Here is a 72,089-nt window from a genome sequence, read left to right as displayed (position 1 = left end):
TAATTGCACATTGGGCTTGTGGCTCCCGTAATACCCTATTCTATTCCACAACATGCTCAAGAGAAGATGGTGCTGTCACCACCAAATCCAACTTTTGCTTGCTTTAAATAACCCAGTTCTGTGCAGTGAACTAGTACCACCCACCTTCGAGTACATTATTTTGTTTTTCCTTCTCTCTTCTCTGAGTTGGCAACAGCTTCCTGCCCAAAATGACCTAGCACTGGAAAAAATTATAGCAAATAATAAGATGCCTAAGTACAGGTACAGTACATACTGTACTCTGACTTATGGCACTCATCTAAGGATAGAATCCAGCTGGAGAGAGAGATTGAGGGTGGTTGGGGGAGGTAGAAAGAGAGAGTTCGTGTTAGCTATAGCAAGTATGTGCTTTGCTTTTTTTTCTTTTCTTTCCTTTTGTATTTGCAAATTGATTTTTCATTTGAAAAAAATTGGCTAGTGCATTAATGATGTGGAAGATTTTCACAAGACACAGAGTACAGATTGGCATCAGTAGCAGGGTAATTACCAGATATGACACACCCACTGTGAATACCTGATAGATTTAATAGTGGCTCTGTCATCTGGCACCTCAGAAACTAGAAACCTGAAAGAAGTATTTAAAGAAATGGTTGTGTGTATTTCTTCCCAATCAATAAAAATAAAATGACTTGGAGTCAAACAGGGATAAATAATTAAGATAGAACTAGAGAAAGCAATGTGAAAGGTAAAATGGAAGCTAGGGCTGGATTTACCTGTGCTCCCTTTGTGCACAGAGACCACTCTATTAGACATTGAAGAGTAGAAGTCACTGTATGTAACCCTCTACAGGGTTTTTAGATATGTAAAATTATCCTTTTGATTCAAAAAAGACACCACTGATGGTGAAATTCACCTGTGATCACAGGTGTTGCTGGAAAAGTATTGTTATAGTGTACTTGCCCAAGCATTTAGTACAGTGCTCTGCACACAGTAAGTGCTCAATAGACACAGTTGAATGAATAAACGAAAGGCCAATGCAAAACCCACAGTTCAGGCCACATGGTGTACACATTTTTATGTCATTTGGCTTAATATTTTCAGCTTCTGATGCTGTTTTCTCTTTGTCTCTTATTCCCCACAAAGTTTTAGGTTGACGAGAACCTCTCCTTTTATGATGAAGTCAGTGCTCAGCAGTGGACTCCGAGTTTTCAAATGAGATACAGCCTTGTCTGGGGGCTCCGTTATACCCTGTCCTTCCTTTGCCCTCCTTGTTTTTGATTTCCTAATTTTGTCTGGCGATTCAGCCACTGTTAGGGAATCCTGCTGCTGCTTATTGTCTATGTGTGTCTCACCCAGCAGAGCTGCTTTTAAGGTGAGCATATCTTCACTGCGAGGTGACTGACTAGGTTACAGAACTTCATTGTTCATGGACTGCCTAAAGGTGGTTACAGAGAAAACATTAAACAACAAATAGGCCCTTAAAACACAAGTAGTATAACTTATATTTGGAAATGCACAAAATATACAAAAAACACATGAATAAATATTTTCCAAGGATACTTCAATCAATCAAGCAAGCAAGTAATAATAATATTAAATACAAATACTGGGCAAAGGACTGCTAAGCTCTTGGAAGAAGCATACAATTAAACATTCATATTTATTGAGTGTTTACTAAGTGCAGAGCACAGTACTAAGCACCTGGAAGAGTACAATACTTCAACGTGCTAAGGGGTGACTGAAGAGATTAAAGTGATGAAGGCAAGTGTGCTTTAACTTCAGTCTTCTTGGAGGAAATGGGCTTTTAATCTAATTCTGTTGTATTGTACTCTCCCAAGCATTTAGTACAGTGCTCTGTACATAGTAAGTGCTCAGTAAATATCACTGATTGATTAATAGAGTTTTGAAGGGGGGAAAAGATATAGTCAGGTAAAGAGGTAGGTAAGGGGAAGTGATCTGCATAATGTCATAAAAGCAGGAGAGTTGATGTGAGGACAGTGAAGAGCATGGGTAGGAGCCCAGGGGTCTGTAAACCCAGGCTTTAAGCATGTTGGTGGCCCCAAGACAAACCCAAACGGGCCTCTGCCCTTCAAACCAAGGGCCATGGTTAGCATTAAAGCTCTTGATGAGCATTGGACCCCATGGTCAGCAGTATTAGTTGGTTTGAGGAATCAAGAATCAGTAGAATCTATTGAGAGCCCATTTGGGCAGAGTTCTAAACTAAGTGCTTGGGAGAGTTCAGTAGAGGTAAAAGAGAAGAGAAACAGCATGGCTGAGTGGAAAGAACACGGAACTGGGAGTCAGAAGGACATGGGTTCTAACTGGCTCCGCCACATGTCTGCTGTGTGACCTTGGGTAAGTCGCTTCATTTCTCTTTGCCTCATTTACCTCATCTGTAAAATGGGGATTAAGAGTGTGAACCCCACACTGGGCAGGGACTTGTCCAACCTGATTAGCTTGAATCTACCCCAGTGCTTAGAACAGTACTTGGCACATAGTTAGTGCTTAAAAAGTATTATTCTTATTATTGATATTATTAAAGATATGCTCCCTGCCACTGGGAAGTGTTTAATAATGACCATAGACATTGAAGTAGGACTCTGACCCCAGCAGGTCTCTGACCTGAGGGCCTTGGCTTGACCTGTCCCATTGACTAGTTTAGGAATGGACAAGAAATAGGTGATGGTAACTCAGACTGGAATTTGGCCTCAGTAAGATGGTCCATGTCTCTCCCTCCCTGTCCTCAACCAAGGCTTCGATGGTACAAGACTTGCATATGTGTAGCAATGACCTCATGTACCTAACACTCTTCTTTCTCTGTGTGACTTCTGTCCATTCGGCCAGTTTATACATGGTGAGTGAGCCCCATAGGTCAGAGATCACACAATAAATACTCAATAAATGCTATTGAATGAATGAATGACTCATGTCCGAAGTAATAGCTGTGTGTCTTTCCCCGGTTAGGATTTTGCTCAAAGTTAGCTTTAAAACACGTAATATCTAATAAAATAATCAATCGATTGATAATATTGAGAAGTTATTTTTAGCAGAGCACTGTACTAAGTGCCAGAGAGAATACAATTGAATTAATACATATGATCCTTGCCCTCAGAGAGCTTATCATCTAGTGGGGAAATAGGTATTAAAATTAGTATCAGAGTTTAAACATCTGCAAATAAGTTCTATGGAAGGTTGCAGGTGTGGGGGGTGGCTGGAAGATGAAGTACCCAAAGTGGTTAGCTGATGTGGAAATGATGGAGTGGCAGTAGAGGAATAAATAGAGGTGGGAGATGGGAAATTTAACTGGGGAAGGCCTACTAGAAGCAGGGTAGTTTCAGAAGGGCTTTGAGGATTGGAAGAGCAGTGGTCTGCCAGGTGTGAAGGGCCAGAGAATTCCCGGAAGAAAGGAGAGTGTGAGAAAACAGGTCAGGTTGAAAGAGGTGGGAACAAAATATGGTGAGTAAAATGGTTTAAGAGGAGAGAAGCATGTGAACTGGGATTTAGTGAGATAGGAGAGGGGATAGGCAGTGCGGAGAGAACCAACTGCCTTAAAGCCAATGGTAATACGTTTTTCCTCTGTGCAGAGAAAAAGATCAAGCATTAGAGGTTTTGTAGAAGTAGGTGAGCACAAGCAATGCAATGTTTTATAAAAATGATCCAGATAGCAGAGTGAAGTATGGATTGGAGAGGGTGGAGACTAGAGATAGGGGGTTCTGTGAAGAGACCGTTGTTACAGTCAAAGTGGGGGATATGATGAATGTTTGGACCAATGTGGTGGCAGTTTGGATGGAGAGGAAGGGGCAGATTCTGGAGATGCTGTGAAGAAAGAACCAGCAGGATCTGGTAACAGAGTGACTAAAAATGGAGAATGCCCAAGGTGGTGGGCTTAAGATACAGGGAGCATGTGATTCTTTTATCAGGCATCCGAAAGTTAGTCGAAGGAGAAAATGTGGAAGAGAAGATGAGTTAATTTGGGGACAGGATGAGCTTAAGGTACCAGCAATCAACCAATTGCATTTATTGAGTGGTTACTTTGTGCAGACCACTATACTGAGCACTTGGGAGAGCACAATACTACAAAGTGGGAAGACATGTTCCCTGCCCACAGTAATAAGATTGGCCAAAATCCTTACATTTTCTTTTCTGTAAGGAAGATCAGCTGCAAAGGTGATGAGGAATTTGGGAAAACATGCAAGGCCATTCATAGCCTTTATATACATATCAGTGTGGCTCAGTGGAAAGAACACGGCCTTGAGAGTCAGAGGTCATGGGTTCTAATCCCAGCTCTGCCACTTGTCAGCTGTGCGACTTTGGGCAAGTCACTTAACTTCTCTGAGCCTCAGTTACCTCCTCTGTAAATGGGGATTGACTGTGAGCCCCACGTGGAACAACCTGATCACCTTATATCCACCCCCCCAGTGCTTAGAACAGTGCCACGTAGTAAGCGCTTAACAAATGCCATCGTTATTATTATTATTATATCAATTACATATAACCCAGTTCTCCTTCAACAAGGGAGGTGTATTCTTGCAGAAAGCTCATTCCTGTACTAATATTTAGAAAAGCAGCATGGCCGAGCGGAACAAGCACAGACCTGGGAATCAGAGGACCTGGAGGAGAATAATGCAATTTCCCTTATACAGATTTATTTTTTGGCATGCTAAACTATCTCTATAACCTACCTCTTAAATTGTGAGCCTGGGAGAGATAGGCTCTCTGACTGATCAGATCATCTAAAATCAGTTCCAGTACTTAGCAAAGTCTTTTGGCACCTAGTAAACACTTAATAAATACTGTAATTATTTATAATATTTCTGTATAATTTCAGACTCTAAAATACATTTTTATGACTCAATTATCCACTCAGTTCAGGCAGTAAACTTCCACTTTCTCCTGAAATATGCAGATAATTAAAGCCAGATCAAATATGATCTGGGAAGAGCTGGATAATTTACTAGAGTTGACTCACCCTGAGTGAAGAAGAGCTGTTTTGGCTCTTCTGGGGGAAAAAACGTTCCTGTGGGCAACACACTGCATAAGTGACACGAGTATAGGGGTCAAGTCTTTGGGTTCAATTTGCTCTGGCTCTATTTTTGGCACAGTGGAATTTATTGAGTGCTTACTGTGTGCAGAGCATTGTACTAAGCACTTGAGAGAGAACAGTACAGTAGAGTTGGTAGACATGTTCCCCGTCTGTAACAAGGGGCTATGATACTAATACTCTCTGACCTATGAACTGCCTCTCTGACCTATGAACTGCTGGTGACTGGGTTGACTTGGTGTTGAATTGGTTTTGAATTCCATATTCTGTGCTGTACAATGCTCAATCACTGCTGAATAACAACAGTTTATGGCATCCTATGAATGACCCAGGTCTGCAAAGGGTCTTTGATCAGTAAAACGAGTTTTCATTTTTATCGCTCCTTGCCTGCCTAATTATCCAAATAATCTCAGCAGGTACTCGTCCATGTGGTCACAGTCTGCAGAAGTGACGGGCCCACTCTGCTGGGTGTGTATTTTGCTGATCTTCTGGAAAATCCTTATTGCCAAATGGGCAACACTCAGGTCACATCACGTACCACTTGGCTCTCTTAAATCTGCACATTTAGGCTACTGTATGAATGATCAGAGAACATGATTGCCTAATGGTTACAGCCCGGGCCTGGGAGTCATAAGGACCTAGGTTCTAATCCCAGCTCCACCACTTGTCTGCTGTGTGACCTTAGAAAAGTCACTTCACTTATCTGTGCCTCAGTTCAAATTCCATAATTATTATTATCATTTCCTTTAGCTATCATGTATCTCAGTCCATTGATTGGTCTAGGTTAAAATTTTGATGCTCAGCTCAACTGACCCAACCCAGCTGTCTTTTACTGGAGCCAAAGAACAATCATGTTTCAGCCTTAACTTGGCTTCCAGCCCAAACCAGCCGTCTATCAATCAATCAATTAATCAATTGCACTTACTATGCAGTTGCTCTATGTGAAGTACTAGAATGAGCCCTGGGGAGGTTACATGGGATTGGTTCAGACCCAGTAACTGACCAGTAGGGGGAAGGGAGGACAGACCAAGGGAAAAACAATAGGCTAAAAATTAAACACAATCCAAAGTCAAAAATGACAAAGGTAAAAGTCACTGGCCATTGCTTGTCTCCTCACCCCTCTATTCCAGATCTTCGAATCCACATGGTCAAAATCTTTCCAGAATCCTAAGTGCAGCTGCTTCTCTTCCAGAGTGCTAGGTAAGGAGGATGGGGAAATCCAGGAATTCAGAGAACCCTTCATGGACAGTGGAACTCCTGTTACCTTCTGCTCCTGTGCTCCCTCAGCAGGTAGGCTGCCACAGGCACAGGATTAAAGAGAGTGTCCTCAGATTACAAATGTGGTACTTTCAGACAAACCAGAGCCTTCTTTATTAATCAGACATCTGCTGGCTGGAAGGAAGGGACACAGCTGGAATTGGGGAACAGGGGACAGGGAAGGGGAGGAAGGTAGTCAAAGCTTGACCCATGAATGGGCAAGCTGCTTTCTTCATCTGCCCCAGCCAGAAGAAAGCTTGACTGATAAAATGCCAACCATTATAAGACTTTGAATTCTAGCCTAAAGGATGTACCAAGGAACTCATTTAAGTTTCCATTCAGAGGCATTAGACATGCCAGGAAGTGTGAAATATTTCCCTTGAGGGAGAAATAGGGTTCTTGGGTGGAAGAAGGCCAGTCAGAGCTTCACCTGCCAGAGGAATCGAGACAATGGGACAAACCTGACCTTGGAAGTGGAACAAGGCCGCCCCACTGAGATGTTCCTAATCCTCTAGCATGTCTCAACTCTTAGGTTTTTCAGATCTACCTGAAAAATCTGACTTCAGCTGTTGTGTGAATCATTTTTAATTTGAGCAAAAGAACACAATATGAAGAAATCAGTCTGAAATATAATAACATAAAGCACAAATTGTACACTCCAAATAGGGTGTGTGTGGGATGAAGGCATGAATTCTCACGGCCAGACCACATTATAATCAAGAAATGAAGAACTTTTTTTTTAGCTATTCAAGGATAACCTATTACTTAGGAGATTTAATCTTAGAAATCTGAATCCTAGAGGAGAGCATAAACGTGGTAATAATAACATAATAATAATAAATCCACATGGCTGAATAAGTCTGAATAAGCCTTTGGCAATGGAAGGACTGTTTCCCTGATGGTATCCTGGAAGTCTGGGTATAAGTGAGGATAGGTTTCAGCTTAAAACCTTCACTCAAAAATCAACAATCAAAAGAATGACTCAAATGCACCCTTGAGGCTGTCCGTTAGGTCCAAAGCTTCTTGGGGAGCAGTGATCATGTCTTCTTCATCTGCTCCTACTATGGTGCTCTGCACAGAGTAAGAGCTCAATAAATACTACTGGTTGAATGGTGCATTGAGAGAAGTAGAAGGAGAACCAGGTTAATTCTGTGTTGGCCAAAATGAGGCCTGGTGGTGTTTCAGTCATTCATTCAATTGTATTTATTGAACATTTACTATGTGCACAGCACTCTTCTAAGAGCTTGGGAGAGTACAATACAACAACAAACAGATGCATTCCCTGCCCACAACAAGCCCACAGTCTAGAGGAGGAAACAGACATTAATATAAATAAATAAATAAATAAATAAATAAATAAATAAATAAATAAATAACAGATATATACATATGTGCTGTGGGGATGGAAAGGAGGATGACTGAAGGGAGCAAGTAAGGGCAACACAGAAGGGAGTGGGAGAAGAAGAGAGAAGGGCTTAGTCAGGGAAGGTTTCTTGGAGGAGATGTGCCTTCAATAAAACTTTGAAGAGGGGGAGAGCAATTATCTGTCTGATATGAAGAGGGAGAACATTCCAGGCCAGAGGTAGGATGTGGATTAGAGGTCGGCAGCGAGATAGATGAGAATGAGGTACAGCGAGAAGGTTAGCATTAGAAGAATGAAGTGTGCAGGCTGGGCTACAATAGGAGAGTAGCAAGGTGAAGTAAGAGGGGCCAAGGTGATTGAGAGCTTTAAAGCCAAGGGTGAAGAGTTTTTGTTTGATGCAGAGGTGGGAGGAGGTCAAAGGTGTCAGGAGCAGCTGAGAAGTTGAGGAGAATCAGGATGGATTTGGCTAGAAAGAGGTCATTCAGTTTCAGTGGAGTGAAGAGTTCAAAGCCAAACTGCAATGGGTTGAAAAGAGAGTTAGTGGAGAGGAAATTAAATGAGTGCCAATATATGACCTGTTCTAGGAGTTTAGGTGGGAGTGTGGGATATTGGATGATGGGGTAATAACTGTAGGAGGCCATGGGGTTGAGAGAAGAGTTTTTATTATGGGAGAAACTTAAGTGTATTTGAAGGCAGAGGGGAAAGAGTCATCAGAGACTGAGAGGCTGAAAATGAAGCAAGTGATTTTAGATAGATGGGATAAAGTCAGAGACAAAGGCAGAGGGATGAGTTTAAAGAGCAGGTAGGAGATCCCCTTTTTGAGAAAAACTCTTGGCTTTGCCTTTAAGGTGTTCCATAACCCCTATATTTCTTAAATCAATTTATTCAACCCTTTATTCACATGCTTCCTCCTTCCTGGATTTCCCTCCCACTCCAAGTTACCCAAACCATAGCTCTCCAAACCTTCTAAGTCCTCCCAAAGTCTCACCTCTTCCTGGAGACAGTCCACAATTAATTTCCATCTCCCCAGTTCGCATGCTCCCAACTACCACCTCAGAAGTTGTGCATTTCCTGCCACCCATAACATTTTTGTACACATCAATTTACATATACTATATTTGCATGCTTAAGTATTCATCTAATCATCTTTCGATTCCTATTCCCTCCTAACTCTAAATGATGTTATATTGTCTATGCCTTTTGTTTTGTAAACTCCTTGATGGTAAGGATCGTATCTTTAGCCTTTATTAATACTCTCCTAGGTACTTAATTCAGTGTCTGCATTTAGTAAGTGCTCAATAAATTCAATCAATTGTCTGCATTTAGTAAGTGCTCAATAAATACAATCAATCAGTCGATGGTGTTTTTATTGAGCTCTTACTGTGTTGATAGCACTGTTTCATTAATTGCTTAAAGAGCCTGAGTGGTTACTGCCAGCTCCAGGGTGTTCCTGGACCACCAGTCATTTCAAGTGCTTAACACAGGGCTCTGAACAAAGTAAGCACACGATAAATGTAGTTGATTGATTTCTAGCATGACTCTGAATCTAGTAGACCAATCTAGAAGGTTGTCACAGCTACCAACTTGTCCACCTATGTAACCCTTCTTATCTTCCTCCTCTCTGCAATTTCTGTGCATGTCTTCTCCAGAAGAGTACAAGCTTTTTGAGAGCAAGAATCATTTCTATTAACTCTAATGGCCAGTGCCAAGTATTTAGTATAGGCCACAATAGGTACTACATGACAATAATAATAACAATAATAATAATGAATAATTATGGCATTTGTTAAGCACTTACTATGTGCCAGGCAATGTACTAAGCACTGGGGTAGATAGAAGCAAATTGGGCTGAACACAGTCCCTGTCCCACATGGGACTCGCTGTCTTAATCCCCATTTTACAGATGAGGGAACTAGGGCACAGAGAAGTGGAGTGATTTGCCCTAGGTCACACAGTAGACAAGTGGCAGAAAGTAGATTAGAACTCAGGTCATTCAGACTCCCAGGCCTGTTCTCTATCCATTAGGCCTTGCTGCTTTTGATGGATTGAATACTATTGATGGATTGTTTGGTTGATAGGGAGGATCCAGAATCAAATTAGAGGCATATTAGATCCCCAAATCAGGAAATGATAAGCATCAACCCATGTAACCTTGTACCCATCCTCAAAAGTCTGAGGTAAACAGCTTCAGAAACATAGAAAGTCAAACATTCAACTCCTTTATAGTAACTGTTGATGAAATTACTATTTGCACTAATTTAAAGAGCACACAAGTCTTTTCCTTCAAATACAATGTGGGCTCATCGACAAGTTAATTAAGTGCATAGTTTGGTCAATCAATCAATCAACCACTGTACTAAGAATTTGGGAGAGTACAATACAACAGAGTTGGTAGATATGTTCCCTGTACACAGTGAGTTTACAGTCTAGAAGGGGAGACAGACTAATGTAAATAAATAATTTATAGATATGTCCTTAAGTGCTTGGGGCTGAGGGTGAAATGCCCAAGGAAACAGATCTAAATGCATAAACAGCACAGAAGGGAGAGGAAGTTGGGGAAAAGAGGACTTAACTGGGGAAGGACTCTTGAAGGAGATGTGACCTTAATAAGGGTTTGAAGGTGGGAAGAGTGGTGGTCAGCTACATATGGAGGAGGGAGTTCCAGGCCAGTGGAAGAACGTGGGAAAGGGGTTGGCAGTGAGATAAACAAGATAGGTGCATGGTGAGCAAGTTGGTACTAGAGGAGCAAAGTGTGTGGCCTGGGCTGTAGTAGGAAATCAGTAAGGTAAAGAAGGAGGGGGCAAGCTGATGGCATGTTTTTAAGCCAATGGTCAACCTGATTACTATGAAAAAGAATCAACTATTTCTTAAAGGATAAGGGAAAATGAACTGTGAGGTTAGCCAGCAAGTCTAGTAACCCCACAAATGATAACTTGATTTACACAGTATGTTTGTTGCAGACTAACCCTGAAGGGCAATAAGAGATAGATACAAGAAGTCTTATCTGCCATGGATTTTCCTTAATTCAACTGAAATAAGGACAAATATTTAACTCTATTCTACCTCTTTGAATTGTCTATGTCTTTCTTTGTCTCTCCATTCTCTAGTTTCCACATTTGACTCTTCAGAGCTTTTCTCTGTGCCGTGAATCTGAGAGGAAGCTAAGGCAGATATGGGAGTAAACTGTCCCTCTATTTTGTAAGCTCATTGTGGCCAGGGAAAATGTCTAGCAACTCTATTGGATTGTACTCTCTGAAGTAAAATAACCACATACAGTAAGTGCTCAATATATATGATTAATTGATTGATTGATTGCCTGGGCCAGAATTTGGCTCTAGTATGAGAAAAAGTCCTGGAATGGTATTTCCAGTGGGAAGAAGAAAAGCAGGTGGCAGTAGAATGGTAGGGTGATGTGGGGGGTGGGGAGGGAAAGGGGTGACCCACCCATCCCAGGCCCCCAACCTGCTGTCTGTTGTCTGATTGGCTGCCTGCCATTACAATCCCACTTCCCCCATTTTACTTCACCCTAAGGCTCTGGGTTGCATAAATGGCATCTTTTTTCAGAAAGACCACTCACTCACCACCACAGTCATTGCTGTCCCTATTCCAGCACCCCTGGAAAGTCTGCTTGCCCCCAAATGCATAGAGGCATAGAAGGCCACTAGCGATCCGGTGAGAACTGTTTTTACTTTCAGCCCTGAGTTAAGGTGATCAGAAATCTCATCTCTTTAGGCCAGATTCATTCATTCATTCAATAGTATTTATTTAGCGCTTACTATGTGCAGAGCACTGTACTAAGCGCTTGGGATGAACAAGTCGGCAACAGATAGAGACAGTCCCTGCCGTTTGACGGGCTTACAGTCTAATCGGGGGAGACGGACAGACAAGAACAATGGCAATAAACAGCGTCAAGGGGAAGAACATCACGTAAAAACAATGGCAACTAAATAGAATCAAGGCGATGTACAATTCATTAACAAAATAAATAGGGTAACGAAAATATATACAGTTGAGCGGATGAGTACAGTGCTGTGGGGATGGGGAGGGAGAGGTGGAGGAGCGGAGGGAAAAGGGGAAAATGAGGCTTTAGCTGCGGAGAGGTAAAGGGGGGATGGCAGAGGGAGTAGAGGGGGAAGAGGAGCTCAGTCTGGGAACGCCTCTTGGAGGAGGTGATTTTTAAGTGGGGTTTTGAAGAGGGAAAGAGAATCAGTTTGGCAGAGGTGAGGAGGGAGGGCGTTCCAGGACCGCGGGAGGACGTGACCCGGGGGTCGACGGCGGGATAGGCGAGACCGAGGGACGGTGAGGAGGTGGGCGGCAGAGGAGCGGAGCGTGCGGGGTGGGCGGTAGAAGGAGAGAAGGGAGGAGAGGTAGGAAGGGGCAAGGTGATGGAGAGCCTTGAAGCCTAGAGTGAGGAGTTTTTGTTTGGAGCGGAGGTCGATAGGCAACCACTGGAGTTGTTTAAGAAGGGGAGTGACATGCCCAGATCGTTTCTGCAGGAAGATGAGCCGGGCAGCGGAGTGAAGAATAGACCGGAGCGGGGCGAGAGAGGAGGAAGGGAGGTCAGAGAGAAGGCTGACACAGTAGTCTAGCCGGGATATAACGAGAGCCCGTAACAGTAAGGTAGCCGTTTGGGTGGAGAGGAAAGGGCGGATCTTGGCGATATTGTAGAGGTGAAACCGGCAGGTCTTGGTAACGGATAGGATGTGTGGGGTGAATGAGAAGGACGAGTCAAGGATGACACCGAGATTGCGGGCCTGAGAGACGGGAAGGATGGTCGTGCCATCCACGGTGATAGAGAAGTCTGGGAGAGGACCGGGTTTGGGAGGGAAGATGAGGAGCTCAGTCTTGCTCATGTTGAGTTTTAGGTGGCGGGCCGACATCCAGGTGGAGACGTCCCGGAGGCAGGAGGAGATGCGAGCCTGAAGGGAGGGGGAGAGGACAGAGGCAGAGATGTAGATCTGCGTGTCATCTGCGTAGAGATAGTAGTCAAAGCCGTGAGAGCGAATGAGTTCACCGAGGGAGTGAGTGTAAATGGAGAACAGAAGAGGGCCAAGAACTGACCCTTGAGGAACTCCAACAGTTAAAGGATGGGAGGGGGAGGAGGCTCCAGCGAAGGAGACCGAGAATGACCAGCCAGAGAGGTAAGAGGAAAACCAGGAGAGGACAGAGTCCGTGAAGCCAAGGTGAGATAAGGTATGGAGGAGGAGGGGATGGTCGACATTGTCAAAGGCAGCAGAGAGGTCAAGGAGGATTAGAATGGAGTAGGAGCCATTGGATTTGGCAAGAAGATGTATCAGGTATCAGATGTATCGGGGCCCCAGGGTATGGGGCTAGAAAGCAGTAGAGGAGGATAGGAGTGAGGGGAGAGTGACAGAAGGAGACAAAGGGGAAAGGGAAAGAGAAGAGGGAATAAAGGAACAGAAAAAAGAAAGTAAGGGGGAAGAGAGTAGAAGAGAGGAAGGAAGAGGAAAGTGGTTAGGAGAGTTTGGGACAGGAGAAGGGGATTGCCTCTTCTTTCTCTGTCACTGGCCTCTGTGGTATGCTGCTGCTGCTTGGTCTCAATGCTACTGACAGGGCTGTGGGAGAAAGAACAAGTCGGATGGATGCTGGAGGCACCAGTAATAGCACCTCCAAGAGACACGGTGGCAGTAATAGGCAGAAATAGCAGACAGTGGAGGGCAGCTGGCAACCAGTTGAAAGCCTGGCTACTTAGCAACTTCAACACTGACCATTTCGGACCACAAATTAGAGTTTTCAACATGGCCTGATGATGTATTAACAGCCACATTGGACAATCTTCACCAGTTCAACCTTGTAGGTGCTGTGACCGCTGCTAAGGAAAAGGACATTACCCCTATTACTGTGGAATTTTTTTCCTGTCACTCTAGCCTCAAGCAGGATGCTTAATGGCACCTGTTGTAAGCATTTGGGGTGGTAGGACAGGATCTCAAAAGATGTGACCTCAAAAGTGAGACATCTGGATGCCTTAGACAAAACTTATCAATAGTTGTGATCAATATGGATTTAAATAGTCTCCCACTGAAAAACTCTCATTTTGAAACAGTAATTTTGATTAAAGGCTTGAAGAAAGAAAGGGCTGAGAGGAGAAAAAAAACGTATTTGTCATAATATCATGAAAAAAATATATTCTTACCCCTTTCTCACACATTCAGTGAAATTTTCAATAGTAAATTTGTAAGAAATGTCCACTGTCAAAATGGCATCCTCAAGTTTAATTTAATCCATTTTTGCAAATTTATAAGCCTTAAAAATGCAAATTTTCCCTTCGCTGAGAAAAGAAATGGCAATTTCTACATAACTAATTTTTGACGGTATCAAGTCATTTGTTGACAGGTTTTCATTTTCTAGAAAACAACAACAACAAAAATTTTAAAAAAAGGATTTGAATAGGTATGACACCCAAAATAACTACTTGAGGAATGTATCTTTCCTGAGCAGCCCCAGATAGTAGCCACTGCAAAGTCTATTAGTGAGCATTCACTGGGTACACTGCACTGTATTAAGGTCTTGGCAAAGAAAAGCAGAAAGTCCTAGTGGAAAAAGCAAAGGCCTGGAAGTTAGAGGACCTGGCTTCTAATCTAAGTCCCAGGACTTGTCTGCTATATGTTCTTAGGCAAGTCATTATATTTCTCTGTGCCTCAGTTCCCTCATCTGTAAAATGGGTAAATGGGCTTTGAGTCCTATGTGGAGAGGGACTGCGTCCAACCCAGTTGTCTCATATCTACTCCAGCACTTAGCCTGGCACATAGTAGGTGCTTAATAAATACCATTTTAAAAAAAAAGTCTTCCCACAAGAAACTTGCAGTCTAATTGGGGAGACACATATAAAAATATTTATAAATAGGGTGATTGACATTCCTTATACAAATGGGACAATCAATATTCAGGGGCCTCACCACTGCTTTCCTAAATATACATTAGCGAGCTAATCGACAGTGTTTACTTCGTTCCTTCCTTTACTATAATCAATCAATGGTATTTATTGAGTTCTTTACTGTGTGCAGAGCACTGTATTAAGTGCTTAGGAAAGTATCATGTGATAGTTGGTAGACCCCATCCTTGACTACAAGGAGCAAATATTTAATAGCGGCATTACTTCATAATCTACCTAGTTACTATCAGGCAAAACACTGTTCAGATGCAAGACAATCATAGTAGCCGGCAATACTTATCACAGACTTCTGTCGTAGGCAGGGAGAGAGTTCAGAGCTGTTTATATTAAAAGCTTTTGTGGCTAGACAGAAGAACCAACTAGTTTAAAATCTGTTGCCATTATAGTCCCTCAAGGCAATGACGCATAGCTGTAAAGAGGAAATAGGTTCTCTAATTTGTAAACCATGCCCAGGATAAAATTTTAAAAAAGGCTGCACTGAGTCTGAGTTTGTGAAGGTGTCTTGAAAAGCGTTTCCCATAAATAGTAAAAGAGCAAAACAAAGGTCTCTCATAAGCCCAGACTTTAACTTATGGTTTGGCGCTTTTTTTGGTTTCCTACTTTCTAATTCTTTGTCTTTACCCTATGGAGCTTCTCCTGTCTCACCCACTCTGGCGGTCGTGAAAGTTTCCAAAACATCTCTCCACATCAGCTTTACCCAGATGGTGTCTCGCTATAAATAGCAAGAGGCAGAGATGCATGTGACCATTTGGAATACTTAGAGGAAATGGGTTTGGTTGCAGCACGGGGGATTTGGATTAGACATAAGGAAGAATTTCCTGACTTCAAAGGTTATTAAACACTGAAATAGGTGGCTGAGGAAAGTTTTAGATTCACCCTCTTTGGAGGGCTTTTGAAACAGGATAGAATCTCAATTGCCTGGGGTGGCTAAATTATGTTCCTAACTGAAAGCAGGCAGATAGCCTAAGTTCAGACTTACAAAGAATTTCCTAAAACACCAAGAATCATAAGGGCAGCAAAATGTGTACTGACCTTTCCCACATTTTTCAAAATTTTCCAACCCCTACCTAGGCCTGTCCATTTGCATCCTTTTTTTTATGGCATTTGTTAAACACTTTGTGTCAAATACTGTTCTAAGCAGGGTAGATCCAAGTTAATTAGGTCCGACCCAGTCGCTGCCCTACATAGGGTCCACAGTCTAAATAGAAAGGAGAATATACCACTATGGCGGAAGGAATCAAAGTGATCCATTTTGGGGAGACTCTAGGTGGAATGGGATAAAGCCTCCAGACACAGAACCAAAATGGCAAAAGAGAAGGTTAGGAAGGGTTCTTTCACTCATTCATTCAATCATATTTATTGAGCGATTGCAGAGCTCTGTACTAAGAGCTTAGAAAGTACATTTCAGCAATAAAGGTTGGGGGAAGGTAGAAAGAGAAGGAGAAGGGACGGAAATGAGAGGAGAGAAAAAGACAGCTACACAGAGAGAAAGAAAAACAGAGACCGAGATATTAAGAGGGAGAGAAGGGGGGGAGGAGAGGAAGAAACCAATAGTTGCTATGGGGGGCATCTCAACCATTCCTTGGAGGTGTCCGTGTGGCTAGAAAGGCTTCAAACAGATGCAAGAAGCAGCTTAGAAAGAACAAGGTCAGCTAGAGTGGTGGCAGTAGGAGAGATAGTAGTGGCTACTCTTGTTGAGGCTACAGAGAGAAGGAAGTGGCAACCTCTCTTCCTCCCCTCTACTTCTGAATCTGAGTAAGCAAGGACTGTTCCAGGAAGCCAAGGGACAGTCTGCAAGTGATGAGACTGTGAGCTCCCTGTGGGGAACCTGGGGGACAAGGGAGACCGGAAGGACAAAGAGGACAGGGACTTTGTCCAACCTGATTTGCTTGCATCCACCCCAGTGCTTAGTACAGTAATCACTTAATAAATACCACAATGATGATGATGATGATGGGTAGCCGGGCTGTGGCTGTCAGCCATTAGCCAGACCTTAGTCGGCTCCTTCGAGGGACCTTTCATGGGGTGGAATGGCATCTCCTAAACCCCGCCCATCTCAGCTAATGCTGGCTGTCTGGCTGTGTTCTGAGATGTAAGGATTTTCCAGCAAATGTACCCAAAATTTCCCGGAAAGCCAAGCAAAAGGGTAATAAAAAGAAGAGGCCAAATGTATTAAATTTCTCAGTAAGCCCTTACCCTGTTTTCCTTCAGATCCATTTCATGATTCTAATTACCTCTGGGGCCCAGACTAGGGGAACATTGAGAGCATCCAAAAGTCCTGGAGACAGAGCCACATGTGACGTTATATCCGGTACACCAAGCACACAGCTGACTTCATAACGTCATAAGGGCTTTCTGGCAGAAGTCCAGCAGAAATCACCCAAACCTAGAGCAGTGTTTTTTCCTGGCCCTCTTCCCCATGTCTGCTCAGAAGCCATTTCCTTCCCTTTCCAGGTTCCTTGAATCCTGTTGCAACTTTGGAGCCAAGGAGCTTGGTGGCCTGAGCCGCAGCAGAGGGAGGCTGAGCCCTGAAAATAAAAAATACCAGATATTATCATTATTATTATCATTGTCATTAGTATCATTATTGTTATTATCATTATTATTGTATTTGTTAACCACTTACTATGTGTCAAGTGTCATACATTGTTTTAAGTGCAAGAGTAGACACAAGTTAATCAGGTCAGACACAGTCAATTATTCAATCAATCAATTGCATATAATAATAATAATAATGGTATTTGTTAAGTGCTTACTATGTGCTAGGCCCTATTCTAAGCACTGGAGTAGATGCAAGACATTTGTGTTGGACACAGTGCCTGTCCCATATAGGGCTCACAGTCTTAATCCCCATTTTACTGCTGAGGGAACTGAGGCACAAAGAAATGAAGTGACTTGCCCAAGGTCACAGAACAGACAAGTGCCAGAGCCGGAATTAGAATCCATGATCTTCTGACTCCCAAGCCCACGCTCTATCCACTAGGCCAGGCTGCTTCTTATTGAGCACTTACTGTGTGCAGAGCACCCAACTGAGAGCTTGGGAGAGTACACTATAATGATATAAAGACACATTCTCTGCCCACAGTGAGCTTACAGTTTAGAGGGGGAGAAAGTCACTGTCCATATGGGGCTCACAGTCTAAGTAACCGATCAGTCAATCAATCAATCATATTTATTGAGTGCTTACTGTGTGCAGAGCAATGTACTAAGGATTTGGAAGATTACAATATAGCAAAGTGAGTGGACACGTTCCTTGTCCATAATGAGCTTACAGTCATTCATTCATTCATTCAATAGTATTTATTGAGCACTTACTATGTGCAGAGCACTGTACTAAGTGCTTGGAATGAACAAGATGGCAACAGATAGAGACAGTCCCTGCCCATTGACGAGCTTACAGTCTAATCGGGGGAGACGGACAGACAGGAACAATGGCAATAAATAGACTCAAAGGGAAGAACATCTCGTAAAAACAATGGCAACTAAATAGAATCGAGGCAATGTACATTTCATTAACAAAATTAATAGGGTAATTAAAATATATACAGTTGAGTGGATGAGTACAGTGCTGAGGGGATGGGAAGGGAGAGGGGGAGGAGCAGAGGGAAATGGGGGGAAAAGAGGGTTAAGCTGCAGAGAGGTGAAGGGGGGTGGTAGAGGGAGTAGAGGAAGAAGAGGAGCTCAGTCTGGGAACGCCTCTTGGAGGAGGTGAGTTTTAAGTAGGGTTTTGAAGAGGGGAAGAGAATCAGTTTGGCGGAGGTGAGGAGGGAGGGCGTTCCAGGACCGCGGGAGGACGTGGCCCGGGGGTCGACGGCGGGATAGGTGAGACCGAGGGACGGTGAGGAGGTGGGCGGCAGAGGAGCGGAGTGTGCGGGGTGGGCAGTAGAAAGAGAGAAGGGAGGAGAGGTAGGAAGGGGTGAGGTGATGTAGAGCCTTGAAGTCTAGAGTGAGGAGTTTTTGTTTGGAGCGGAGGTTGATAGGCAACCACTGGAGTTGTTTAAGAAGGGGAGTGACATGCCCAGATCGTTTCTGCAGGAAGATGAGCCGGGCAGCGGAGTGAAGAATAGACTGGAGTAGGGCGAGAGAGGAGGAAGGGAGGTCAGAGAGAAGGCCGACACAGTAGTCTAGCCGGGATATAACGAGAGCCTGTAGCAGTAAGGTAGCCGTTTGGGTGGAGAGGAAAGGGCGGATCTTGGCGATATTGTAGAGGTGAAACCGGCAGGTCTTGGTAACGGATAGGATGTGTGGGGTGAACGAGAAGGACGAGTCAAGGATGACACCGAGATTGCGGGCCTGAGAGACGGGAAGGATGGTCGTGCCATCCACGGTGATAGAGAAGTCTGGGAGAGGACCGGGTTTGGGAGGGAAGATGAGGAGCTCAGTCTTGCTCATGTTGAGTTTTAGGTGGCGGGCCGACATCCAGGTGGAGACGTCCCGGAGGCAGGAGGAGATGCGAGCCTGAAGGGAGGGGGAGAGGACAGAGGCAGAGATGTAGATCTGCGTGTCATCTGCGTAGAGATAGTAGTCAAAGCCGTGAGAGCGAATGAGTTCACCGAGGGAGTGAGTGTAAATGGAGAACAGAAGAGGGCCAAGAACTGACCCTTGAGGAACTCCAACAGTTAAAGGATGGGAGGGGGAGGAGGCTCCAGCGAAGGAGACCGAGAATGACCAGCCAGAGAGGTAAGAGGAAAACCAGGAGAGGACAGAGTCCGTGAAGCCAAGGTGAGATAAGGTATGGAGGAGGAGGGGATGGTCGACAGTGTCAAAGGTAGCAGAGAGGTCAAGGAGGATTAGAATGGAGTAGGAGCCATTGGATTTGGCAAGAAGGAGGTCATGGGTGACCTTAGAGAGAGCAGTCTCGGTAGAGTGGAGGGGACGGAAGCCAGATTGGAGGGAGTCCAGGAGAGAATGGGAGTTAAGGAATTCTAAGCAGCGATTGTAGATGACTTGTTCTAGAATTTTGGAAACGAAGGGTTAGTAGGGAGATAGGGCGATAACTGGAAGGGGAAGTGGGGTCGAGAGAGGGTTTTTTTAGGATGGGGGAGACGTGGGCATGTTTGAAGGCAGAGGGGAAGAAGCCATTGGAGATTGAGTGGCTAAAAGGAGACGTACATTACTGGGAAGCAGCATGGCTCAGTGGAAAGAGCCTGGGCTTCGGAGTCAGGGGTCATGGGTTCGACTCCTGGCTCTGCCACCTGTCAGCTGTGTGACTGTGGGCAAGTCACTTAACTTCTCTGTGCCTCAGTTACCTCATCTGTAAAATGGGGATTAACTGTGAGCCTCATGTGGGATAACCTGATTACCCTGTATCTACCCCAGTGCTTAGAACAGTGCTCTGCACCTAGTAAGTGCTTAATAAATACCAACATTATTATTAGTGTAAATAAATAAATTATGGATATGTACATAAGTGCTGTGGGGCTGGAGGTTGGGCTGAATAAAAGGAGCAAATCTGGGCAACTCAGAAGGGAGTGGGAGAAAAGAAAATAAGGGTTTAGTCAGGGAAGGATTCTTGGAGGAGATGTGCCTTCAATAAGACTTTGAAGGTGGAGAGAGTGCACGAGGGAGTGGGGGTGGAGACTGGGGAGCATGCCGCGTAACTCAATAAGTAGGAGAGAGATGAGGCACTGAATCTCCATTTCATAGATGATTAAACGGAGGCACAGAGAAGTGAAGTCACTTGCCCAAGTTCACCCAGCAGGCAAGTGACAGAGCTGGGATTAGAACCCAGGTCTTCAGATTCCCAGGACTGTTCTTTCCATTAGTCCATGCTCTTCCTAAAGGGACATGGGTCCTAGTCTTAGATCTGCAAGTAATTGGCTAACATGTGTGACGACTCCACATGCACTTTGTAATGCACTGCACCCCTGGAAAATAGAGCTTAATTGGGACTCTCTCCTCTATGAATTAGATTTTCAGGTTGGATAGAGCAAAGATAAAGCTGACTGAAAGGGGCAGTTACAGGCATGTGGAAGGGAGCGAGCAAGAGTTCAGAGGTGGGAGAGTTGAGAATGATGCATAATACAGTCAGCTTGGGAGGCATGAAGAATGTGAGCTGGGTGTAATGGGAGAAGAGAGCTAATGTGTAAGAGGGAGAGAACTGAAGATAACAGTCACTCTTTTCTCTATTGGAGTGTTTGCATAACACCAAATTAGTCTGTTCTTGTTGCGAACAACAGACAACATTTACCAAAGTTTCACCATATTCCTATTTCCCCACTTTCATCTGCCCCAGCAACTATTTTAGTGTCCTGCAGTCATTCATTTGACTTGCATCTCTCACCCAAGAAAGCAGCCACGTTAGTAGATTGGTTTTGTTCCGTAGCCTTCATATTTCAATCAATTAATCAATCATCCTTATTGAGTGCTTAGTGTGTGCACAGCACTGTACTAAGCACTTGGGTTGGCATGGTACCTGCCCATATGAGGAACTTATTTTTATAAATCTGCCTTGCTATCAATAAGTAAGGATGAAGGAAGCAATCTTGAAATTGCCTATGACATCTCTGTTGGATCCAGGTCTTTCAACTAAATAGAACATTGACAAGCATCAAGTTCTGCAGAACTTCAGATTGGAAGGAAGCTTGATGCCATATTTTTGTCACATGCTCTCTGACAACCTCCTAAAAAGATATGCTGGGAAATTTGGCTTTCTAGTTCTTTGTCTATTAGTAGTACATCATTAGCTAGTGTGCTGAACAAGTGAAGTCATTCTGTTCATTACCTATTTCCCACCTAAATGATCCTCACTGATGAAGTATAATCTATTTTTTTTTCATATTCCACCTTGACTTCACTGACACAGTCCTGTCCTGGCTCTCCTAGTTCTCTGGACACTCATTCTCAGTCTCTTTTGCAAGTTCCTACTCTGCTTCCCAACCCCCTGACAGGGAAATGATTATGGCTTAGTGGAAGGAGAATGGGTTTTGGAGTCAGAGGTCATGGGTTCTAATCCTCATTCTGCCATTTATAAACTGTGACTTTGGGCAAGTCACTTAATTTATCTGTGCCTCAGTTACTTCATCTGGAAAATGGGGATGAAGACTATGAGCCCAAGTGGGACAACCTAATTACCTTGTATCTACCCCAGTGCTTAGAATGGTGCTTGGAACATAGTAAGCACTTAACAAATACCAAAATTCCACCAAAAAACAAAAAAAAACCACCAAAAAACAGTGGGAGTCCCTCAAACCTTAACTCTGGGCCCCTTCCTATTCATCATTAGAGAACTCATTAACTCCCGTGGCTTCAACTACTACCTTTATCAGATGATTCCCAAATCAATATCTCCATCCCTTATTTCTCTACTTCTCTGGAGTCTCGTATTTCTTCCTGCCCTCAGGACATCTCTATTTGTATATCCTGCCAAAACCTCAAATTGAACATGTCCCAAACACAATTCCTCATCTTCCTTCCCAAACTCCTGCATTGGGTCTGGCTTGATCCAATCAACCCCATTTTGTCAGATAAGTTGCCATTAGACCTAGGCAAGCACATCATGACTACTGGAGCCCTCGACTGATATTACTGATAGTGAATGGAGGGCCCCAGAAGTGGGAGAATGATGTTTTGTTGACATCTAATCAGTCAGTCAATCATATTTATTGAGTGCTTACTGTGTACAGAGCACTCTCCTGACACTTGTGAGAGTAAAATAGAACAATAAACAGACACATTCCCTGTCCATAATGAGTTTACAGTATGGAGAGAGAAACAGACATTAATATAAATAAATTACAGATATGGACACAAGTTCTGTGGGACTGGGAGGGGGCATGAACAAAACGAGTAAGTCAGGACAATGCAGAAGGGACTGGGAGAAGAGGAAAGGAGGGCTAGCATCACTAATGCTAGTGGTGTTTCTCCACAGGTGCTGTGAGCAGAGAGGATGCAACCTTCAGCTGGTATCAAGTATAATGAGGGAGAGGTTCCCCGGAAAGGTGGTATTCAACCACACCTGCCCTGATTAGCCAAGAACCCACCCCCTCAGAGGGCCACTCAAGTGGAGAGCCTAGATAGGCTAGACATCCTATAAAAGTTGGTGCCCAGGAAGTAGTTCTTGCTAGCTGGATGAATGTGATGGTACTTGCTCCTACAAAGAGGGTGGGATGCCCTCTGTGTGATAGATACTATCAGTAACACCTTGAGGAACCCATTAGAAATGTGAGTATCCCCTGCTATTGACCTAGCATATAGCTGGATGTCCCACTTTGGGCTGGAGTCTACATAATAAATAAAATAACAAATGATGGCATAATAATAATAAACGATGGCATTTGTTAAGCAGTATGGCTCAGTGGAAGGAGCCTGGGTTTGGGAGTCAGAGGTCATGGGTTTGGATCCCCGCTCTGCCACTTGTCAGCTCTGTGACTGTGGGCAAGTACTTAACTTCTCTGTGCCTTAGTTACCCCATCTGTAAAATAATAATAATGTTGATATTTGTTAAGCACTTACTATGTGCAGAGCACTGTTCTAAGCACTGGGGCAGATACAGGGTAATCAGGTTGTCCCATGTGAGGCTCACAGTATTAATCCCCATTTTACAGATGAGGTAACTGAGGCACAGAGAAGTGAAGTGACTTGCCCACAGTCACACAGCTGACAAGTGGCAGAGCTAGGATTCAAACCAATGACCTCTGACTCCCAAGCCCGTGTTCTTTCCACTGAGCCATGCTGCTTATCATAAATGGGGATTAAGATTGTGAGCCCACATTGGACAACCTGAATACCTTGTATCCACCTGAGTGCTTAGAACAGTAAACACATAGTACAGAGTAAGTGCTTAACAAATGCCATCATTATGATTAAGTGCTTATGAGCCAAGCACTCTTCTAAGCGTGGGGGGTGGGGGGGAAGAGGGTGTATTAATCAGGTTGTCCCACATGGGGCTCACAGTCTTAATCTCCATTTTAAAGATGAGGTAACTGAGGCATAGAAAATTTAAGTGACTTGCCCAAAGTCACACAGCTGACAAGTGGTGGAGTTGGGATTAGAGTCCATGACCTCTGATTCCCAAGCCTGGGCTCTTTCCACTGAGCCTCACCGTGGATGTGTCACCTCAGGGCCTAGTGCATGGTATTTAATTTGCTTCCACGATTAGTGCAGTTGGGCCTAAATGAGCCCAGTGGTTTGGGTCTGACTGTCATGACTCAGTGGAAAGAGCCTGAGCTTGGGAGTCAGAGGTCATGGGTTCGAATCCTGGCTCCGCCACTTGTCAGCTGTGTGACTGTGGGCAAGTCACTTAACTTCTCTGGGCCTAAATTCCCTCATCTGTAAAATGGGGATTAACTGTGAGCCTCACGTGGGACAACTTGATTACCCTGTATCTACCTCAGCACTTAGAACAGTGCTCTGCACATAGTAAGTGCTTAACAAATACCAGCATTATTATTACGACTTATTCTGAAGGCTAGCATACTAGATGACTAGGTGAGCCCACCACTAGGCTGTGTTTTAATGAATGCCTTCCTGATAAGCTAAGGGTTATCAGTCAATCAGTAGTATTTACTGAGTGTTTACTGTGTGTACTAAGTGCTTGGGAGCATACAATATACAAAGTTGGTGGACATAGTCCCTGCCCACAATGAGCCAATGTGTTCAGCACTAACAATCCTGTCCTTCTTGTATATGTTCCTCTTCTCTGGTATTAGAACATGGCAGTCGAGTAAAAATACTTGTATTCTAAACAGTTAGGCATGGCTGGTCTGTTTTAACCCTGGCTGCTAATAATGATGGTCTTTAAGTGCTTACTATTTGTCAGGCACTGTACTAAGCTCTAGATTTGATACAAGCAAATCGATTTGGGCACAATCCCTGTCCCATGTGGAGCGCATAGTCTCAATCCCCATTTTACAGATGAGGGAAATGAGGCCCAGAGAAGTGAAGTGACCTGCCCAAGGTCACACAGCAGACAAGTGGAAGAGCTGAGCTTAGAACCCATGACTTTCTGACTTCTAGGCCCATTGTCTATCCACTGTGCCTTGTTGCTTCTCATTACCAAAAGTGAAAGTCAGATCCTCAAACCCCAGTCTTAATACCTGCTGACACTTCTCCACTCACCTTTCCATCACTGTAGGTAGTACCACTATTCTCCCTGTCTCACAGGCCTTTAATTTCACCTTGGCATTACCTTCGACTGATCTATTTCATTCAACCCATGTATTCAATCTGCCACCCAATTCTGTTGGTTCTAACTTCACAACATTGCTAAAATCTGCCTTCTTCTCTCCATCCAAACTGCTACAACATTGATTCAAACACTCATCCTATTCCTCTTTAATTACTACATCAGTCTCCCTGCTGACTTCCCTGCTTCCTGTCTCTCCCCACTCCAGACCATACTTCACTCTGTTGCCCGGTTCAGTTTTCTAAAATGTTCAGGACATATTTCCCCACTCCTCAAGGACTTTGAGTTGTTACCCCTCCACCTCCGCAAGAAACCTCCATAAGAAATTCCTTACCAATATCATTAAAGCACTCAATCACCTTGTCACCTCCCATCTAACCTCACTGATTTCCTACTATGACCCAGGACATTCACTTCATACCTTTAATACTAACCTACTCTCTGTATCTCCCCCTGGCCTATCTCGCTGCTGACCCCTCATGCATGTCCTGTCTCTGGTCTGGAACTCCCTTTCACTTTATATCCAATAAACAATCCCTCTTCCCACCTTCAAAGCCTTATTAAAAGCACATCTCCTCCAGAGGTCTTCCCCAGCTAAGTTCCTTTACTCCCTCTCCCTTCTGACGCTGTTTAGTGCCATTGTTCTTGTCTGTCCGTCTCCCCCGATTAGACTGTAAGCCCGTCAAACAGCAGGGACTGTCTCTATCTGTTGCCGACTTGTTCATCCCAAGCGCTTAGTACAGTGCTCTGCACATAGTAAGCGCTCAATAAATACTATTGAATGAATGAATGAATTCTATGTCATCCTTTCACTTGGATTTGCACCCTTTATTCACTTCTCCCTCAGCCCCACAGCAGTACTCAATACTTAGTGCAGTGTCTGGCACATAGTAAACACTTAACAAATACCAGCATTATTAATACTCTCAAGCATTTAGTACAACATTCTGCACACAATAAATGCTCAGTAAATACCACTGATGATATCTGTGATTTATTTTAATGTCTGTCTCCCCCTCTAGACCATAAGTTCATTGTGGGCAAGGAATCTGTCCACCAATTCCTCATTTTATACTCTCCCAGGTGCTTAGTGCAGTGCTCAGCACATAGTAAGTGCTCAATAAATGTCATTGATCTATAGATTGATTTTATTGCCTTGATTACCCCACTAAATTGTAAGCTTTCTGAGACGGGTCATGTCTCAACTCTATTGTAATCTCGCAAATGCTTAGTACAATTCTGTGCATACAGTAAGTGCTCAATAAATACTATTGATTGTTGACTGATTTCCAGAGGAAATTTCTCCTTTGTTTCCCTAGATGTCTTTCTTTTATGTTTTACTTCAATACCGACTATCACGTAACATAGCACTTAGAATAGTGTTTGAAACATAAAAAGTGCTTTTTTTTTAATTGGTATTTGTTACATGTCAGACACTGTACTAAGTGCTCAGGAAGATCCAAGCTAATCCAGCTTGACACAGTCTATATCCCACCTGGACTCAGTCTTATTCCTCATTTTACAGATGAGGTAACTGAGGCACTGAGAAGTGACTTGCCCAAGCTCATATAGCAGACAAGTGTCAGGTTTCGAACCAGGTCCCTGTAATGTGCTCTATCCACTAAGTCATGCTGTTTCTCAAATATAATTACCCCTGAATAGTATCTATCATAATCACCTTTAATATATGTATATATTTTCCATTTTAAAATCTGTAGGTATAGTGTGCTTATTTATAATCCTTCTTTGAGGAAGGTGTTCATGGGCATTCAGAAAACCATAGTGGATTCAAGTTTCTGATTCAGTAGAAATCGGCAGACCTATGGGAAAATCATTTTTCCTGCATTAGTTTGGCTGTATCGTGACTTTGGAAGTCTTACAAATACCCTGAGTCTATGGTCTAAATACCCTAAAACACATAAACACACCTCCCCATTAAATCTTTGGAAAATCTGCTGAGGACTGTGATGACGTGGGGGAATAAGATCTTTTAATACTTAAATGCTCTTGCTCATTCAGAACTTCAGCACTTCATTAGCCTGAACTCCTTGTTTGACAGAAAGCGTCAGTTCAGGACGACAAAATCAGCTTACTTGTTGTTAGGAGTATCTATCTCCATCTGGTGTTCAGTCTGCTATATTAACATTAAGAATGATCCTGAATTCACTCTCTAGCATGCACAACACACCTTTTCTTAACAGAGGACATGCTACTTCTCATTGAGAAGCAGCTTGGCTTAGTAGAAAGAGCATGGGTTTAGGAGTCAGGGATCTGAGTTCTAATCTCTGCTCTGTCAGTTGTCTGCTGACTTTGGTCAAGTCACAACTTCTCTGTTTCCTCATCTGCAAAATGGGGACTACATACCTATTCTTATGTAGACTGTGAGCTCCTTGTGAGATCTGATTATTTTGTGACTAACCAGTACTTAGTACAGTGCTGGGCCCATAGTAAGCACTTAACAAAAGCCACAATTATTGTCATTTGTATTCTCACCTGCTGGACCAGGGCAATTATAAATCAGGAGGTACTGAGTTACAGATTACAATGAACTTTGAATTTATTAGAATTATAGGGCTACAACAACCCCCCAAATCACTCCACCAATCAGTGATATCTGCTGAGTGCTTACTGTTTGCAGAACCCTATACTAAGCACTTAGGAGAGAACAAAACAACACAGTTGGTAGACCTGATCCCGGTCCACAACGGTGCAATCTAGGGGACAAGGCCTGCATCATTGTAAATAATTTCGTAATAACTTTTAAAAAACAGTTTAGTCATCCCACTGGTTTTGAACATCTACCAATTTTCAATGATATGTAGGGAAGGAGTTTCCTTACTATTCCTCAGAAATTAAGGATTTGCTAGAATGTTGTAAATTCAGATCAGAGTGACCTGGATTCAAACACCTGCTCCATCACTTGCCTGCAGTATGATCTCGGACAAGTCATTTAACATTTCTGTGGCTCAGTTTCCTCATCTATAAAATGGGGATGCAATACTTGTTCTCCCTCTCGAAGGTCCCTATGGGCAGGGAACGTGCCTACCATTCTGTTTCATTGTATATCATAATCTTGCAAGGGTTGAGTACAGTGCTTTGTACACAATTCACTCTCAGTAAATGCCACGGATTGACTAAGTCTTAGACTTTGAGTCCAAAGCGGGACAGGGACCATTTCTGTTCTGATTGCAATCGTCTACCACATTGCTTAGAACAGTGATTGGTACATAAGTGCTTAACCAATACCACAATTAATCAGAGAAAACCCTGCTTAACCCTCAAGAAATTTGCAGACTAATCCTGATGTCTTGAAAACCACCCAGTTAAAGTAATCAACCTTCCAGCAACTGAATCCAAAACACCAGCAAACCCAAAGTGGTTTTGTTTTGTAACACCAAGGAGAAAAATAGTCTCTGCATATGGCTCAAATAACATAAATCAGAAGTTGGGGAAGCAGATTTGCTATGCAGCTAGTGTATAAACCAGGCACAAAAACTCCTAGTGCCCAGTGTCCAAAGTCATTTCAAAGTAGGCTCAGCCTATCCCAAAACACTGGAACCGTGAGAGTGCAAAGGAAGGTAGAAAAGGATGGGTTTCTGAATTCTAGGGGATTTTGAAAAACAGTTGATTTCATGTGAGTTATTCTAGGCTGGGTGTCCATTTCTACCAGACTCTAAACTTCACTAGACTGAAACTCCTTTTATCAGGGATAATTTCTGCCAACTCTATTATACTCTCCCAAACTTTTAGTTAAATGCTGTGCACACTGTAAATGCTCAATAATAATAATATTAATTGTGGGATTTGTTAAGCACTTACTACGTGTCAGGCACTTTACTAAACGCTGGGGTGGATACAAGCAAATAGTGTTGGAAACGATTCCTGTCCTATGTGGAACTCAGTCTCAATCCCTGTATTACAGGTAAGGTAACTGGAACTCAGAAAATTGAAGTGACTTGCCCAAGATCACACTAGACAAGTGGCAGAGCTGGAATTAGAAGCCATGACCTTCTGACTCTCAGGCTCCAGTTCTATCCACTCTGCCATGCAATAAATACCATAGATAGATTGCTTCTGCTTGCCTTCTTTGGTCCAGGATGAAGAGAATAGAGACCAGCTAGTCCAACACTGGAGGTAAAAAGGGATGTATGTGGGGTAGAAGGGGAATGGAAAGGAATGACAGAGATTGAGGCTCCCACTGGGACCAGTGGATAAGCTGAGTCTTCAGGGCTGAGACCCTGCAGGAAGGAATTTGATTATGACCCAGGCAAACTTCATCCTCCCCTGCCCCTCCTGCAAAGGTCAGCTCTAGAGGAAAGTCCCTCTTCCTTCTTCCCAGGCTCTGACCTCTGGTCACCCAGATCAGGTGACTCTTTGTAATTTTAACTCTGAGGACAATCAAACAGGAGCCAATATCGACTGCTCATTTATTGGACGACACAAAGGAATTTGGCCTGATTACAGTGTTGTAGAGCTAAACATGCCAGTCCGTTGTGGAACCAATTGAAACCATGGTCCTCTAGCCACAGTGACCTTTTGCTTAGCATTAGCTGTCCTCCTCATCTCTTAGCTATAGTAGCAGAATTTACTAAGTACCTGTTTGTGCGGAGAGCTGTACTAATGCAAGACTCATGTTCAAAACAGAACTCTATATCTTCTCACCAAAACCCTGTCCTTCCATGTCTTTTTCATCACTGTAGACAGCACCACCATCCTCCGTCTCATAATCCCATAATCTTTTTGTTATCCTTAACTCATCTCTCCCATTCAAACCCACGTATTCAATCTGTTACCGAATCCTGTCAGTTCTACCTTCTCAACATCACTAAAATGACCTCTTTCCTCTCCATCCAAACTGCTAGTACCCTGTTCTAAGCACTTATCCTTGACTAGTGCACCTGCCTTCTCGCTGAAATCCCAGCCTCCTGTCTCTCCCCACTCCAGTCCATACATCTCTCTGCTGCATGGATCATTGAGAAGCAGTATGTCTTAGTGGAAAGAGCCCGGGGTTTAGGAGTCAGAGGTCATGGATTCTAATCCCAGCTCTGCTGCTTGTCAGCTGTGTGACCTTGGGCAAGTCACTTCACTTCTCTGTGCCTGTTACCTCATCTGTAAAATGGGGATGGAGATTGTGAGCCCTACGTGGGACAACCTGATGACCTTGTACCTACCCCAGCACTTAGAACAGTGCTTGACACATAGTAAGCACTTAAATGCCAACATTAATTCTAAAAAAAAATAAAAATTAGTCCACGCTTCCCCATTCCTCAAGAACCTTGAGTGGTTGCCCTTCCACCTCTGCATCTAACAGAAACTCCTTACTTTTGGCTGTAAAGCACTCAGATTGGCCCCCTCCTATCTTACCTCATTGATCTCCTACTACAGCCCAGCCTGCACACTTTGCTCCTCTAGCATTAGCTTGCTCACTGTGCTCCAATCTTGTCTGTCTGGCCCCTGACTCCTTTTCCACTTCCTCCCTCTGACCTGGAACTCCTTCGCCCTCCTTATACACCATATCACCACACTTGTTACCTTCAAACTCTCACTGCCTCATTTATTTATGTTAATGCCTGTCTCCCCCTCTAGACTGTAGGTTCATTGTGGGCAGGACATGTCTGTTTATTGTTCTATTGTATTCTCCCAAGTGCTTAGTACAGTGCTTTGCACATAGTAAGCACTCAATAAATGTGATTGAATGAATGAAGGTGACATCTCCTCCAAAAGGCCTTCCCTAATTAAACCCCTTTTTCCCCAGCTCCCTCTCCTTGTCGTATTGTCTATGAACTGGGATCTGTGACTTTTGGGCATTTGATATTCACTCCACCCTCAGCCCCACAGCACTTATATCCATATCTATAACTATATACTACTATTTATTTATATTATTATGTCTTCTCTAGACTGTAAGCTGGTTGAGGGTAGGGAAGGTATCTACCAACTCATATTGTGCTCTCCCAAGCAATTAGTGCAGTGCTCAGCACACAGTAAGAGCTCAGTAAATCTCACTGATGAAGACTCATTTGCAGCAGAAGTGCTGATACTACTTCATAGGGTATTACCTAGCAGGCGTGGCCTTGGTAACCACTAAAGCCCTCCTCACCCAAAAGCCCTAATGATAATAATAATAACAATAGTGTTTAAGTGCTTATTTTGTGTCAAGCACATCAAAAGGAGAGATGTTCTTGTGCTTGGCTGTGTTGAATCTAACAAGCTACTTTTGCCATTTAAGTTAGTTGCCTTAAGGATGACTGCAAGCAGCTGTGATCTCTAGAGATGGCTGTGCTAGATGTTTGCCTATAGTTTCTCACATTAACGAGAAACAGGGAGGGGGAAAAAGTCACGAGGTTGTGCTGAGAGGCAAGAGGAAATTTTCAGAAGGGAAGAAGCACCATGGCTTACTGGAAGGGTCTGGAAGTCAGAAGGACTTGGGTTCTATTCCCAGCTCTGCCACTGGTCTGCTTTGTGAACTTGGGCAAATCACTTAACTTCTCTGTTCCTCAGTTACCTCATCTGCAAAATGGGGATTAAGACTGTGAGACCACTGTGAGATGGGACTGTGTTTTACCTGATTGTCTTGGCTCTACATCAGCACTCAGTTCAGTACCTAGCATATAGTAAGTGCTTAACAAATACCAATAAAATAAGGAAGAAGCATTCACAGTGGTGAGATGAGCAGGCCTGAACAGAAGTCCCATAGCACCCTCAATCACCCACTGACTGGTTGCAGTTGGGCATAGCTTCTAGGAACATTCTCTATCTTCAGCAGACTGAAGGAATCAACAACTGCAGATGTTTCTTGGGAGAAATGCATAAATCCATCTGGAGATTGCTCTTGTTTAAAGGCAGTAGGGAGCTATTCCCAATTTCCCATGCCAATAAACTAGGCATTCTGCAGAGCCATGGTTGGAAAAGTTTTATAAGTAATGTGGGAGCTGATGTCAAAATGCCATTTGAGTAGCATGGCCTAGTGGATAGAGCCCAGGCCTGGGAGTCAGAAGGACCTGAGTTCTAACCGCAATTCTGCCGTTTGTCTGCTGTGTAACCTTGGGCAGGTTCCTTAACTTCTCTGTGATTGTTACCTCATCTTTAAAATGGGGATTAAGACTATGAGCCCCATGTGGAACAGGTACTGCATCCAACCTGATTAGCTTCTATCTACCCTTGTACTTAGTACAGTGTCTGGCACATGGTAAGTGCTTAAATACCATTTTAAAAAAATAGTGAATGCCATTTCTTTAGACTGCTAAAATGATATAATCCTGGTATTTAATAAATGCTTACATTAATCTGTGGTGATACAAGACTTCCAGATTGGAAACAGGAGTTCCCATCCCACATAGGACTCATCATAATTTATCTTCTTCTGCTTTTAGAGATGAAGAAACCAAAGTCTGGAAAGGCTGTGACTTGCTCAGAGTCACATAGTACAGCAGTGGTGGATCTGTGAACTGAACCCAGGTCTCCTGACTCCCAGTCTGTGTTAAAAGAAGAAGGTGGGTAAGTAGTAACTCTCATGAGTTTTCACTCTTTACTTCTTACTCAAACATCATAATTCTTACTCAAACATCACATCTCAATTCTATGAATCAGTGATCCAAGGTTATCTCCAAAATTTATTTTCCACAGAAAATTGGAATGTTCAATCTCCAAACCTTCTATTCAGAAGTAACTAGTGTATTCTGAAAGAGAATGACTTCCCTATCCAAAAACAGACCCTCCGTAAATCTCCTAGTGCTAGCCAAAACAAGTGCATTCTGTGGCAGTAAAGCTGTCATGAACATATTTAAACAGAAATATACAAGTAGGAAAATGAAACAAGCCACAGATGTCATGTGAAACAGTAACTACAAACAGCCAAAAGGATTTTGCCATGCAAATGGTAGAAATAAAACAGGGTATTTAGGCAATCAGAGAAAAGGATTACAAAAGCAACTTGTCAGTGGTCACAGTTGTCATTTTAGAGACTGACTCTTTGAGAACTGTAATTTAGTTTGAGACCTAAATGAGAGATCTCCTGATTTTAAGCCCTTCACTTCATGGTGTATGGCCCTTCATCTACCTCTGTCTTCATCTTTGCACTCAGTCCCCAAACCTCCTCCCAGAACCTCAACCCAGATCTCCCAGGAAGAATCAGAAGCAGTCTCTAATGATTCTTCTTGCCCACAGTGCTCTGCACACAGGAAGCACTCAATAAATATGATTGACTGATTTCCAGAGCCCACACATTGCTTCTTCTGTGACATTCTGTGGGGAATAAAATTCCAGAAGTCAACTTTTCCTAAAGCCTCCTGCACAAGCCAGGCTTCCTCTTGAGAGCACTAAAGCAATGTGATTTCACTGGGTTCCAAGCAGTTCAAAACCCTGCAAAAGGCAGCTCAGTGTTATTCTTGCTCTCAGAAATCACTTTCTTAATTGCATTTCAGCACCAACATGTTGATGACATTTACATAATTTGAATATGAACATACCACTTTGAAGTCCCTATGGTAATCATAGCTCACAACACTTCTTGAAAGTTGTTCAGTATTTTCCATTTTTTAAATGTTATTTGTTAAGCACTATGTGCCAGACACTGCACTGTGCTGGGGTGGATAAAAGCTAATCAGGTTAGATGCAGTCCCTGTCTCATAGAGGGCTCAAAGTCTTACTCCCCATTTTACAGATGGGGGAACTGAGCTTCAGAAAAGTTAAATGAGCTTGGACGAGACCACCCAGCAGACAAGTGGTGGAGCCAGGTCCTCCCAGATCCATGCTCTATCCACTAGGTCTGTTACATCTCAGTTTCAAAAAGATGAAATTGAAGATCTGTGAGGAAATCATATTCCTAGTTAGAAAGCATCTTGTGGAGAAGAGGAAGAGGTAAGGAGAAAGGAAAAGAGAGAAGGTGAATGAGTGAGAAAGAGGTGAGTCAGGATCAGATTCTGCGAATGTTTGTCTAATGCTCTGGACTAAACCACTGACAGTGCTCTGGGCTAGACTACTGTATTTTCCACTTAATAATAATAATAATGTTGGTATTTGTTAAGCGCTTACTATGTGCCGAGCACTGTTCTAAGCGCTGGGGTAGACATAGGGGAATCAGGTTGTCCCACGTGGGGCTCACAGTCTTAATCCCCATTTTACAGATGAGGGAACTGAGGCACAGAGAAGTTAAGTGACTTGCCCACAGTCACACAGCCGACAAGTGGCAGAGCTGGGATTCGAACTCATGAGCCCTGACTCCAAAGCCCATGCTCTTTCCACTGAGCCACGCTGCTTCACTTGGATCCACCTCACACTCTGTCCATCCAGGTCTGACCCTATCTTTAATGAAGGTTCATTTTCCTGATCCAGCCCCCGTATAATAATTACAACAGTAATAATAATACCAGTAGTAATTTTGTTAAGCACTTACCGTGTGATTAGCACTGAGGTAAATACAATAAGAGTATATTGACAAAGTTCCTGTCCTTCTTGAGGCTCACTGCTTAAGGGGAGGGTGGACAAGTATTTAGTCCCCAGTTTATGTATGTGGAAATTGAGGCACAGAGGAGTTAAGCAATTTGTCCAAGGACACACAGAAGGCAAGTGGTGGAGCCTATGCCCAAGCTTTTGCTTGATGGATTTTCCATTAGACCATACTGCTTCTCCATTACCATTTGTGATTGTTACCACGATGACGCATAGCACCTCTAGCTTGTCCTAAATCAAGCCTCTTGATGTTTAAAGTTTCTGCCCAGGAGTTGGGAATCAGCCTTCCACTTCATTTGTTTTGTTTTTTTGGTCTATCATTGAGAATCTGGGTTTGAATTTGGCTGCAATTTTAGCTAGTAATCACTGCTCACTCTCTGCCCACTCTCTGACCTGGATGCATAGAGAAGCACTAACTACCTGACCACAAACTTCACTATGGGCTAGCTAAGGGAAATTGCAGAGAGGTGGGCTTCTACTCTAGATCACTCTCAATCTTTCTGTGGAGGTGATCTCCTTGAGAACTCTTGTAATATCTTTGTTCTTTCACCAAGACAAACTGAGTATGCAAAAAAGCATCTTAGATTTGTCTGGATACAGAAGGTCTCCATGACCTGCCTCTAATCCACTTGACCCACTCCTCTCCAAACCACTTCCTTCCTTTTTTCAGTTTCAGAAACATAACTCTTCACCAAGTCCCTTGCCTTGCAGCTGTACTTGCTTTCTACTCATCATCGGATTATTTCTGATGCCTTTCCTTCCTCACTTTCCTTAAATCTCTGAAGAGCAGCATCCTTAGTCAATTGGATCTAATCTAAAATAAACAGTGACTTTAGATTACCTTCCAAATCTGGGCATCCTGTTTTCAAATTATGGGTCCCTGAATAACCAAGGGCAGTTTATCAAGGGAGTCTGCCTCTCAGGAATCTTAATCTGACCTCAGAATAGTCCAGATGCAGTAAGAAAGCAAACAAATGAAAAAAATAAAATAAACGGGTATGTAATTCCTAAATTCCTTCCTAAAATTGTCTGTTTCCAAATTAAGTGCACTATCAAATCTTCTCCAAGAGGCCTTTCCTGATTAAGCCCTACTTTTCCCGGCTCCTTCTCCTTTCTGTGACCTTTATGCACTGGATAATAATTTTGATGGTATTTAATAAGCACTTGTTATGTGACAAACACTGTTCTAAGTGCTGAATCTGTGACCTTCAGACACTTGATATTCACCCCACCTCCAACCCAACATCACTTATGTACATATCTTTAAATTATTTATTCAAATAATGTCTGTCTCGCCAGGCAATGTCTGCTAATTCTGTTGTACTGTACTCTCTCAAGCACTTAGAGCAGTCCTTTTGCACATAGTAAATGCTCAATAAATACTCCTGATTGATTATACAAGCACTCAGAAGCCAGTCATTCCCTCTGGAACAGCATGGAGAATCACAGGTTCATCAAAGTTGAGCTTTGAAGGTCAGTATTTTTGACTCCTGAAAATTGAGAGTGAGGTATAGTGAGAGAGGGAGAAGAAGGAAAAGCTAGGAACAAGAAGGGGAGAAAGAAAAGTAAGAGAGGGAGGGAGAAAGGGGTAGATGGAGAGAAAACATAATTAGGAGTGGAAAAGAGGGCAGTGTGAGAAGAGAAAGAAAAAAGAGATAAGGTGAAAAGAGGGAGATAGAAATCACCTGCTCAATTGTTTAACTGCAGTATTGAAGAAATGTTCTAGTACATTTGCATCAAGATCCACTACCCATACCCCTCCTTGCCCTCGCTCATCCATTAAGAAATATTATCTGAGTGACAAGAGATTGTTTGTGAAATCTTTAAAAAAAAAAATCCCCATAATTGATTTCTAAGGGGAAAAAAAGAACCACCTCTAATCAATTTCTCATATCCAAAGAATAGCACTGAATCTGTCATGTGCAGCACCATCAAATCCTACCAAGGGTGCTAAATCAAGAGCAGCTTATTATTTGCAAATTAATTAGCCCAAACTTGCTCTCCTCCTTGAGTGGCGACAGACTTGCATATAATTTCTTCTGGCTTTTTGAGCATTTATCTTTTATTTCGATTGTGAGCCCCCTATGGGACAGGGACTACATCTCACCTGATAAACTTGTATCTACCCCAGCGCTTAGAACAGTGATTGTTACATAGTAAGCATTTAACACATTATTGCCGTTATTAATATTGTTATTATTATTGTTGTCTAGACCAGAGAAGAGCAGTTAAGAGAAGGGAAGCATGGGAGAGAAAGTCAGAGGCAGAGAAACAATGACAGAAAGAGAGTCAGAGAGAAGAAGAAGAAAGATGACACTGTAGGTTAGCAGGATAGCACTCAGATTCAGAAACTGACTACCCAAGCTGGGAAGTTGGTTTATATGTTCCAGGTCTTCACTTGGAACCTTTTACTTCCCCTTAGCCCCCTGGTCAACCTGCAGATTACCAGATCACAGATAGCAACCGAAGAACTGCTTTGCACATAGTAAGCGCTTAACAAATACCAACATCATTATTTAAAAAAGAGAAGCAGTGTGGCTCAGTAGAAAGAGCCCAGGTTTGGGAGTCAGAGGTCTTGGGTTTGAATCCCGGCTCTGCCACTTGTCAGCTGTGTGACTGTGGGCAAGTCACTTAACTTCTCTGGGCCCCAGTTCCCTCACCTGTAAAATGGGGATTAACTGTGAGCCTCACGTGGGACAATCTGATTATCCTGTATCTACCCCAGCACTTATCACAGTGCTGTGTACATAGTAAGCGCTTAACAAATACCAACATTATTATTATTATTATCAGAAAAAAGTGACTTCAAAGCAAAGGATGTCTCAAAAAAAGTTCCTCCTCTAGACTGTAAACTACTTCTCTAGAATGTCAACTCCTTCTCCAGACTGTAAACTCTTCCTCTAGACTCTAAGATCCTTCTCTAGAATGGAAGTTCCTTCTCTAGACTGTAAACTCCAGCTGGTCATGGAATGTGTCTACCAACTCTGACATATTGTGCTTTCCCAAGAGCTTAGTATAATACTCTGCACACAGTAAGCACTCAACAGACACCATTGATTGTTTGACTGAAAAAAGTTTGAACTTGAGAAATGCACTCAAGAATGTGGGACACAGCTATGTCATGAGCTAAACTGTTGCTTACATTCAAGCTTCCCACACTATAGGACTTTTCTGTTGTAAATGCTGAATTAATGGAAAATGCCTAGGATTGGCAAACCCCAGAAGTTTTGATGACTCCAAACTTTGCCCACATTTTCATAGTACCCATCTCAGAGGTTCATGAGAAGTCTGAAAAGATGAGAGATCCATACTGAGTTACTGGAAGGAAAATTAAGGACAAGGGGTGGGGTGGGAGAGGAATGTGATAATAGAGGGGGTATCTCAAATTTAGGATGGAGTCACAGAAGGTAACCATCACTTAATTTCTTCACTCATTCTGTTGTTGCTGTTGGATGCGGGTAGATCATTAGCCTGATCTGACATGACTTCTCTTAAGGTTTTCTATTTATAAATTAAGACTTAAGTGTCTTGAAAATGTATGGTGCACTAAGCATCAAAATTTAACTCTCATAATATCCTGACTAGACTACTGCCTCAGCCTCCTTTCTGATCTCTCATTTTCCTGTCTCTCCCCGCTTCAATCTGTACTTCATTCCACTGCCTGGATTATCTTTCTGCAGAAAATCTCCAGTGGTTGCCTATCTACCTTCACATGAAGCAAAAACTCCTCACTCTTGGTTTCAAAGCTCTCCATCACCTGGCCCCCTCCTACCTCTCCTCCCTTCTCTCTTTCTACTGCTCACCCCGCACACTCCGCTCCTCTGCCGCTCACCTCTTTACCGTCCCCCGTTCACGCCTATCCCCGTCAACCTCGGGCACAAGTCCTACCACTGCCCTGGAATGCCCTCCCTCCTCACATCTGCCAAACTAGCACTCTTACCCTCTTCAAAGCCCTACTGAGAGCTCACCTCCTCCAGGAGGCCTTCCCAGACTGAGCCCTCCCTTTGCCTCTGCTCCTCCTCCCCTCCCCATTGCCTCTGCTTCCTCCCTCTGCTATATACCCCCTTCCCCTCCCCACAGCACTTGTATTTATTTGTACATATTTATTGCTTTATTCATTTTATTAATGATGTGCATTTATCTATGGTTCTATTTCATCTATTTTGATGTTAGTGATGCCTGTCTACTTGTTTTGTTGTCTGTCTCCCCCTTCTAGACTTTGACCCCGTTGTTAGGTAGGGATTGTCTCTCTCTGTTGTTGAATTGTACTTCCCAAGCACTTAGTATAGTGCTTTGCACACTGTAAGCGCTCAATAAATATGAATGAATGAATGAATAAACTTTAGCTCCTGCCAGGTTTAAATGTTATTTCTAGAATCAACCTCTCTCTTCCAACACACACACATACACACACACCTTGAATGGAAAATCCAAATAACCATGTTTTCTCAACTGATTTGGCAGTATCTGATTTTATAAATTTAACATTTCAAGGAGTTCTTAGTACTCATGCTCCCTCTCATTTCCTTTTCCGTGAGTGGACTTGAAGATCATCTGTTTCTCTTCCAATTTTCCTCAGTGATAATAAGCAGTTGCCTGGAAACAGAGGGTATTTAAGTAATTCCAGCCTTGATATTTGTGGAGCACTGTATTAGGCACTTGGGAAGTACAGAATGAAGAAATGAAATTCTCTGCCTGCAAGAAGTTTATACTCTAATGGGAGAGACAAACATATAAATAAAGATTAAAAATAAATCATTAAATGCACAGTTGAATATATGTATATATTTATATGAATAATGAAAGTGGTACTCTATAGACTGTAAGCTCCTCCTGTAGAATTCATTCATTCAATTGTATTTATTGATTGCTTACTGTGTGCAAAGTACTGTACTAATGTAAGCTGCTTGTGGACAGAGATCACATCTACCATCTCTGTTGAATTAGTATTTCCCCCAGCATTTAGTACAGTGCTCAGCACATATGTGCTCAAATACCATAAATGCAGGCTGGTGGGTCTGTACAGTTTAGGGTGCTGGATTTAATCTGGAAAGGTTTTTTGGAGAAAGTTGGATTTTAGGAAGGTATTCAACTTGGGGATAGCTGTAGTCTGTTGAATTTGGGAAGGGAGAGGCTTTCATGTTGGGGAAACTCTCAGTGAGGGGACAGAAGTGGGATTGAATTGATGAGGAAAGCTGAAAGGCAGAGGAATGGAGGATGAAACTGAGGTTACAGGCTTTTGAGGGAGGGAGGATGGTGCCATTATTGACCTAACTGAGAAAACACTGCTCCTTCAGTTCTAGAAGCACAAGACTCACCTGGAGAGAGCAGGTGAGCCCTGGGCAGCAGCACAACCACACAGTTAAAAGAAAATCAAATTTCATTCATTCAGTTGTATATGTCACCTCCAAAGCAATAGAGGTAAATTTGGCTGAGCTCTTTTTTGGGGGGCGGTGGTGTTGGATAAAGACAGCCAAATAAACACTTTGAATAAACAAGAACATCAAGCAATGATGGAAAGAAGTCTAGTATTTACATTTGGAGCCTCTGTGTTGTGAGCGGCATACCTTTGGAGGAAGATAAAGTTATTTGAGCAACCAATCAGTGCTGTTTATTGAGCACTTACTCTGTGCAGAGCACTGTTCTAAGCACTTGGGAGAGTGCTTAGAATTACAACAGAATTAGCAGTAATGTTCCCTGCTCATAAGGAGCTGACAATCAACAGGTTTTCTAGGATTTGGGGGAAAAAATTGCTTCTAAAAAATTTCTGAAATTTAGAATTACTAGTGCCCCACACGGTGTTCCTCCCTTCTTTAATAACAAATGATCCAGTTCTCATTCATCCAGCCACCACGTCCCACCTACCTATACCTTCATACATATTTGGAATGTCTTTTCTGCTCTGTGTTCATCTTCCCCTCTTAAAATCTTTCCTTTTTTTTTTTTTATTATTATCATGGCTTCTATTTTTATTCCCACCTGTTCTCTTGATCATGTTTCCCTTTTGGATTTGCCCTCTTTTTTTGTTCCACTTATAACTTTTCCAATCAAACAGCAGTGCTAATCTCTCCTTCTAAATGTTGAGGTGTGTTGTTTATAGACCCATAGTATTTATTCCGCACCTGTAGTCCCCTTCCCACTGTTGCCCCACTTACTATCCTGCCAAACTTTAAGTCAGAACCTTGCTTTTTCTCTTCCCCACTAGTGACCTTTGAAGGGCTGGGTCTCAGCTAGACGCCCAACCTTCTGTGAGCCCTATCAGCATTCAATAAATAAGCATCACAAAAATGCTGTGCTCTCTGGTGACAGACATTCCAAGCAGGTTCCTCCCTAAATAAAAATAAATGGAATAACTCCCATAAAATGCAGGCGGACCACATCAGTGATCCTTGGACTACTTTAAGACCTCAAAAATGTCTAGCAAAAAACTCAAGAACCACATGAGGATAAACTTCCTATTGATGAGATCTAACAGACCATGGAATCTCCACCAAAGGAAGTGGTGAGCACCCCATCACTAGAGCCATTGAAAAACAGGCTGAACAAAGCATTGAAGAAGGAACTATCACCCACTGGGAGGCAGTGGAAAGGAGCCTGTAAACCTGGTGGTCTGAAGTGAGGACATGTTGACTGATTGATTTGCCCTTGGTAATAAGAGGTGATTTCCTTTAGACTCTAAATCCTCTGAAGATACCTTTTCTCTGTGTTTGATTCCTTGTGCTCCATCAACATGAACTGTAGTAGCTACTATTAAATGGTAATCAATCAGTCAATGGTATTTATTAAGTACTTATTCTGTGCAGTGCACTGTACTAATAAACTTGAAAATGTACAGTTGGTAAACAATTCCTACCCTCAAGGAGCTTGTGGGAGAGACAGACATTAAAACAAATTATAGGTAAGGGAAGAAACTAAGTACAAAGATAGACAATCTAGCCTCTGCCCCCTTTACTCTATGGAAACAGCTCTCTCTAAGGTGACCAGTGACCAATGTCTCTCACTAGATCCTCTGATATCCCACCTCCCAAATTTGGAAGTCCCCTAATCTCATCTTTGGGTCCTCTTCTATTCTCCATCTTTGTCCTATCCCCATGAGAACTCATTAGCTCCCAGAGCTTTGATTACCATCTCTACATAGATTTCCAAATTTACATCTCCAGCCCTGACTTCTCTCCTCTGCAGTCTCACATTTCCTCCTGCCTTCAGGACACCTCTACTGGGATGTCCCACTAACACCTCAAATTCAACATGTCCAAAATAGAACTCATCATCTTCTCACCCAAACACAATCCTCTCCCAGACTTCCCAGTGACTGTAGGCAACACCACCATCTACCCTCTCACAAGCCTGTAACCTTGGCATTGTTCTCAATTCATCTCTCTCATTAAACCCACATATTAATTCTGTCTCCACATCCTGTTTTAATAATCTGTCCCTTCCTCTCCAGCCAAACTGCTACCAATCTATCCAAGCACTTCTTGAATCCCTCAGTGACCACTACATCAGTCTTCTTACTGCTTCCTGTCTCTCCCCTCTCCAAACCATATTTTACTCTGCTGCCTGGATCATTTTTCTGAAAAAAGTTCAGTCCCTATCTCCCCATTCTTCAAAAGCCTGCAATGTTTGCCTATCCATGGCCATATCAAACAGAAACTCCTTATAACTGGTTTTAGGGCACTAAATCAGCTCTTTCTTCTAAAATTCTTCCCTGATCTCTTCCTCCAACCCAGTGTGAACACTTCACTCCTCTAGTGCCAACCTACTCGCCGTGCCTAAATGTTATCTGTCTTGCTGCCAGCCCTTTGCCCATGTCTCTGTAGCCTGGGACCCCTTCTCTCTTCATATCTGTCAGTCCATTACTCTCCTTTTCTTCAAAGCCCTACTAAAATCACATCTCCAAGAAGCTCTCCCTGACTAAACCCTCATTATCCCTATTTGCCCTCCCTTTTGTGTTGTCTATGCACTTTGGTCTGTCTGTACCCCTTGAGCACTTTGAGTGCTTATATTTATTGAGTGCTTACTGTGTGCAGAGCACTGTACTAAACACTTCACCCTACCCTCAGTCCCATACCACTAGTGTACATAGTTTTATACTCTGCCACTTCCCCTCTGCAATTTAGTTTACTATCTATCTCCCCCTCCAATCTTCAAGCTCCTTGTGGCATCTCATCTACTAACATTATTGCCTTGTACTCTCCTAAGCTCTTAGCTCAGTGCTTGGCACACAGTCATTGCTCAATAAATGAGATTAACTGTTTGCTTGATTGATTAAATGCTGTGGGGAGCAGAACAGAAGAGTTTTGGGGTGGGACTTAAGTCACCGGAGGCAGTATGGGGGGAAAATAGCATGGGGACATTAGACCTTAGTTTGGAAAGGTTTTCTAGAGGTCATATAATTTCAGTAGGTCTTTGGAAGTGGATAGGGTGCTGGTCTGTCAGATATGTAAGGGGAGACAGTTTTGGGTGGGAGGGAGGATGTGAGCTAGGGATTGATGATTAAGGCAGTGAGTAAGTTGGTGATAGAGGAATGAAGTTTGTGGGCTGGGTTGTAATGCACAGGATCCAGGATGGTTAATTCAGTTAGCTACCAAATATCCTTTTAGATATAACATACAAAGAGGATGGCAATGGTGATGGTAATGGTTGTGATGGAACAAGGATGAGTGATGATGATGATATTGATATTAAATATTGATTGACCGAGGTGCCCAATATAAACTGTCTCAAAGCTGTTCCCCCAAAAATCACAAGCAAACTAGAATACCCAAAATATCTTGTCTTATGCTGTCGAGTCATTTCTGACCCATAGCGACATGATGGACACATCTCTCCTGGAACACCCCACTCGCCATCTGCAAACATTTTGGTAGCGTATCTATAGAGTTTTCCTGGTAAAAATGTCAGTGGTTTACCATTTCTGCCTTCAGCTCAGTAACCTTGAGTCTCCCCCCTCGAGATTCTCCCATGCCGCTGCTGCCCAGCACAGGTGAGTTTTGACTTGTAGCAGATTGCCTTCCACTCAATGGCCAATCTAGGAATACAATGGTTAGGCTTCTGCTTGACTCTCCCTCCTGTAGCCGATACCGGTAGAGTACTGGAAGCTCTCCAAGTACAACCCTGAGAGGTGATCCAAAATACACCTTATACCTTAAGGAAAATATTGTTAGGGAATTATTTGCCAATAGCAAGAAAAGACCAATTTCATTAATACCATCTCTATCTTTCATACTGGATTTCTGGAAACATTTCTTCTAAACTGGTAGTCACCATTCTGATTTTCCTTGGGTTCAAATTCTGGCATACGAAATAGACACGAGGGCCCCAACTTGTATTTGTATAGAATTTGAACATGGTTTAGGGGAACAATCTAGTCTAATGATTTATAATTCAAATGCCATTGCTAAAACTCTTAACTTTGTAATTTGTCAATTGTTCTCTTTTCCTCCACCCACCACCGCTGATCCATATCCTAGATAACAAAAACATTTGGCAGAAAGGGAGCAGAAACTATCAAGGGTTAGGGGAAGAGCTAGAGAAGAGACACAGAGACAAAGATAGATAAATTGGAAGAGGGAAAAAACAGAAATAGAGAGTGAGAAAAGAGAATTAGAATCAGAGTCAGGCAGTCAGTCAATCATATTTATTGAGTGCTTACTGTGTGCAGAGCACTGTTTTAAGCAGTTGGGAGAGTACAATATAACAAACCAGAGGGCAGAGATGGGTATTCTCAGCATGGGATTGATATAAAGGCTTTAGAGCTGCAGGCTTAGACCCTGGGATAAGGGAGCAGGGGTCCAGGTCACAAGGGAGCTATTGTCCCCAGCTCTACAGGAGCCATAATTCTCAGCCAACAGGGAAGTCCAGCCTCCAGACATGTGGGAACTGCAACCCTGCCCAACCCAGATCAGGAGAACCTCGGCCAGGGTACATCCACAACAAGCAGCATGGCCTAGTGGATAGAGTTTTGTGTTTGTGTGTGTTCCCAGACTGAGCTCCACTTTTCCTCATCTCCCTCTCCCTTCTGTGTCACCCTGACTCACTCCCTTTGCTCTTCTCCCCTTTCCCTGCCCTACAGCACTTAAGTATATATCTGTAATTGTATTTCTTTATACTGATGTCTGTTTACTTGTATTGTAGTCCCCCTCTCTAGACTGTGAGTTCATTGTGGGCAGGGATTGTCTCTATTTCTGTACTGTACCCTCCCAAGTGCTTAGGACAGTGCTCTGCCCACAGTAAGCACTCAATAAATATGATTGATTGAATGAATAAATAAATGTGTGTAGAGAAGGACCTGGGCTCTAATTCTGGCTCTGCCACTTGTCTGCTGTGTGACCTTGGGCAGGTCACTTCACTTCTCAGAGCCTCAATCATCTTCTCTGTAAAATGGGGATTAAGACTGCAAGCCTCATGTGGGACAGGGCCTGTGTCCAACCCAATTTGCTTGTATGCTTCCTAGTGCTTAATACAGTGCCCAGCACCTAGTAAGTCCTTAACAAATACCACAGTTGTTATTATTATTACCTGCATCACTCAGAGCTGATCAGCTCAGCTGGGTTGGGAGCATAGGGCAGGGGAACCTGGATAAGGATGGGGGGGATTCTGGCTTGTGCATAACTCAAAGGCCCACAGTCTAGTGAATGGTCCCTGAGTATGTTCAGAATTTGTTCATTTATTCAGTCATACTTATTTAGCACTTACCATGTGCAGAACACTGTACTATGCACCTGGAAGCATACAATAGAACAATAAACAGACACATTCTCTGCCCACAAAGAGCTTATGGTCTAGAGGTGGGGGACATAGACTTTAATATAAATAAATTACAGGTACATACCTAAGTGCTAGAGGGATGGACGTGGGGAAGAACTAAGAGAGTAAGTCAGTGTTACGCAGCAGGGAGTGGGAGAAGAGGAAAGGGGGCTTATTCAGGGAAGTCCTATTAGAGGAGATGTGCATTCAATAAGGCTCGGAAGGTGGAGAAAATGTCTGTCATATTTGAGAAGGGAGGCCATTCCAGGCCAGAGGCAGGCTATAAGCAAGGGATCAACAGCAAAATAGACAAGATCAAGGCTCAGTGAGAAGGTTAGCATTAGAGGAGCAAAGTGTGTGGCCTGGTTGTACTAGAAGAGTAGCAAGGTAAGGAACAAGGCTCAGTGAGAAGGTTAACATTAGAGGTGCAAAGTGTGCAGCCTGGGTTGTAGTAGAAGAGTAGCAAGGTGAGGTAGGAAATGGCAAGGTGATTGAGTGCTTTGAAGCCATGGTTGAGGAGTTTTTTTGGATGCAGAGGTGGATAGGTAACCACAGGAATTTTTTGAGAAGTGGGGAAACATGTCCTGAACTTTTCTGTGGAAAAATGATCTGGACAGCAGAGTGAAATATGGACTGGAGTGGGGAAAGACAGGAAGCTGGGAAGTCATCAAGAAGGCTGACACATTCCCACACTCACCTGGGCCAGAATCTAGTCCCCAAGGAGGAAGAGGGAGAGGGAGGGAGGGGGAAAGAGAGAGAGAGAGAATTTGTTTATCTCACTCACTGCTGACCTTTTGTGCATGCCCTGCCTCTGGCCTGAAACACCCTCCCTCTTCATATCTGACACACAATTACTCTCCCTACCTTCAAAGCCTTATTGAAGGCCATCTCCTCCAAGAGGCCTTCTCTAAGCCCTCCTTTCTTCTTCTTCCATTCTCTTTTGTGTCACCTTGATTTACTCCTTATATTCATAACCCCCCGACCTCCCTCCCCGCCACAAGCCCCATAGCACTTATCTACATATCTGTAATTTTATTTATATTAATATCAGTTTCCCCTTCTAGATGGTAAGCTCACTGTGGACAGGGAATGTGTCCGTTACTCTGTTATATTGTAGTCTCCCAAGCACTTAGTTCAGTGGTCTGCAAACAGGAAGTACTAAATAAATACGATTGACTGATTACAGCCTAGGGATGACTTTGGGATGGGGGCAAGATCAAGGTAAAATCAGCTCAAAGCCAGTATGACATCATATTGACATGTGAAACCCTGGGCAATGAGCCTACACAATCAGTTAACCCTAGTACTCATAGAGGTGCTAATCTGGCCCTGGATATGCTAATAAATAAACTCACCAGCTACATGTTTTCCCAGGGTTTGGGTGGGTCTGGTAAGGGTCTCTAAATTCTTTTTCAGGGTCACTAATCGTTCAGAGTGTCTGTCTGTGGAACACTAAATGTTCTGACCGATTTACAAATCTCCAAATCTTACCACAATGAACTATAATGTCAGAGTTCAGTCACTTCTCTTTCCAAGAGAGGGGACAGATGCTGGGGAAAGGGAGGGGGCAAATTCAACTGCATAGCTCAGCTGCCCTGCTGTGATTCCCAAGTATTGGGGTGTAGCTGGTGTGACTGGCCTGTTATCATGAAGCAGTCCTCTTTGACAATGGGATCTGCATGGGATCCACTTCACTGATGTGGTTCTGGTGTTGTTCACAGGCTGCTGACGACGATTTGATGTGGCTCACCTATCACTGATGTGGGCTGCTCAGATGCTCAAGGGATGTTTTATTTATTTTCTTCCAGGTGGAACTCACTTGAAGTTCCTCTTGCCACAGATCTCAGTCATCACTACTGGGATTTTCTGCAGTTTTGAAACATTTAAGTGTATAACCCAGTTGCATTTGGAAAGGCAAAGTAACTTAGAAGGTAAACCAACAGCAGTACATTGTTCTTCCAAATCATTTTTTAATCGAAGAATCTCTGCATTCCCCCAGCGACTTGAGACTGCCCACCTGTTCACTGCTCAGAGCAAGGATGTGCCAAGACTTTATCATATCCACGCAAATGCTCTGAAGGTTCCCTAGCCCAGTGTGAAGCAAGGCACTAGCCCAAAGTAGTGCAGTGGCTACATACTATATTTTTGCGGGGAAGATGAGTTGAAACTAGTGTGACTGCCTTGGAGAAATCTGGTGAAACTAGAGCAAATTGAAAATAGTTTATTTCTTTACCACTGACAATTTAAAGGTTGGAATTTTACAAAGAAAAGTTCTGTTACAGAAAAAAGCACTCAAGGAAATCCATGTTATATGATACTCCAATTCCCTGTAGCAGAGGAAGCTGAAAGGATCAATTGCCTATACACTGAATATTTTTATTAGGTACCTGAGAATGTTTTTGCAATGTGTTTCAGCCACTTCATTAGAGATCCCCTTCATCCACATGATACATCCAACATGAATCAGTTTGACCTGGCTTAAGGGAAGTGATACTGCTGCTATGTTATGCGCTCTTCTAAGCAATTCCGAAGAGAGAGAGAGTGAGGCAGGGAGAGGGAAAATGTATCCGCAATATGAATCTGTTAGATGTCTACAATTTTCCAAATAGTTTTTCTCTTGCACTAATGACATTTAGGCACTGGTATTTCAGTAATGCAATCAGCACCGGCATTTCCATAGTGCAACACAGATGCTGTGCCATTATGCAGTCATTTCAATGCAAACTTGATTCATTGGTGACAAACTCATTTAACATAGGCTTGCAAATCAAATAAAATAAAATAAATTGTGGTATTTGTTAAGCACTTACTATGTGCAAAGCACTGTTCTAAGCACTGGGGGATACAAGGTGAGAAGGTTGTCCCACGTGGGGCTCACAGTTTTAATTCCCATTTGACAGATGAGGTAACTGAGGCACAGAGAAATAAAGTGACTTGCCCAAGGTCACACAGCTGACCAGCGGCAGAGCCGGGATTAGAACCCATGACCTCTGACTCCAAAGCCCACGCTCCTTCCACTGAGCCACACTGCTTTTAAATTATTATGGGCCAGTAGTATTTCTGTACACCTACCGAAGATCCTACCCAGGACAGAGATGAACTTGATTCTAGAATTTCTCCGTTTGCTGTCTTCTGGTATTTGTACTGAAACACTAGAGTTTTTGACTCATGCAAGAATTATGTGAGGGAAGACTGGGACAGGAGATGACCGTTATCTTTCTATCAGAGAGGCAGCATGGCTTAATAGATAGAGCAAAGACCTGGAAGTCAGAAGGTTATGGGTTCTAAACCTGATTCTGCCACTCATCTGTTGTGTGACCTTGGGCATATCACTTAACTTCTCTGTGCTTCAGTTTCCACGTCTGTAAAATGGGGATTAAGACTGTAAGCCCCATGTGGGACAGCAACCATGTCCAACACAATTACCTTGTATCTACCCCAGTGCTTAGAACAGTGCCTGGCACATAGTAAGCGCTTAATACTATAATTATTATTATTACTCCCTAAGGAGAGAGAAGTCCATCACTTTGTGGCCATCTGGGGTGGGAGGAGAAGGAAAGAGAAAGAGGAAAAATAATTTAGAAACCAGAGTATCAAACTAAAGCTCTGTGGCTCTTCATTCCATCTGACAGCCTGAATCTTCAAACCCTAAAGTTGGTCTTGGGTTGCCAAGGCCCAGAGTGTGAGCCAACCCAAAGCCACCAACACCAACCTGGCTCTGGTCTATAGTATAGCAATAAGTGCTTAATATGGTGCTCTGCACACACTAATAGCTCAAAAAATATCATTGATGGATTGGTCTGGAGGGCTTCCATTGTGGTTCAAAGGCGTTCTCTGGGGCTCAGAGCATTTAGAGAAATGGAGTACAAAAGGGGCAGTTAGGATGAGTCCTACCTAAAACTACATACCCACATATAGGAAAATAGTATGTCTCAGCAGAAAGAGCATGGGCCTGGGAGTCAGAGGACCTGACATCTAATCCCATTTCTACCACTTACCTGTGCTGTGTCCTTGGGCAAGTTACTTAACTTCTCTGTGCCTCAGTTCCCTCATCTGCAAAATGGGGACTCAATACCTGTGCTTCCTCCTAGTTAGAATTTGAGTTCCATGAGGGACAAGATACTTATCTTTTATCCCAATGTTATGTACAGTGTTTGGCAAATATCACTATTATTTCACTGTTACTAGTAGCAATAGTAGTAGTTATAGTGTATCCTTCCACGATTTAAAGTCCTGGGATTGTGGAGCAGGATGGGGCAGTCAAACTGAGTGCCCTCTCACATGCAACACCTCCTAAATCCAGCCATTCTTCAAGAGAGGCATCTTCAACCCATGCTCCAAGAATCTAGGGAAGGGGTGATGGTGTTTTAAGATCTAGTATGAGTACAGCATGGAAGAGATCTTAGCAGGCATACACCCCACAAGATACCATGATGATATGCCCTGCAGGGAATAGGAGGAAGAGTTGGAGTTGCACAGAATATTTAACCACCATTATATTGGCCTGCGTATCTGCACCTGCTCTACCAGCCACTTGTGGCTCATGAAGAAAAGGTTTGACACGTCCTACTGGTTCACAGGAAGTGAGTTCTACATTCCTTTGTAATGTTATCTCATGGGGAGTACTGTCCAGAGAGTTGATGCTACACAACCTTGTGTAGGCAGGAATCCCATCTGCTCTTATTTCTTTCAACTCTTTTCTTTGTTTTTACTTTCTGTTTGTTGTACTCTGTTCTATCTCTCTTTGGTGGTCCCTATCTTTCTGGTAGGGAAGTTTCCAGAGGTCAGGATGGAATTGTACATCCCTAGATGGAAACCTTCCCTGACTCAGCCCTCACTTCCCTGTCTATGCCTTTCCTTCTATTCTGCCTGTGCACCTGAGTCTGTACCCCTCAAACACTCAGATATTCACCCCAGCCCCAAACCCACAGCATTTTTGTACATTCCCATTAATTTTAATGTCTCTCTCCCTTTTCTGTCTATAAGCTCCTTGGGGCTAGAGACTGTGTATCTCCCCTTCCCCTTCCCCTCTCTCGCTCAGATCTTTCCCGCTCTCTCCTCTGTCCCCTCCCACCCTCCCCTCTCCTGCCCTAGAACCCCACTTTACCAGCGCTACCCCTCTTCCCCCTCCCCCTACTCTTCCCCCCACCAAACCCCCTCTTCACCCTCATCTGTTCTCCATTTACACCCACTCCCTCGGTGAACTCATCTGCTCTCACGGCTTTGACTACCATCTCTACGCAGATGACACGCAGATCTACATCTCCGCCCCGTCCTCTCCCCCTCCCTTCAGGCTCGCATCTCCTCCTGCCTCCAGGATGTCTCCACCTGGATGTTGGCCCGCCACCTAAAACTCAACATGAGCAAGACTGAGCTCCTCATCTTCCCTCCCAAACCCGGTCCTCTCCCAGACTTCTCTATCACCGTGGATGGCACGACCATCCTTCCCATCCCTCAGGCCCGCAATCTCGGTGTCATCCTTGACTCGTCCCTCTCGTTCACCCCACACATCCTATCCGTTACCAAGACCTGCCGGTTTCACCTCTACAATATCGCCAAGATCCGCCCTTTCCTCTCCACCCAAACGGCTACCTTACTGTTACAGGCTCTCGTTATATCCCGGCTAGACTACCGTGTCAGCCTTCTCTCTGACCTCCCTTCCTCCTCTCTCGCCCCGCTCCGGTCTATTCTTCACTCCGCTGCCCGGCTCATCTTCCTGCAGAAACGATCTGGGCATGTCACTCCCCTTCTTAAACAACTCCAGTGGTTGCCTATCGACCTCCGCTCCAAACAAAAACTCCTCACTCTAGGCTTCAAGGCTCTCCATCACCTTGCCCCTTCCTACCTCTCCTCCCTTCTCTCTTTCTACCGCCCACCCCGCACGCTCCGCTCCTCTGCCGCCCACCTCCTCACCGTCCCTCGGTCTCGCCTATCCCGCCGTCGACCCCCGGGTCACGTCCTCCCGCGGTCCTGGAACGCCCTCCCTCCTCACCTCCGCCAAACTGATTCTCTTTCCCTCTTCAAAACCCTACTTAAAAATCACCTCCTCCAAGAGGCGTTCCCAGACTGAGCTCCTCTTCCCCCTCTACTCCCTCTGCCATCCCCCCTTTACCTCTCCGCAGCTAAAGCCTCATTTTCCCCTTTTCCCTCTGCTCCTCCACCTCTCCCTTCCCATCCCCACAGCACTGTACTCGTCCGCTCAACTGTATATATTTTCGTTACCCTATTTATTTTGTTAATGAATTGTACATCGCCTCGATTCTATTCAGTTGCCATTGTTTTTACGAGATGTTCTTCCCCTTGACGCTGTTTATTGCCATTGTTCTTGTCTGTCCGTCTCCCCCGATTAGACTGTAAGCCCGTCAAACGGCAGGGACTGTCTCTATCTGTTGCCGACTTGTTCATCCCAAGCGCTTAGTACAGTGCTCTGCACATAGTAAGCGCTCAATAAATACTACTGAATGTGTATAATTTTTCTATTGTACTTTCCTAGGGCACTTAGCACAGTGTCTTCAAACCATAAGTCTCAATGATTACCCTTGGTCATTTGATTGATACACTGTTCAAAACCACACTCTGCTGAGTTTGCTTTTGCTTTCTGATAGAGATGGAATTGCTCAGGAATTAATTCCATGCACACATGTATATGGATGTGATGAGATATATTCATTCATTAATTCATATTTATTGAGTGCTTACTGTGTGCAGAGCCCTGTACTAAGTGCTTGGAAAGTACAATTCAGCAATAAATGTAGACAATCCCTGCCCACAGCGGGTTTACAGTCTAGAAGACCTTTATAACCACATCAGGCTACTAACCTTCTGTAGAGCAGCAGCATGGCTTAGCTGAAAGGACATAGGACTGGGAGTCAGGAGATCTGATATAACCCCAACTCTGTCGCTTACTTGCTTTATGTCTTTAGGTAAGTCACTTCACTGCTCTATGCCTTATTCTCCTCACTTGTGAAATGAAAATTAAATAACTGTTTTCTCTTTCCCTTAGACTATGAGCCCCAAGTGGGCCAGAAACAGTGTCTGATCTGCCTGTGTTATATCAATCAGTCTGTCAGTCAATCATATTTATTGAGTGCTTTCTGTATATAGAACACTGCACTAAGAGCTTGGTACAGTACCATGCAACAATAAACAGACATATTCCCTGCCCACAACAAGCTTACAGTTTAGAAGGGGAAACAGACTTTAATGTAAATAAAATTATATCTACCCTAGAGCTTAGTACAGACCTTTGCACAGAGAAAGTGCTTAACGAAAACCTTTAATCATTATTATTATTATCACTGTCATCATCCCTGCAGCAGAAATAGCCTTGAAGTAGGTCTCTCCTAACCTGATTTCACAACTGTGAAAGCCTGCATTCCTTCAGAGTGGAATAAACTGACCTTATTCCCAGTTCTAGGCACCAGGGGCATAGCAAACATTATTATCTATATTTCAATATTACTTTAGTTGCAAAAGTCCCAACTAAATGAAAGAAATCCCTGAAATCACTTTTAAAAGTACTCTGAATTTTCAGAATTTTACATGCCATTCCATCAGTGGAATCATGTAAAAGTGTAAATACATATTTGTCACCTGGGTTTGGATGAGTTCAACTTTATTTGGTTAGGAGACTTTAAAGATCATTTAGGGATTTTCCTTAAGGAATTCTTTCAACCTGGATAGTGTGTATTGAAAACTGCTGGTATTTGTCTAATGACCACCCAAGGCAATAACCGACAAGTAAGCACAACTTTCAGGATAATCTTCTTGGACCACTCCTGGCTAATTTTTTCTTGGTTTTGTTTGGTTTTTGTGTGTGTGTTTTTACAGTATTTAAAATACTTAAAATGTGTCAGGCACTGTACTAGGTGCTGGAGTGGACACAGGCTAATCAGGTTGGACACAGTCCCTGTCCGACATGGGGCTCACAGTCTTAATCCCCATTTGACAGATGAGGCAACTGAGGCACAGAGAAGTGAAGTGACTTGCCCAAAGTCACACAGCTGACAAGTGGCAGAGCTGCAGAGAATAAATTGAACAGGATCCTATTCCCAAGCACCTAGTACAGTGCACTACACCAAATGGGTGCTCAATAAATGCTACTACTACTTAGTAATAATAATGATGGCATTTAAGTGCTTACTATGTGCTAAGCACTGTTCTAAGTGCTGGGGAGGATACAAGGTGATCAGGTTGTTCCACATGGGGCTCACACTCTTGATCCCCATTTTCCAGATGAGGTAACTAAGGCACAGAGAAGTGAAGTGACTTGCCCAAAGTCACACAGTCGACAAACAGCAGGGCCGGAATTAGAACCCATGACCTCTGACTCTCAAGCCCGGGCTCTTTCCACTGAGCCACACTGCTTCTCTACTCGTACTTATTACCACTATTATTGGTACTTAAGTAACATTATTATATTAGTAGTAACATTACTTATTATCCCTGCTACTTATTACTGCTATTACTGTTGCTGCAACTACTATTCATTCAGTCACATTTATTGAACATTTGTTGTGCCAGAGCTCTGTACTAAGTGCTTGGGAAAGTAAAATAAAACAATAAAAAGACACATCTCCTGCCCACAATGAGCTAGCAGCCTAAAGGGATAGTAAGTAGACTACTTTAACTACTATTACAGTCAATCAGTGATATTCATTGAGAGCTTACTATGTGCAGAGAGCACTGAACTAATGCAATAGAATTGGCATACATGTTCCCTGTCCAGAACGAGCTTACTAATACTATATATATGTACACTACTACTAATACTATATATACTACATTTTATAGTATATATAGTATACTAATACTAATATACTAATAATACTAATAGTATACTATAACATAATTGTATACTATTATATATTATATGATAATTATAATAATATAGTATACTATAGTATAATAGTATACTAATACTATATATACTATATGTTATAGTATATATAGTATACTAATACTATTATTATTACTTCTTCATCAGAAATACCAGGCTGAGTTTTGCTGGTCCTTTCTGGTATGGAAAGGTGTTGCTTTGCAAGCCTGATCCACGTGCACATATTGGAAAAAGTAGATCAAATACAAACCAGCATTGCCTAGAATTTCTGTGAGCATTTTTCAGGAGCTCTATTAAAAGTTCCTAGCCAGGTGTAATGACATCTGAATATACAGAAATGTGCATGTGTGTCCTTACGAGAGAGGGCCTTCAAAATTTGTTTGCAACCAGTGTAACAGCCGGTGGGAATTAGTGGAGATAATTGGCAGTGTTACAGGTGACTCTGCATATAAATACCTGAACTTTCCTATTCTATTTTTTCCCTTTGTAAGCCAGAGAGAGAGCCATTCATTCAATAGTATTTACTGAGAGCTTACTATGTACAGAGCACTGTACTAAGCGCTTGGAATGTACAATTCGGCAAAAAAGCCATCTGCCTACCTACTTCAAACAAGGGTGAGGGTTAATGAGATAGTATTTGGAAGAGTTGGCCAGACTTTTTAGGGGAAAGAAGTGCTGTCTGTACCAATAATTATTGCAACAATAATAATAATGGCATTTGTTAAACAGTTACTATATGCCAGGCACTGTACTAAGCACTGAGGTGAGTACAAGCAAACTGGATTAGACATAGTCCCTGCCCCTCACAGGGCTTATAGTCTTCATCCCTATTGTACAGATGAGGTAACTGAGGCACAGATAAGTGAAGTGATTATGCCTAAGGCCACAGAGTAGACAAGTGGTAGAGCCAGGATTAGAATCCATGACCTTCTGACTCTCAGGCCCTTGCTCTACCCACTACACCACAATCCCTGCCCATACAGGTAATGGGGATGTAATTTTCACGTCATAGCCCCATCAGAGTCTTTTATTAATGCCATGTTTCCCTGCCCTTCACTGCCCTTAAAGCTTCTAGTGAGGTTAGAAGTTGAGGAATAATCAATGGCACTCTACATTATCCCCGAGGATGCACTGTTGCAATCTGTGAAAATATAGAATACAGGTTCAGGTTTACTATGATTATAATATAATTTTTCTGCTAATAATAATGCATGAGATAGAGTTGGAAAACCTGATTGCTGTCCTTAAGGAGCTTACAACCTAACAGAGGATACAAATAAATTACAGACAGAAGGAAGAAGAAAATAGACAGATATGTGGATGAATATGGGCTTAAATAGTAGAATATGAAGTGTATGTACAGAAGTACTATACATTGGTCTTGAGTGCTTAAGCGTGGAGGTGGCATATTAGTGGAAAGAGCCTGGGCTTGGGAGTCAGAGTTTGTGGGTTCTAATCCCAGTTCCATCACTCGTGGGCTGTGTAACTTTGGGCAAGTCACTTAACTTCTCTGTGACTCAGTTACCTCATCTGGAAAATGGGAAAGAAGACTGTGAGCCCCACGTGGGACAACCTGATTACCTTGTATTCCCCCCAGCGTTTAGAACAGTGTTTGGCACATAGTAAGTGCTAAACAAATGCCATCATTATCTCATTTATCCTCACAAAAGTGAAATGATGCTGGAATCCAAAGTTAAGTCACCAAATACACTTCACACTGTGTGGTCCAGTTTTGAAGGATTGGCTTAGGCTCTCTGTTTCTGAAAACCGCAGGAAACCTCAATAAGGTTTGGGATTTAAAAAAATAACTGAAAAATCACTCAGTAATATTGGGTCACCTCACTTTAAGCATAACATTCAATGAGGACCCCAAGGAGTACTCAGGTTAAATGTGTGTTTTTGTGTATGAGTGTGTGTGCATGTGTGCACATATATGTGGCAGGATGTCTTTATGGGTAAAATCAGTTTAAGCATCACAATAGCATTTCATACTCAGACTTTTTGGAGGCAACTCACAGCAGGGCTGGGAATGTTTGTTGTTATACTGTACTCCCCTAAGCACTTAGTGCAGTGCTCTGCAAACTTGGTAAGTGCTCAGTAAATAAGTTGACTGACTGAGAATATAAGGGAAGGTGGGGTCAGGCATGTCCTTGAAATCATTTTCCACAGATGGACTGTCTGGAAAAGAATGTTTAAGAAAACATTCTTCAGTTAATGGTCGGTAACCCCTGCAGGAGGGGAGATGGGTGTAGGTGAGGATGAGAAGTCAGGTATCCCCCATCTGAAGAACCTAAGGGGAGGTCCATTAATGAATGAATCCCTTCTTGTCATCTCAGAGCTCATCCTCAATAAACTGACTATAACCTGGGAGGTAGAAAGGAATGCGATGGCGCCTGTTCCCTTTGGCAGCTCTCATTCTGAAGATGTACAAATCCAGAGAATGACAGAGAACCATTTTCCAGGGCCAATGCAACTTGTGTTGCCATAGCACTGTGGGAAACTCAAAATGCAAGCCACACAGTCGTGTTCCCGGCCTGAGGATAAACAGGCTTCTCCTTCCAGAGAGGTCCGTCCCTATGTCACCTTTCATCCATCCAACAGTTACCCTGAGTCCTTCATCTTAAAGGAGCAAGAGAGGATGCAGAAGAGGTCCAGTTCTCAACATACTGTTCACCATTATCAAAGTGGTCAAAAACTTGTCTCCACCAGAAATTTATGACTGGTCAGAGGCCATGAGTCATCCTCCATTTTGAATCAATTTATCAATCAGTAGTATTAATTGCATACTTACTATGTGCAGAGCACTGAACTAAGCTCTTGGGAGAGTACAATATGGCAAATACCTCATTTTTAAAATGGGGATTAAGACTGTGAGCCCCACGTGGAACAACCTGATAACCTTGAATCTATCCCAGTGCTTAGAACAGTGCTTGACACAAAGTAAGTGCTTAAATACCATCATTATTATATATAGCTGAAAGTATGTATAATGTATTCTTATATAAGCGCTTAGTACAGTGCTCTGCATTTAGCACTCAATAAATACTATTGAATGAATGAATATAATAGAGTAGGTAGACACGCCCCATCCACAATGAGCTTAGAGGGGAAAACAATGATAAAAATAAATTATGGATATGTACTGTGGAAGCATAGTGGCCTGGGTCTTGCGTTTGCCCCTTATCTCTTCAGACGAACCCCTCCGAACCGTTTTGCCTCAAAGTTGCTTGACTATCTCCTGATTGACTTAAGTGAACAAAAGTAATTCCAGTGACTAGAGCCTCTAGGAGTGGTAGAATGCCAAGGGTTGGAAAGTGATGGGACTTTAGGACTGAACTCCATTTTGTCTGGCCAAGCCACCATTTACTCAAAGAGGACATATCACATATCCTCCCCTCTTTTGTTTCATCCCATGCAAATATCTGCCTTTTCAGGGAGTTTGGGATGCCAAGGTCTTGAAACAGGATGGAACTGTTTCTCCCTTAGCAAGATCATGAGCCCTTGCAAGCTGACCAAGTAAAACTTTTTCTGCTGCTTCTTTGAGAAGTATATACCTTGTGTTGTTCTCTTTGATTACATGTGAGCTCAGATGCTGTATCAACACTACATAAAGAAACTCTGTATTGCGTGCAGCTGAACTGGCTTTGACTAGTAAAGGAAACTCTGCCCATCAATCACTGTTCCCTACTAACACTAGAAATGAGTTCATCTTTGACATAACCACTTAAACACAACACAAAGTGTTATTTTCTTCTACTATACATAATTTCTATGGGGCTGATGGAGGGGTGAATAAAGGGAGTAAATCAGGATGTTGCAGAAGGGAGTGGAAGAAGAGGAAATGGGGGCTTAGGGAGAAGATGTGCCTTCAGTAAAGGCTTCGAAGGTGAGAAAGGTAATTGTCTGTTGGATATGAAAAGGGAGAGCATTCCAGGCCAGAGTCAAGTCATGAATGAGAGGTTGGCGGTGGTGGGATAGGTGCAATCGAGGTACAGTGAGTATGTTGGCATTTGACTATCCTATTGAATGTCCAATTCCCTAAAAAGAATGAAAAGCCATTTCCTTGAGACAATGAACTTTCCAAAACTTCCTTCAGGACTTTGGAGACTTTGGAGAGCCAATGCTTAGGAAAAATATTTGCAAGATTGGGGGGACATTTTGTTATTAACCTCCACACCATCACAACCATATATATCCCTTCAGACAGCTCTGCAATTAGTGTCATGATTTTCTTAACATCATTTTCTTAACTGTTTATTTGTTGTTTACTCATACACTTGATTTTATTTATATCTACTTTTAATTTTTTCCACTGCTGCATATTTATCAGTACACAATTTTGTCCTGATTACAATAATAATAATTGTAATAGTAATATTTGTTAAGTGCTTACTCTGTGCCTGGCACTGTACAAAGCACTGAGGTAGATACAAAATAAGCAGATTGGACACAAATCCCTCCCCCACGTGGGACTCACAGTCTAAGTAGGAAGGAGAACAGATATCATATCCACATTTTACAGATGAGGAAACTGAGGCTTAGAGAAGTTGTGAAGTCGTACAGCAGGCGAGTGGCAGAGCTGGGATTGGAACCCATGACCTCTGACTCCCTGAGACTAGCACACTACCCTGTCCACAGGAGGCACTCACTACTGTGGATGAGGCTGCTAATGCCAACAAAGTAAGGTGGACCTGATACCGTTAAAATTAAAAATCTTTATCTGGTACTTATTTCAGTCACCTTGGCATAAGACTCCAGGTGCCCAAGAAGCTTTTTAAAGCACATCTTCGTGAAAGAGCATAAACAAATCTGAGCTTGCTTCAACCACTTTCTACATGATGCTGATTCTCTACTTTCATAATATGACTTTCCCTACTCTGATGCCATCTTTTAACCACATGCACATAAACACACATATAGCTGACCTCTGTATTCTTCATGTTCTTTGTTGAGGTGTTCGAAGTTGACAAAGAATCACTCTCAAGATGGGTGTGGTTGATGAGACCCAAGTCCAATTAGCAATTCTTTCCTCCTTGAAAGATGGCAATCCTTCCTTTATGTTGGCACACTGCCACTTGCTGAATGTGGCATATTTTTCCATTCTTTTCCCTGTGCTCCCAGTATGCTTGAAACCTTTCCTTGACAAGGCACTTGATCACTGCCATCTTCCCCTAGGAATACACCTATCTCAGGAGTTAATGGTGTTCTCAATTTGTTACTTCGTAGTATTATTCCTGCCCATCCCATTGATAGAAGTACCACTCCAATTCACTATACAATAAGTATTTCAGAAACAACATGGTCTAGTAGAAAGAGCACAGGTCTGGGAATTAGAAGACCTGAGTCATGATCCCAGCTCCTCCACTTGTCTGCAGTGTGAGACCTTGGGCAAGTCTCTTCAACTTCTCTCTGCCTCAGTTACCTCAGCTGTAAAATGAAGATTAAGAAAGTGGGCACTATGTGGGACAGGGACGGTGTCCATCCTGATTATCTTGATGGTAAGCGTGTTGCGTGCAGGAAACATTTCTACCAATTCTGTTATACTGTTCTCTCCCAAGCACTTAATAAAGTGTAATAAAGCACAGTAAACACTCAATAAATACCACCGATTGATTGACTTGTATCTACCCCATCAGTTAGTGCTGTGCTTGGCACATAGCAAGTACTAAGAAAATGCCTTGAAAAAGTATACAATTGATTGATTAAGTGCTTGGAATACTGCTACCACCCCTTCTCTGCCAGCATCGTGTCCAGCAAAGTTGCTTCCTTCTTTCAGTCATTCAATTGTATGTATTGAGTGCTTACTGTGTGTAAAACACTCTTTGGTGCATGTAGGCTAGCTGGGTTCTAAGATTTCAATGTTAATGATCTTGCGCTGTAATTGGATGCTGAGTAAGGCTCCTCCAAGATGCTGTTGGAGGTCCTTATAAATAAATAGTATTTATTGAGTGTTTTCTTTTTACCAATCACTGTGGTAAGAGCTTGGAAAAGTACATTTGGTGTAGGAGAAATGATTCGTGATGGCAAGGTGCTTGGAATATGGCGGGAGATAGTAAATGAATTACAAATAGGAGAAATGCTCAAAAAGTAGCATATAAAAATCTGTACGCATAGCAGTGGGTTAAGAGTTGTGATGTCCGAGGGCTGAGGTGATTTGAGAGCTGAGGTGATAGTATGAAGGATGAGACCGGGGGAGATGACAATTCAGTTGGGAAAAGCCTCCAGGTGGAAGTGGGATTTCAGGTGACTTTTGAAGATGGGAAGATCTAATTTCTGACAGATAAGAAGTGGAAAGGAATTCCAGGAAGGAGGAAGGGTGGAAACCAAGGGTGGTTAGAGGAAGAAGGTTTAAGAATTAGGCACAGTGAGAAGGTGATGAGCTCAGGGAAAATGGAGAGAGAGAATAGTAGGAGAATGAGTAGTAGGAGAAAAGAGCAAATAAACAAAAGAGAGAGAGGTGAAGGAGCATTGTTGGTTAGGATTTTGGTCAGGATTTTCAGTTTGATGTAATGATGGTTGGACATTTTTGAAGCATAGAAGGGTTTGTGCAGAATGACATTTTAGAACGATGATCTGAGTGGCAGAGTGAAATACAGACAGAAGAACAGTGTTCTGTGCATAGTTAACACTCAATAAATGCCACTGACTGATGGATCAATTGAAGAGGGGAGAGGCCGGAGGCAGGGATACCAGTGAGGAGCCTGATAACTGTAGTCCTACTCAAATCTGATGAGCACTTGGACTGCAGCAGATGCCATTTGGATGGAGAGAAACAGGCAGATCTGGGAAATGTCATGGAGAAAAATCTGACAGGGTTTAGCAACAGATTAGATCTAGAGGATGAAAGAGACAGAAAAGTCAGGGCTGCAGGCTTTGGAAATGAGGACAGGGATGGAGGTGTCAACTCTGGTAAAGTTAGAGAGGATTTAGGAGGGAGGATGAGGAGCTCAATTTTTGACATAAGCTTGAGGTGCCACAAGACATATGTCAGTTTCTTGCAGGCAAAGGGAAAAGTGAGGGTGCAGGAAGAGGGAGAGTTTAGGGCTAACGAGATAGATTTTGGAGTCATCTACATAGAAGTGATGTAAACCTACTGAAAAGAGAAGCACCCTGGGAGACAGAGGATCTGGGTTCTAATCCCAGCTCTGCCACTGGCCTACTGGTCACCTAGGGCAAGTTGTTGAACATCTTGGGCCTCCGTTTCCCCATTTGTGAAATGGGGATAAAGTAAATTGCCAACTCTATTTTGGACCAAGGACTATGTCCACTCTCATAATATTCATTCATTCATTCAATAATATTTATTGAGCGCTTACTATGTGCAGAGCACTGTACTAAGCGCTTGGGATGAACAAATCGGCAACAGATAGAGACAGTCCCTGCCGTTTGACGGGCTTACAGTCTAATCGGGGGAGACGGACAGACAAGAACAATGGCAATAAACAGCGTCAAGGGGAAGAACATCTCGTAAAAACAATGGCAACTAAATAGAATCAAGGCGATGTACAATTCATTAACAAAATAAATAGGGTAACGAAAATATATACAGTTGAGCGGACAAGTACAGTGCTGTGGGGATGGGAAGGGAGAGGTGGAGGAGCAGAGGGAAAAGGGGAAAATGAGGCTTTAGCTGCGGAGAGGTAAAGGGGGGATGGCAGAGGGAGTAGAGGGGGAAGAGGAGCTCAGTCTGGGAACGCCTCTTGGAGGAGGTGATTTTTAAGTAAGGTTTTGAAGAGGGAAAGAGAATCAGTTTGGCGGAGGTGAGGAGGGAGGGCGTTCCAGGACCACGGGAGGACGTGGCCCAGGGGTCGACGGCGGGATAGGCGAGACCGAGGGACGGCGAGGAGGTGGGCGGCAGAGGAGCGGAGCGTGCGGGGTGGGCGGTAGAAAGAGAGAAGGGAGGAGAGGTAGGAAGGGGCAAGGTGATGGAGAGCCTTGAAGCCTAGAGTGAGGAGTTTTTGTTTGGAGCGGAGGTCGATAGGCAACCACTGGAGTTGTTTAAGAAGGGGAGTGACATGCCCAGATCGTTTCTGCAGGAAGATGAGCCGGGCAGCGGAGTGAAGAATAGACCGGAGCGGGGTGAGAGAGGAGGAAGGGAGGTCAGAGAGAAGGCTGACACGGTAGTCTAGCCGGGATATAACGAGAGCCCGTAATAGTAAGGTAGCCGTTTGGGTGGAGAGGAAAGGGCGGATCTTGGCGATATTGTAGAGGTGAAACCGGCAGGTCTTGGTAACAGATAGGATGTGTGGGGTGAACGAGAGGGACGAGTCGTTGACTATGACGAGTCATAATACTACTACTACTACTACGACGACGAGTCATAATACTGTAGTGATACAAGCACTTAGCATATAGTAAGCGTTTGGTATCTGTCAACAATAATCATCATTTCTGTAACTGATGTTCCATTAAGATGGAAATTAGAAATAGCTCCTAATTTTTAAGAAAATTTTGACACCAAAAGCATCACCTGGCTGAGAGAATTCAGATCTCTTCAGTGAGTTGGAAATATGCTATTATACTAAAGTTAATATTTAAATATTAACAGCATTCTCTCTATTGAAGCTGGAGAGTCAGGAACCCAAAAGATAGTGAAGTTGGAGTTTGGTTAACCTGAATTCTAGATCCTTTGAATCTACAACCTTGATGTGGATCTTCTGTTGAAAACTGGGTTCTTATTTCCCATTTTGGCCCTTCCTATCCTATTCCTTATTTAGAATTTCTACAAAGCCTGCCTCTTCTGTTACTCTGACAATTCTGATCCCTTTTGGGAACTAGAAAACTAAAGTATAGGGATTCTTTTAGGACATTAAGTTAAGTGTAAGAGTGTCAGCGTTAATGCTTGTTAAGTGCTTGTTAAGCACTTATTATATGCTAGAAACTCTACTAAGGACTGGGATAGATACAAGGTAATCAGGCTGGACACAGTCCATGTTCCATATGGAGCTCACAGTCTTAATTCTGAGGCCCAGAAAATTAAGTGACTTGCCCAAGGTCACACAGCAGACAAATAGAACTGGGATTAGAACCCATGACCTTCTGACTCCCAGGCCTATGCTTTATCCTCTATGCCATGCCGTGCCCACTGGGAATAATTTCACTAGGGAACCGGGTATCTTTGGGAGATGTTGCCCTATGATCAATCAATCAATCAAGCAGCCAATAATATTTATTAAGCACTTATGGTGTACAGAGCACTATACCAAGAGCTTGGGAGAGTACAGCACAACAGTATAACAGACACTTTCCCTCCATGCATCGAGCTTACAGTCTAGAGGGGGAGACAGACAATAATATAAATAAAGAAATTATAGATATATACCTAAGTTTGGTGGGTATGGTTGGGGTAGTGAGTAAAAGGAGTAGGTCATGGGAAACGGAAGGGAGTGGGCAAAGAGGAAATGAAGGCATAGTCATGGAAGGCCTCTGGGAGGAGATGAGCTTTCAATAAGGCTTTGAAAGTGGGGAGAGTAAGTGTCTGTCAAATATGAAAAGGGAGGGCATTCAAGGCCAGAGGCAGGATGTGGGCAAGAGTTTGGCAGTGAGATAGACGAGACTGAGGTACAGTGAGTAGGTTAACATTAGAGGAGTGAAGTGTGCAGACTGGGTTGTAGAAGGAGAGTAGCGAGGTGAGATAGGAAGGGACAATGTGATTGATATGATTGATTGATTGACTGATAACTCCTACTAATAGTTTGACCAAAGTATTTGACAGAAGATTTTCCAAATTGCTGAAATGTGACTCCTTAAATTCAGAATTTGAATTACCTAATCACAATAAACTTTCTCCACAGTGTTTAACATGCCACATATACTCATAAGAAAACAAAAGCACATTTTAAAGTGAGAAAATGTATTGGGTCATTAAGCAGTGTTGACTGCTTAATACTATCAAAATATTCACTTTTTCTGCCTTTTCCAGTATTGGGCAATTACAGAAGACTACATATTTTTAATGTTATTTTAGTCACCACATTAATGTCAGGGATAAAAAAAAATCACCTGGTATAAGCTTTCAAAAACACCATATTATCAGAGGAATAGCACCATGCCAGTAGTTCAAAGCTTTATTAAACAGCATATTAACATCAGTCATATATAGGTGTCAAAAAGTGTCTGAGGTTTGGCTCCGTTTAGATAAGCACTTGACTGTGAGAGGCTAACCACTGAAGCTTGGTATCATATAATGACCCAGACAGCTATTCCTAGAAATCATTCAGTCAGTCACTAGGCAGTATTGACTGCCCAGGGTGTGAAGAAACAAGGTACTAAGAGCTGGAGAAAGCATAATGTAGGAAGACGAGGAGGTCCCTGCCCAAAAGAAGTTTATAGTCATATTTCTAAGCTTCTTGCTTCTAGTCAAGTGGGTTATTTTCTACTTCACTGTTATTTAGAAGCAGCATGGCCTCCTGGATTGAGCATGGGTCAGTAATTTATTTGTTTATGTGCTTATATTAATGTCTGTCTTCCCCTCTGGACTGTAAGCTCATCGTGGCCAGGAAATATGTCTGTTTATTGTTATACTGTACTCTCCCATGCGCTTAGTAAACTGCTGTGCATACAGTAAGCACTCAATAAATATGACTGAGTCCATGTCACAAGAACTTGAGTTCTAATTCCAGCTCCACCACTTCTCTGCTGAGTGACCTTGGGCAAGTCAATTCAATTCCTCTGTGCCTCAGTTACCTCATCTGTAAAATGGAGATTAAGACTGTGAGCCCCATGTAAGACAGGGTCAGTGTCCAAACCAATTTGCCTGTATCTACCCCCGAGTTTAGTACGGCGCCTGGCACAAAGTAAGTGTTTAACAAATGCCACAATTATTATGATTATTATTGTTTCCCCTTGGTAGAAAATGTGACTCCTAAATTTTAAATTTAAACATTCTCACCATGATCATTCTTCCTGTGAAATAATATTTATTCAAAAGCACTCAAGTGACTATGAGATGTTCTGCATGCTGTTTAGAATAATAGTCCCTTCCCTGGAGGCACTTTTAATCTGAAGCAGATTAACTGACACAGACATATAAAAAAAGTAAACAGATTAATGGTACAACATGCAGTGAAGCAACACAATGACAGCAGGAATACATTCTTGCCTGCTGCAATTAGCTCATAGTTCCTGCATTTTACAGTGATCATTCTTCATGTCTACATAACCAACACCTCTCTGTCAAAACAGAAACTATAATCCCTCTAGTATCGGGATTACGTAGTGTGCTTAGTTTTGAGGATAAAATGCTGTGAGTTTGTCTTAACAACTTCCTCTGCCAAACCGTGTTCACATAGGAACGTAAGACCCCAAGCAAGACTGTGACTTGACAGAGAAACAACATGGCCTAGTGGAACAAGCTCCAAACTGAATCCTGGTTTCTAATCTCAGCTCTATCCCAACTGCCGTGTTACCTTGGGCAAGTTGCTTAACTTCTCGGTGCCTCAGTTTCCTCATCTGTAAATTGGGGATGAAATACCTGTCCTCCTTTCCACTTAGACTGTGAACCAACGTGGGACAGGGAGTGTATCTGGTATACTTATCGTGAAACTACCCCCATGCTTAGTATAGTTCTTGGCACGTAGTAAGTGTTTAACAAATACCACAATTATTATTGTCACTGAATCAAATCAGTTGGTCCTCCCTGGAGAAGGGAAGTATTTTCTCTTTGATAGTCATAATAGAATGATTGAGGAGCTTCATGTTTAGGTTGGTACCATCTTACAAGTCTAACTTCTCTTCTGCCGACTCATTATCCAACTCCATGTATTATCCAAATCCATCTTGAATCTACTGATACTTTCCATTCTGCAAAATAAAGTCCTTAAAAACTCAATGGGTCAATCAGTCAGTCAATTAATCATATTTATTGAGCACTTACTGTATGCAGATCACTTTATTATGCTCTTGGAGAAGTTAAAATCAAGTGTTAGCCTCTTCTTCCCTATGTTTGCACTATTTCTATATCATTCTGTGGGAGAAAGCTTGGTTCTGAGAAAGACCAGTAAGACCTTCAGGATATCATCGAATATAGCGCTGTTCCAGGCTAAGTTGTCTTTACTTATGGTATCTCACTGAAATTCAAGCTCAAAAATGTTGTTTACCCCTCTCTGTTTACGCTGAAATGCATTTAGGATTGTGCACCCTACTTTTAATACATTTTACTTTGAAGATGGGAAACACCTAATACGAAAGCTTCAAAATTGAAAGTGAAAACAAGGAAATAAAGTGAAAATGAACTCCCTAAATGCATGACTGCATGTAAACTGATAGAAACTAATGGAAACAAAAGCTGTCTTCAATACCAAATCAGAAATGGAAGCAGTGAAGCAACTTCAACCCTGGATCTAAGGTAGTAAGGTTTGGTTCTACTCTCAATCAATTAATCATGTTTATTGAGCAGTTACTGTTTGCAGAGCTCAGTACTAAGCACTGGGAAGAGTACAATGCTACAGAGTTAGTAGACCCATTCCCTACTCAAGAGGAGCTTACAGAAGTCTGGACAACTCTGGACAAGCTTTTAAGCCACCAAGCTTTCTAACATCAATTGACTTTAACAGGAAAAGATTAGTGTCTAGTACTTCCAATAAGCAGAAAATGCAAAACATAGTAAAGAGATTAACATAGGTGTATGTGTATAGTATGTATAAGCATGCTTGTGTGCGTGGATCTGTGGATGTATGAGTGCATGACTAAATGTGCATGTGGGTAAATTCACCCTTCATATTTGAAGATGACATGACTGTCAATGTAATCTATGCAGTTGATCCAGCTACTGGGGACAGGATATGTACTCGGCTAGCTGTGATTTTGACATTGGACTTCTGAGACAATTTTAGGAGTCACCTTTTCAGGGTTCTGCCCTTCAAGCAGTTGGGCCCCTTGCCCAAATCCTGCCTTCAACACTGTTGGCCACCCCCTTCTCCTGGAAACATTATCCAACTTTGACTTAACTGACAGTGTCTTCTCCTGGTTCTTCTCCTATCTCCCTGGCTGCTCATTTTCAGTCTCTTTTGCAGGTTCCTCTATTGCATCTTATCCTCTAACTGTGGGAGTTCCTGGAAGTCTCAGTTCTGGGTCCCCTTCTTTTCTCTATCTACACCCACTCTCTTGGAGAATTCATTCACTCCCAGGGCTTGAACTACCATATCTATGCAGATGATTCCCAAACCTACATCTCCAACTCTGACCTTTCTCCTTCTCAGTGGTCTCATATTTCCTTCTGCCTTCTGGACATCTCTACTTGGATGCTCCTCTTGCAACTCAAATTTACCATGTCCAAAACAAAACTTCCCATTTTCCCAGTCTAACATTGTCCTCTCCCTGATTTTCTCATTACTGTAGACAGCACCACCATCCTCCCTGTGTCAGAAGCCCGTAAACTTGGCATTATCCTTGACACATCTCTCTCATTCTACCTAAATATCCAATCTGTCACCACATCATGATGGCTTTAACTTCATAACATTGCTAAAATCCCCTTTCCACTCCATCCAAACTGTTACCACATTGGTCTAAGGACTTATCTATTCCTCCTTGACTACTGCATCAGCATCCTCACTGACCTCCCTGCTTCCTGCCTCTCCCCACTCCAGTCCACACTTCATTCTGCTGCCCAGATCATTTTTCTAAAAAAAGTTCAGTCCAGGTTTTCCACTTCTCAAGAGCTTCTAGTGGTTACCCATCTAACTCCCCATCAAACAGAAACTCCTTACTATTACCCTTAAAGCACTCAATCACCTTGCCCCCTCCTATCTTATCTTGCTGATTTCCTACCACAATCCAGCACATTCATGTCACTCCTCTAACACCAACACTGTACCTCCATTCTGTCTACCTTGCTACTCAGCCCTCGCCCATGATCTGTTTCTGGCCTGGAACTCCCTCCTCCTTCATGCCCCAAGAATGATCACTCTCCTTGCCTTCAAAACCTTATTCAAATTACATCTCCTTCAAGAGACCCTCCCCAAATAAGCCCTCATTTTCCTTTCCTCCCTCTCCTTTGTTTTTCTCACTTGAACTTGGATTTCTACCCTTTATTCACCCCAACCTCAGCCCTACAGCACATATAAATATTCCTTAATTTATTTTAATGTCTTTCTCCCCCACTAGATTGTAAACTCCTGTGGACAAGGAATGTGCTTACCAATTTGGTTATATTGTACTCTCCCAAGTGCTCAATACAATGCTCTATACATAGTAAACACTCAATTAAATATGAATGATTGATTGAGAGGGCTTTAGGAAAGAAACCTGTACTTCCAGGGTATCTCCATTTGCTCCTTGAACTAGTGTCTTATTATAGGTCCATATTATCTTGATTTTCTGCTGCAGAGTGAGATGCACTGGTCAACCATTACCTCCCCTAGAGTATCACTAAGGAAAGGGATGGACCTTACCCCTCTCCCACATCCTGCCTCTGGCCTGGCATGCCTTCCCTCCTCAAATTCTACAGACAATTACTCTCCTCCGACTTCAAAGCCTTATTTAAGGCACATTTCCTCTAAGAGGCCTTTCCTGATTAAGCCTTCCTTTCCTCTTCTCCCACTCCCTTCTGTGTCACCCTGACTTGCTCCCTTTATTCATTTCCGCCCCCCCACCCCAGCTCCACAGCACTTATGTTCACCTCTGTAATTCTGTAATTTATGTATTTATATTAATGCCTGTCTTCCTCTCTAGACTTTAATTTTATTGTGGGCAAGGAATGTGCCTGTTTATTGTTGTATTGTACTCTACCAAGCATTTAATGCAGTGCTCAGTACACAGTAAGTGCTCAATAAATATGACAATAAATGAATGAATGATGAATTAATGAGGATGGGACAGCACAAATTGGTAGCATCCAGCACTCCTGACCCCGGAGTGAATAAATATCGAGGGCAATGATGCCTATCAACAAAGCAGGAAGTGTGTCTACCAACTCTCTTATATTGGACTCTCCCAATTGCTTCATACTGTGCTCTACACACAGTAAGCATTCAATAACTGCCATCCATTGATCAGTGTCTATCTGCAGAGCTTTTTCCCCAAATTCTAGGATTGTCCCAAACATTCAACCTGATTAGAAGAGGAAAGCAGGGGCCAAACATTCATCCACTCTGCTCTCCAAAAGACCCCAATTTCCTTCCCCAAGGACCTGTGCCCTGCTGAAATGCATTAGGAAAAGCTCATGGTCTGGAAAGGAAAGTTGTTGTTGTCTCTCTTCCCTAAAGGTACTTCAAACAGTCAGTGGACACACACACGATCCGTGTTTATTTCCTTTTAAAATGTATTTCTGAAAATATTATGCGATCCAAAATATGTGTTTTCGATCTTACATGCCATTCCCTGGCCATGAGTGATGTATTTTATCCATATTCATAACCATGTACAAACTTTCTATTCATAGCTCGGCCTGCAGTATAAATTTTGGTGGGCATGCTGGAATTTCCTTGTGTGGCCTATGGTAATCTTTCACCAGAAGACTCGGTCCAAATAAAAGTTTACATTCCTCCGACGGCTCACTTCAGATGTAAAGTATTGAGGTATGTGGGCCTTCCACCGAACAACTAGCTGCATTTACATGTTCTTGGGAGGAAAGGACACGGTGTTCATACCCTGTGCCGGCTACAGGAATGTCCAACCCGATTTCCTCTCATAAATATTTCATAAGGGACCGGCTTTACAAATCCGCCAGTTCAAACTCTGCCCTGACCTTTCCGACACGGGCTCACCGGGCTGGTGGGGAGCCAATGACGCCAGGGCTCGATTGTGGGAGGCCAGACTCAGCCTTTCTTCAGCCTCCTCCCCATCCTTAGTCTCAGGGAGAGGGATTCCACTTGGGGGTTTCGACCAGGGTGGTAGAGAGGCAGGAGGGTGGGTGGCGGAGGGGAGAGTGTAAGGAAGAGCTCAGAGCTCAGAGGGTAGTGATGTTTAAGAAGGAAAGACATCAAAGCAGGCCAGGCAGAGCAGAAAACCCCTCGTTGGAATAGACATTTCATCCTAGGCAGAAATCCTTGTTTATTTTCACTACACTGAGTGACTGCTTCTCTCAATTTTAACCATCAATGGGCATGCGTGTGTGTGTAAGTGTGTTAGGGGAACTGTGGGAGGGTTGGGATCACCTTGGACTGCACTGGAAAAACCAAATGAATCATGGTCTGTATTCGTACTGTGGGCCCGGAGGCATAAAGATGAATTGCTGGGGCTCCTTAGACTGATAAGGTGAGTCAGGAACCATTTGCTTTTCAGGAGTAATACCTCCGGTTGTAGTTTTTCACTTGGCCCAGTTACTTTGAAGCATCAGTGATCTGAGCGGCTACAAAAACATCCACATGGAAGAGCAGTCAAGGGCAGGCAGCGGGGAACGTTATTCTCCAGTGGTCCGAAGACACAATAGTCTCTCGCTCCTGTGGCCTTCATTTGGTGGTTCATCCCTGCCAAGAAGGTCTGTGTCTCTTTTCTTTGACTTCCCTTCAGTGAGAGCCAGGGTCGAGGCAAAAGTAGCGGGAAAGGAGGAACCTTCAATAGAGAGCTCCTTCTGTGGAAATGGTGCTTGAGACATTCCTAAGGAATGAAACAGGATTTTTTTTTTTTGATTGCAGGTTTCCCAGAGACAGGTCTCGTGTTTCCCACACGTGCAAGACAGGAAGATCCTGTTTTTACCACAGGCCTTGGATTGTTTCAAGTGCAGTTGCAGCAATCCTCTGTAAATGTCTACGCTTGGTGTTTTTAAGCTGGACAGGCATTAAATTAATAACATAGACCTCGGCCAGCTGTGTCAACAGAGACCAAGAAGCCTTTGAATGGCTAATTCATTTGTGATAGTTTATGGCCGTTAGGTAGCCAATGTGTCTGCAATTATTAGAATGAAAATGTACTGTAAATCTAATTGTGCACATGCAATTTACCAACACAGAATGCATATATTCTTTACTTATTCTAGTTTGGTCTCTGCTGAGTTCTGAATTCAGTTCCCATGTGTGTTTGTTTCATGACAGAAGCCATGCAGAACAGTAATAATAACTGTGGTATTTAAGTGCTTACTATATGCCCAGTACTGTAGTAAGCACTGGGGTAGATACAGGATAATTAGGTCAGACATACTCCCTGTCCCTCATGGGGTTTGCAGTCTAAGGGGGAGGGATTAGAGGTATTGTACTGCCATTTTACAGATGAGGACCCTGAGGCACAGAGAAATTAAATGACTTGCCAAAGGTTCCACAGCAGACAAATAGAGTTGGGATTAGAACCCAGGCTCCCTGACTCCTAGGGCTATGCCCTTTTCACTAGGCCATTAGTTGTGATTCTCACAACTAATACAGTCACAGCTTCAATAGGAAGGGAAAAAATGAAATCATCTGTTCCAGCACTATAATTCCATGTCCATCCAGAAAGTAGGGTGTTAATATTCACTCCTCAGCCCCAAAGCACTTATGTGCATAACCATACTTTGTCTGTCTCCCCTGCTAGATTGTAAACTTCCTCTAGACTGTAAACTCGTTGTAAACAATAAATTTGTCTACCAGTTGTTATATTGTACTCTCCCAACCGCTTAGTACAGTGCTCTGCACACAGTAAACCCTCAATAAATAACTACTGATTGATTGATTGTGGACAGAGAATGAGTCTACCAAGTCTGTTACACTGTGCTCTCCCAAGCACTTAGTACAGTACTCTGCTCACAGTAAGCATGCAACAGACACCACTGGTTGGTTAAAGAGAACACCTTATGGGCTTCTGTGTATGGGAGTCCGGAAAAATGTTGCAGGCTAAAGAATTTGTAGGTTCAAGATGAAGTGGGATAAAATCATGAAGCAAGGTTTATAATTTACCAGAAGAAAAAGTTAGGAATATAGTGGAGCTAAATTCATAATAATGATAATGGTATTTGTTAAACACTTATTATGTGCCAGGCACTATACTAATCACTGGGGTGGATACAAGCAACCTAGGTTGGACACAGTCCCTGTTCCACAAGGGGCTCACAGTCTCGCTCCCCATTTTCCAGATGAGGTAACTGAGGCACAGAGAAGTGAAGTGACTTGTCCAAGGTCACACAGCAGACAGATGGCAGAGCCAGGATTAGAACCTACGAATTTCCCTATCAGGTTAGGTGTCCAAGAGATTAGCCAGCACATTGTTCCTCCAAATTTCCTGAGTTTTTTTATTTTTTTCATGGTATTTGTTAAGTGCTTACTATGTGCCAAACACTGTTCTAAGCAATGGGGTAGATACAAAATAGATTGGACACCGCCTCTGTCCCACTTGGGGTTCACAGTCTTAATCCCCATTTTACTAATGAGGTAACTGAGGCACAGAGAAGTAAATTTATTTGCCCAAGGTCACACAGCAGACAAGTGGTGGAGTTGAAATTAGAACCCACCTTCTGACTCCCAA

At 43.0% G+C, this 72,089-nt stretch overlaps 1 long non-coding RNA gene across 1 annotated transcript; it reads left to right on the top strand.

Annotated features, from left to right (window-relative positions):
- The first annotated feature begins 32,058 nt into the window (after positions 1–32,058).
- On the top strand, positions 32,059–70,636 carry LOC114806061. Its single transcript, XR_003754177.2, has 3 exons — positions 32,059–32,176; positions 69,100–69,235; positions 70,295–70,636. It is a non-coding gene; the product is annotated as an uncharacterized LOC114806061 (long non-coding RNA).
- Positions 70,637–72,089: the final 1,453 nt, after the last annotated feature.

The sequence above is a fragment of the Ornithorhynchus anatinus genome, chromosome 2 (assembly GCF_004115215.2).
Source record: "Ornithorhynchus anatinus isolate Pmale09 chromosome 2, mOrnAna1.pri.v4, whole genome shotgun sequence".
NCBI lineage: Eukaryota > Metazoa > Chordata > Mammalia > Monotremata > Ornithorhynchidae > Ornithorhynchus > Ornithorhynchus anatinus.
This window is presented reverse-complemented; position numbering and strand designations above follow the sequence as displayed.